The sequence below is a fragment of the Leptodactylus fuscus genome, chromosome 11, assembly GCF_031893055.1.
Source record: "Leptodactylus fuscus isolate aLepFus1 chromosome 11, aLepFus1.hap2, whole genome shotgun sequence".
NCBI lineage: Eukaryota > Metazoa > Chordata > Amphibia > Anura > Leptodactylidae > Leptodactylus > Leptodactylus fuscus.
In genome coordinates, this window is record NC_134275.1 from 60373684 (window position 1) to 60445772 (window position 72089).

Genomic DNA, 72089 nt, shown 5'->3' on the forward strand with positions numbered 1-72089 from the left:
TTTTCTGCCTAGCAGAGGCTAGTTCTCACTTACGAAAATGGCCCCACTTTGACCTGTATATCAGGCACAATGGTGTAGGTTTCAAAGAAACATGGCACCAACAAGTTGGAAAACGTGGGCCATGCGTGGACCGTGTTTGAGTCTGGCAAGCTCCAGATCTGCTACCAGGTTCCAGCCATTATCACAGGCGCAAAAATGCCAGGCCCCAGGTGTAGCAGGGAAAAAAAATGCCATCTCAGCCAGGATGGCATCCCTGACCTCGGAGGCACTGTGCTGTCTGTCCTCCAAGCTGATCAGTTTCAGCACGGCCTGCTGACATCTCCCCATGCCAGTGTTACAGTGTTTTCCGCTAGTAGCTGGGGTGGAGGTTGCAGCTTCGTAGGGTTTCAGTCTACTCCTGCCATGAATTTTGGCCTGGGAGAGGAGATAGGCCACCCCAGTTTGCACCCGGGGAACAGACTCCACCACATTCACCCTGCCTGTCATTAAAGATAAGCACTGCAGCATCCCTGACCACAGGCGCTTGTCCATGTGTCGGTGGTCAAGTGGACCTTGCAGCAAAGCGCAGAGCTCTGGGCCCGACTGATGTTATGGGACACATGCAGGCGCAAGGCAGGGACAGCACACCAAGAGAAGTAGTAACGGCTAGGCCCAGCATAGGGAGGTGCCCCAGCTGCCATCTGCTGACGGAAGGCCTGGGTCTCCAGAAGCATAAACAAACACCAACATCTCCAGGGCCAGCAGTTTATCGATGAGGCTGTTAAAGGCTTGGGCATGGGGGTGGGTTGTGTTGTACTTCTGCCTGCAATGAAAAGCTTGGGAAATGTGGAGTGGCTGGGAAGAGGCACATGATGGTGCAGGCCAAAAGGGCGCATGAGGGTGAACTCCCCAATGTGTCAGAGATAGGTGTGTAGGTGTCCTTGCATCATATACTTGCACCATATTTGGCTTTGGAAGTTAATTTTGTGCCAAAAAGTGGTTAAGACAGCGATCCCTCAGCTACTCCCGTTACACTGTCTATTGAAGTTACCATCTGTGGAAGTGGACCACCATTTCTAAGATCCCAAAGGAAGCAGGCAAGAGATGTGCAGTTCAGAAAAAAAGATGAGAAAATAAGTGTAGGCTGTAGAGCACAGAGGGATCGGAGAGGACAGAGCTGGTGTCGGCCAGGTATTCCCACAACATGCGCCTATACTTGTCCCTCCTGGTGACACTAGGCCCCTGAGTGGCAGTAATTTGTCCAGGGGGGCCATTAACGTGTTCCAGACCTAGGAATAAGTCTTCCAACAGGGTAGAGTTTTGCATGCCTTTGCTTCTACCCACTGTTTTTGCTGCTTAGCTTCCCTCCACATCTACACTGCTTTCACCCCTAAACATCACCCCAGTTTATGCCTTTGTTTCTACCCTGTTTTTTTTTGTTGAATTAGCTTCCCTCCACATCTACACTGCTTTAGCCCCTAAACATCACCCCAGTTTATGCCTTTGCTTCTACCCTTTTTTTTTTGTTGAATTAGCTTCCCTCCACATCTACACTGCTTTAGCCCCTAAACATCACCCCAGTTTATGCCTTTGCTTCTACCCAGGTTTTTGTTGATTTAGCTTCCCTCTACATCTACACTGCTTTAGCCCCTAGACATCACCCCTGTCCATGTGGGGTCGGTGGCCTCGTCATCCACCAACTCCTCTTCCAATTGCGCACTGCCCCCTTACTGCAAACCGCACATGACCACAGCTTGCCTTGATGGCAACTGTGTCTCATGATCCCCACTTAGGTCCAGACAAGTCGGTGGCGGGTCCAAAACCCCAAAATTGGAAGGAAATGGCAGATGCTGCAGTATTTCTAACACCTGTTCCTGGTGCTCGGGCCTGGTCTGTGTTGTACCCTGCACCCTGCTTAACGCAGCTGCCATATCCGAAGTTGTGCTGAGCGCATGCTAATGTTTCGTGTCCAGTGCAATGGATGGGATGGGATTTCACATAAGTCTGCCACCCATGGCCACTCATGGTTGAGCAACTGAGGGAGTTGACTTTGACGAACCCGAGGGTTTTGGAGTTGGAACTACATCAAAGGTCTGTGCTGCTCACACACTCTGCTCAACACATGATATGTTTAGTGCCAGCAGTGTGGAGACATCGCACAACAGCCGTTGTTCCAGCAGGTACAGGCGTTGTAGGAGTGCATAGAGGCTAGCAGCGGCAACTATAGACTTTAAAAACTATCCGCACAAGCGCCACACTTTCACCAGTAGCTCAGGAACATTGGGGTACCTTTTTCAAAAGATTAGCAGCAATGAGTTAAAAACGTGGCCCAGGCATGGAATATGTTGCAGGCTGCCAAGCTACAGAGCCAATCCCAGGTTACGGCCATTATCACACATGACAACATGCCTGGGCCCAGGTGCAGTGGCAAAAACCACATTGCCGTCTCATCGAGGATGGCATGACTCACTTTGTAGGCAGTGTGCTGTCTGGCCCCCAAGCTGATGAGCTTCAGCACGGCCCGCTGACGTCTCCCCACACCAGTGTTGCAGCGTTTCCAGCTCGTAGCTGGGGTCAATTTAACAGCGGAGGAGGGTGGTGTTTCAGCCCTCCTCCCAGGAATGTTGTGTGGGGAGACAAGTCAGGCCACCACATTTTGCGACCCGGTCCACGCCTCAACTACATTCAACCACTGTGCCCAAATTGAAAGGTAGCGTCCCTGTCCGCATGCACTTGTCCATTCGTAACTGGTCACATGGAACTTTAGGGCTAAGCGCTGAATTTAGGGACCGCCTCATGTTTGGGGGAAAGTGCTGGTGTGGACGGCACAGTGCGGTGGCGCAGTAGACACTCTGCCCAAAAAGGGCAGAGTGTCCCCCAGCCGGGATTCCAACATCTCCTGGGCCAGATTTCTTGAGATGAGGCCGTTGAAGCCTTGGGCATGTGGGTGGGTTGCGCTGTACTTTAGCATGAAATGAAAGGCTTGGGAGATGGGGAGTTGCTGGGAAGAGGCGCATGATGGCGCGGGCAAAAGGAGAAATGGCAGGAAAAGGTGAGGATAAGGGTGAACTCCCCAAAGTGTCAGAGGCAGATGTGGAGGTGTCCTGGCTGCTGGTCTGGACTGCAGCGCCAGCCCTGTCAACAGTGGGAGAGGCAGTGGCCGCCAGGCCAAACGACGATTATCCTGCGCTTGCTCTCACCCACTGAGCCCAGGGCTTGCCTTCCAAATGATGGCACCCGCAAGAGGTGGTGAGATTCCTCTCCGCAGATCTCCAAACCATCTTGGACTTGCAAATTGCACTAAATTTGTCATGTAACTGACATGTATATGATGAGTCTATCCATTGTCTGTTCATTTTGGTGAAAGTCAGCCTGTCAGCTGACAGACAGCTGTGCTTGTCAGTGATGATGTCACCGGCTGCTTGTACCCCCAGTTTTTGCTGCTTAGCTTGCCTCCACATCCACACTACTTTTGCCCCTACACATCACCCCTATCCATGCCTGTGCCTCTAGCCATAAGTCTGCCACCCATGGAAACTCATGGTGCAGAAAGTGAGGGAGCTGACTCTGAGGAACCCTTGGGTTTTGTAGCTGGTACTCCATCAAAGGTCTCTGCTGCTCACACACCCTGCTGAACATACGGTATCTAGGGTTAGAGCGTGTGGTGACCTCGCACAACAGTAGGTGCTTCAGGCAGATGTAGGCCTTGCTGGAGTGTATTGCGGCTAGCTCCAGGTACTGTAGACTTGGGAAAGTGGGTGTCCAAGTGCTGCACTTTCACCCTTAGCTCAGCTAATTAGGGGTATGTTTTTAAAAATCATTGCACCACTACATTGAACACGTGGGCCAGGCATGGAACGTGTTGGAGGCTGGCAAGCTCCAGAGCCCTCCAACAAGACAAAAAAGCCTGGCCCCAGGGGCAGCGGGGATAAACAAATTGCCATCTCATCCAGGATGGCATCCCTGACCTCAGAGGCAGTGTGCTGTCCGTCTCCCAAGCTGATGAGCTTCAGCCCAGCCTGCTGACGTCTCCCCACACCAGTGTTGCAGCGTTTTCAGCTCGTAGCTGGGGTCAATCTAACAGCGGAGGAGGAGGAGGGTGGTGTTTCAGCCCTCCTCCCAGGAATGTTTTGTGGGGAGACAAGTCAGGAAAATTCTTGAAACGGGAGAGTTTTGCATCTTTGCCCTTGCTGCCTATGGACATCCCTTTGCCTCTAGCCACCATTTTCCCTGCTTTGCTTGCCTCCACATCCACACTGCTTTTGCCCCTAGACATCACCCCAGTCCATGCCTTAGCTTGTACCCCCAGTTTTTCCTGCTTAGCTTGCCTCCACATCCACACTGCTTTTGCCCCTAGACATCACCCCAGTCCATGCCTTAGCTTGTACCCCAAGTTTTTCCTGCTTAGCTTGCCTCCACATCCACACTGCTTTTGCCCCTAGACATCACCCCAGTCCATGCCTTAGCTTGTACCCCCAGTTTTTCCTGCTTAGCTTGCCTCCACATCCACACTGATTTTGCCCCTAGACATCACCCCAGTCCATGCCTTAGCTTGTACCCCCAGTTTTTCCTGCTTAGCTTGCCTCCACATCCACACTGCTTTTGCCCCTAGACATCACCCCAGTCCATGCCTTAGCTTGTACCCCCAGTTTTTCCTGCTTAGCTTGCCTCCACATCCACACTGCTTTTGCCCCTAGACATCACCCCAGTCCATGCCTTAGCTTGTACCCCCAGTTTTTCCTGCTTAGCTTGCCTCCACATCCACACTGCTTTTGCCCCTAGACATCATCCCTATCCATGCCTCTGCCCCTAGCCATAACTCTGCCACCCCTGGAAACTCATGGTGCAGAAACTTTGGGAGCTGACTTTGAGGAACCCTTGGGTTTTGTAGATGGAACTCCATCAAAGGTCTGTGCAGCTCACACACCCTGCTCAAGATATGGTATTGTAGGGTTTCAGCGTGTGTGAATGACGGACAACAGCCTGTGTTTGGACAGATGTAGGCCTTGCTAGAGTGTTTTTAGGCTAGCAGCGACTCCTGTGCACTTGCAGAAGTGGGCGCACAAGCGCCGCATTTTCAACAGTAGCTTCGGTACATTTGGGTATGTTTTTAAAAAACTTTGCACCACTAGGTTAGACGTGGGCCAAACATGGAACGTGTTGGAGGCTGGCAAGCTCCAGAGCCACTACCAGGTTCCAGCCATTATCACAGGCGTAAAAATGCCAGGCCCCAGGTGTAGCAGGGAAAAAAAAATGCCATCTCAGCCAGGATGGCATCCCTGACCTCGGAGGCACTGTGCTGTCTGTCCCCCAAGCTGATGAGCTTCAGCACCGCCTGCTGACGTCTCCCCACACCAGTGTTTTAGCGTTTGCCGCTAGTAGCTGTGGTGGAGGTTGCAGCGTCGTAGGGTTTCAGTCTACTCCTGCCATGAATTTTGGCCTGGGAGAGGAGATAGGCCACCCCCAGTTTGCACCCGGGGAACAGACTCCACCACATTCACCCTGCCTGTCATTAAAGATAAGCACTGCAGCATCCCTGACCACAGGCGCTTGTCCAAGTGTCGGTGGTCAAGTGGACCTTGCAGCAAAGCGCGGAACTAAGGGCCCACCTGATGTTGAGTGACACGTGCTGGTGCAAGGCGGGGACGCCACACCGGGAGAAGTTGAGACGGCTAGGGACGGCATAGTGAGGTGCCACAGTTGCCATCAGGTCCGGGAAGGCGGGAGTTTCAACAAGCCGGAACGCCAACCTCTCCTGGGCCAGCAGTTTAGCGATGTTGTCGTTCTAGGCTTGCGTGGGTGGGTGGTTAGCGGTGTATTTCTGCCGGCGCTCCAATGTCTGAGAGATGGTGGGTTGTTGTAAAGAAGCGCCTGATGGTGCCTTTGATGGTGCAGGAGAAGGAGATAAGACAGAAACAGGGGAGGATGAGGGAGAAGTCAACAAAGTGGCGGAGGCAGATGAAGTGATGTCCTGGCTCGTCCTCTGGAGTGCATCGCCAGCACTGTGAGCAGAGGCAGTGGCATGAACGGCGGGCGACGTTTGTCCTGCCGTTGCTGCCTGCCACTGATTCCATTGCTTGGATTCCAAATGACGGTGCATTGAAGTGGTGGACAGGTTGCTCTTCTCAGGGCCCCTACTCGATTTCGAGAGGCAAATTGTGTAGACGACACTATATCTGTCCTCGGCGCATTCCTTGAAAAAACTCTACACCTTCAAGAAACGTGCCCTCGATGGGGGAGTTTTTCTGGGCTGGGTACAAAAGGGAACATCTTCGGACATTCCGGGTCTGGCCTGGCTTCGGCAAAGCAGCTGACCTCTGCCTCTGGACATGTCTCTGCCTCTAGCTACCCTTTTTGGTGCTGCACCTGCCTCAACATCCACACTACTTTCCCAGCTTGACATCTGCCTTGTCCAGGTGGGGTCAGTGTCCTCGTCGTCCACCACCTCCTCTTCCAACTCCTGTCTCGCCTCCTCCTCCTGCACAATGCGCATGTCAACTGGCTGCCCTGACAGCAACTGCGTCTCATCGTCGTCGATGAGGGTGGGTTGCTGGTCATCCGCCACCAAATCGACCGGAGATGGAATGGAGGAGACTCTAGTGTTTGAGCATCTGGACACAGATACTCGTCTGTTAGGTCCGTGGAATCGCGAATTGTTCTGGGAAGATTGGGAATTTTGGGTGGAAGGAGGACAAGACTGTTGGGTAAGAGGAGGTAGAGGCTGCCTGGCTGGTGGACAATGTGCTTTAAGCGTTATCCGACAGCCATTGCAAGACCTGTTCCTGGTTCTCGGGCCTACTAATCTTTGTACCATTCAGCCTAGTTAATGTGGAACTTTTGTGCAAAGCGCAGAACTTAGGGCCCGCCTGATGTTAAGGGACACACGCTGGTACAAGGCTCAACTCACCCTAAGTGCCAAAAACACTGCTGGTGCAAGGCTCTACTCATGCCAAGGGCCTCAATCTCTGCTGGTAGCTCAGCTTAAGGTCCTGTAACTTTGTTTGGAAGGGCTCATGTTAAGGGCTAGAAAAGTGAATTTTGGAGGGTCTTACCACATCACACACACACACACACACACACACACACACACACACACACACACACACACACACACTCAAAATGACAGTTAAGGGTGAGGGCTTTTGGAATTCCCATTGCCTATTCCATTTGTGGTTGTCATGGGGAACGTGATTTAAAGGGGTGGTTGTTACTGTTTGTTGAGCTTAAATTGGGGTTTGTGTCCATCCATTTGGGGAGTAAAGAAGGTTTCCAGGTATTTTCCCACTTTGATAGAGGTTTTTTTGAATGTGGAAAGTGTGTAGTTGTTAGGCAGTGATGTTGGGGTAATAGAGGGTCTTTGGTGTGTTAGATGCCCCCAGACATGCTTCCCCTGCTGTCCCAGTGTCATTCCAGAGGTGTTGGCATCATTTACTGGGGTGTCATAGTGGACTTGGTGACCCTCCAGACACGGATTTGGGTTTCCCCCTTAACGAGTATCTGTTCCCCATAGACTATAATGGGGTTCGAAACCCGTTCGAACACACGAACATTGAGCGGCTGTTCGAATCGAATTTCGAACCTCGAACATTTTAGTGTTCGCTCATCTCTAGTTATTAGGAAGACATTACAAAATGATGTTGCAAAACCAACCTGTTGCATTAGAGCCTATGTTGGGTGTAAAAATTAAGTTATCTATATTCCGAGACATCATTGGCCTAACCTTCGGGCTGACTTGAGAAGGATATGGGATAACTTGCAGATCAGTGAGGGTCCATTAGACAATGAGACCTCCACCGATGACATCATCAGAGGTTTTATAGTTCCTAGCTCCCTCTTCCAGCCTCATTATGGCCCCAAATCCCCTGAGGATGCCAATGCTTTAGGAAAATTTGAAAGGGTGATAAATCTCATGAGGGGAGGGGGGGGGAGAGGAAGGGGATCTTGCATTTTAAAGAAAACCTTTCATGTCCTCTGACATCAGCTGACTTTCAGCTTTGCTAGTATGTGCCTTGATGATAGAGATATTGGGGCCATAGGTTTCAGCACTGATAGCCTTCCACTGTCAGAAGGGCAAGCGTGCGGGTCAGCGTCAGTGCTGACCTGTGACGGACACCTCTCCTGACAGTACTCTTCCATAGCCGTGTACTGTCAAGGGGTGGCATTCCTCTCAGCCCAGTGATGATGCTGATTTATAAGGCCTTTCTGACAGTGGAGGGATATCAGTGCCGAAAGTAATGGCACCAACATCTCTGACTCTTGGCTCATGCCAACATAGCTGAATTCAGTTTTTATCTAATGGTATATAACACCGCCAATGTCAGAGGACATGAAAGATCCTCTTTAATAGTATCAAATATCTGGGCTTATAGATAATGTGTTGTCCTTGTGCATATCTGCAGATCCATAATATGACAGTGCAATGAAAGGAATGATCATTTATTACAGGCTGTATGTCTGACCATATATCAAGACCGACATATAGATGGGCAAGTCCTGGCTTTTACTTGCCCTGTTATTTTGGGCATAAATATATTTCATAGTTAAGAATACATTTGCAAATAAAATAATAATATTAAAATAAATAATAATTGAATAAATTATAAATTAAATAATTAAAATAAAATAAATAATAATGGGGTGGAAGCGGGGTAGTAGTTTCCATAGGGCAAGCAGAATTGTGAATGTATAGTATATACGGTCAGGCATGAGGCGTTGTATACTTTGCACTTATTCTCTATAATAATCGGCAATCTATCAGCTAGTACTGGCCATCAACATGGAGCTGATATGTCTAAAAGCAATAATTCAGCAGTCAAGCGCTCATCGCAGTTATTAACTCAAAGTTGATCAGACGATATAGATAAATGCATAGGACAGAATGGGAAGTTAAACAGTGGCGGCCAATGAATATACATTGAGTCCCAACTATATATAGCCTTCTCAAGAATAAATAATGACACATCTGCCACCTGCAAACACAGGACAGAAAAAAGCCACTCAGCTAACCGGAGGATGGATGATATATGAGAATAACAGCGCTCTGCACTTATCCACCAACCATGTCCCTACTGTAGAGGTGTAATGACGTCTAAAGGGCAGTATATTAGGAAGCGATGACCATAGACTGATACTATACTCTATACAGAGCTATGGAGACATTGCAGCTCATCTAGTTTGATCTCTATAGGAAGAGAATATGGAAACATGCTATACAGACATCTCTGCAAGAAGAATTTCTTGAAGGCTAATAGGTAATTTTTTTATATGGAAAATTGTGTAATTTCTGTAGTATATCTTATACTTCATCTATAAAGGGTCACTGCGTAACATAGCGTATGCTATAAGTTTCTATATATTTCAGGGGTCTGGGCTGGAATATTTAAAATAATGATTGAGACGTGATATCCCATTACCTGTCCCATATATCTATAACAATATCTCTTTGATCACACCTTGATCATTTTTATATAAAATTGTAGAAGACATTGATACATTTTGTAACCTAGTAATAAAAATGTAATATTTTTATAATATTTATAACCAGTTATATTGTATATGTTGGTAAAGCCTAGTGAAACAACATTAGGGAACAAATTTTTTTTTGCAGGAACGGTGGCACTCAAAGGCCGGGTCTAGTATTGCAGGTCTGGTCCATCCAAGTAAACCAAGCTGGTGGGAAAAAAAATGGAGCCCCATTCATCTTATCTCAACCTTCCTCTTTAAAATACTAATCATACCTTCTTATTGATACCTCCTCTACCTAAAGTCAATGGTAATAAGGCATGAAAGGTCTTGTATATGGCGTCCGATGGCCAAAATGGCTGATCTGTGTGGGGTGAGGAGGTTACACCCTGACTGATCTGATGCTGATGACCCGTCCTGTGGGTAGTCTATCAGTATCCATTTTGCCTGGGTCTTAGATGACCCCTTTAAGGAAGCACTAATAAATACTTCTCAAAATTTGAGCGCTGACATTGCAGATTAAAGAAGACCTGTCATGTCCTCAGGTACATGCAGTATTATATATGCAGTATTATATATGAATTCCGCGCACTGTTGGCTTTCCCGTTATGTGCCCCGGGGGTAGAGCTATCGGTGCCGTTACCGATAGCTCTGCAGTGTCAGAAGGGCGTTTCTGACAGTCTAGATGGGAACAGGGAGTCATACGGACAGTAAAGTAGATCGTGAACTACTTTTCTGTCCACATGTTCTGTGCGGAGACCGTGCGAAAGCACACGTAACCCATTATAGTCTATGGGGTATGTGGGTTTCTGTTTTTCAAGTTCCCAAGTGGATCTGAAGAACAGAAACCCGAATGCAGCTGTGAACCTAGCATCACCTACAAAAGCAAAGACTGTCCTGAAAATGTGTCAGGTGGACATGACCAAGTCAGGTTATCAGTCTCTAGATTCATGCTGGAACCTGAAAACCATAAGGAATTAAAGCACAAATTTTATTGAAAAATTGCACAACTTTTCATTATACATGCACATATCTAATATACATATGCAAATGAGCTTCTCAGAGTAATGAGGGGGTTGTCACTTACCTCTTTGGAGAAACAGAAACATCCTTGTTGCTCCAAAGAGCTCATTTGCAACATTGACAATAATAGTGATATATCTCCGCAATGTGGGCATTGATTCACAAGGGCAAAACACTATTTGATTTAGGAAACATGAACCTATCTATAGGCATGGCTGGGTACATATGATTGGTTCTGGTGACAGACTCCCTTTCAGCCCTATGTGCACCGTTGCACAGACTTAATGTCATATAGTGAATTGGATAACAAGGACGAGCAGCTTCTATATCCAGTGCTGAAGAGAACAGGTTCTGGACAGAGCTGATATTTACACTGTTCCTGTATGTTCATTTTCATTCAATATCCTGCATTGATATGACAGTCAAACAAGATAATGAGAAAACAAAGAACAGAAAGTACCATAAACCAATGTTCTGTCTTTCCTTTCTAGATGTCAAAGTAATTAAAATGAGGGATCTGGGGACCAGGCGATATCTCTTGTACATTCTGATTTTAACCACTTGTCTAGCAACATCAGCAGGTAAGATGAACCATGTGTCTACATATATGAGATGGAAACATAGAGATAGCTGCAGAGATAGATAGATAGATAGATAGATAGATAGATAGATAGGAGATAGATAGATAGATAGATAGATAGATAGATAGATAGATAGATTGATAGGAGATAGATAGATAGATAGATACTGTAGATAGATAGGAGATAGATAGATAGATAGATAGATAGATAGATAGATAGATAGATAGATAGATAGATAGATACTGTAGATAGATAGGAGATAGATAGATAGATAGATAGATAGATAGATAGATAGATAGGAGATAGATAGATAGATAGATAGATAGATAGATAATAGTAGAGATGGGCAAATCACTCAAGATTCATTCAGGGTTTAGGTTCGGTGACTCGGGTCCCCGATTTGTTTCAGGACGAACATGTTGGAATGAACCACCGTTCAAATTGGCTTATAACATAGTGCAGACAACTCTTAGGGGGCTCCTTGGAACCTCTCTAAAAAACCCCATTCATACTTCCCTTGCTTCTCTTGGGCCTTCTTGCGGTGTCTGGAACTTTCGTTGTGATGTCCGGCACCTGACGCCTGCGATTGGACCCCCAGTGGTCACTCGGGCATGCCAAATGTCATGACATATGATGCTCAGAGTGCCCAGGTCACCGCTGAGGCCTAGTCATAGGCATCAACCATTGGCCTGGGTTGATAACGTCACCGAAGAGCGCCAGATGCTGCAAGGAGGCCCCTTCACTTATTATACTCTTGGGTCTGAAGAAACTGGTATGGGTAAAGGCCCTTTCACACTAACAATTGATGAATGTAGCGGAAGGAAATTTAACTTGTAGTATACATAGGTTACAGGATAGCGGATTTCATTGTGTAAGAGAAGAGGGTTCCCTTGCTATGCCAGCAGTATGCACGCATCTCCAACATAATGATGCCGCCACGTTACTTATGGGAAGACTACTGTAGTGGCAGCTGTATTTAGTGACATGTACTTGTTATATTTGATGATTTGGATGGCCTTGGACCCTGGACAACCACCCAAAAGGGCATATTATAATATACTACTGTTTGGTAGATAGATATTAGTTAGACTCTGTTCATATCTGCATCAGAGTCAACCCCTTTGGTTGAGCTCAGGAGATGGTACAGCCCTAAATGTAGGGTATTCTAGTGAGGTGCAGGAGACAGTGACTTCTGTCCCTCTCCAGTTAGGTAGAAGAGTTCTCTTCCTTCCCAGCTATCAGGTAAGAGTTCTCTCTCTCATCAGGAGAGGGGAATGGATCACTCGGACTCCTGGCTAGGCCGATACCCTGTTAGCTGCAAATCTGAACCATATCCCCTGCTCACTTTATGAACTTTGTGTGCGTGAAGACAACTGTGAGGGTCATGTTTGGCTATGGTCATAGAAGTGGTTCCGCCTATGATCCACAGGTCAGGTTGGACATCCTTTTTATGTCCTGCAGCCTGAGCAATGCAAGTATTTTGTTGTTTTTGAGAGACTTGAAGCACACTTTTTGGAACCAATTGTTGTTGTCTGGTAGTGCAGCTTAACCCACTTACTTGAAAACCTTGGGCTCAATGAAACATACTTAATATGGAGAATAAAATGAATTGGTACCATGTTAGTTTTTGGTTGTGCTGTGTCATGTATGCTTGTAAAGAAAGGTGATGGCCATTGGAATAGCCGACAAGCTATTATAATAGAAATGTTCTTTTAGCCAGCCAATACGATATGCTTTGTGCTGATGTTTGCAGAAGGTCTTTCATTCTCATGTACTGTGACATTACACCTAAACCACCTACTGTTCCATGAAAGGGATATAAACTCTGCAGCATACCTGTCACCTGCAGGCTATTTCAATTCAAGACCAAAGCCTTTCCACTGTGTCCACATGTTGTGGTCATACAGGACTTTGCAAAAGGTTTAGGCATGTGCGGAAAAAATGCTACAAAGAAAGAAAGCTGTTAATTAATAATAATAATAATAATAATAATAATAATAATAATAAATAGCTAAACATATACTTACATATCCTTTAGAAAGGCTGTTCCAGACATACCTTTTATTTGTTAATCCTCTTAGCCATTTTTGAATTAGCCCACTTTTATTGATATGCTAATTAGCCAGCACGGAGCACTCAGGAAATTTACTGAGAACTGTGTGAAGGGGCCAACTGTATGGAGTGTGAGGGGGCAAGCGAGGTTGTCACTGACACTTTATGAGGAGAGAACTGGGGAGAACCTGGCTACCTTTCCCCGCTCTTGCTCAAGTCCTCTCCTCTTCCCTCTTCAGCTTGTACCCTGGGCACATCACGTTGCATTGATGTGTGCTCCATACGAGCAGGAGCGGGGAGAGGTAAGTGAATGGCGGCCATTACTGCACCTCCACTGCCTATTAATAAAAGCAGTTGGAGTCCTGTAGGGCCCCTTAAAGGCACGGGGCTATCAGAGGATTCATTGGTACTCCATGGGCCAGTCCGACCTTGGCAGTGCTGACCAGACAATAACTGGTGCTGGAACACAGAACTGGCATTGATTTTGTTTTTATAGTTTTAACTATTTCCTGCTCATAGGAATATTTACTGTTTTATTCCAAATGTTATATTGGTTTTTATAAAGTGAGACATTGGAAGCCACATCAATAAAATAAAACCGAGCACAGAAAGGTTATTATAACAATCACTTATCAATATCATGGACGCTTCTGTATTTTATTGATTAAATGCTCATATTTTATTTTTGTATTTGCAGGTATAAGTTGGAAAGAAAAAGCTGTTATTTTTTCACATGATCATCCTGCAAAAGTACCGTATCCCAAGATCCCAGCTTTATCAGAATTTACTACATGCTTGGATATATTTTTTAGAAATGATGTCTTTTCAACTGTATTTTCCTACTGTGTCCAAGGTGAAGTAGACCCTGAGCTTGGTTTTGGTAGGAAGAATGATACTCTATATGTTTTTCATTTTGGAAACATTGATGAAATTCAGACAGTCTTGAAATCATATGTTTGGCATACCGTATGTTTAATATGGAAGAGGCAGACAAGGCAGCTGGAGCTGTATGTGAATGGGACTCAGGTCTTCCGTAAGACGACTGAAAGCAGAATATTTAGGAGTAATGGGAGCCTGGTTGTGGGTGCGAAACATGTCAATATCAGGGGTGATATTGAGATCATTACAGAATCCACCATGAATGGAGAACTATACAACTACCAGATGTGGAACTATGCAAGGTCTCAAGAAGAACTACTGTACTGTAATGAAGGGAATTTAATAAGCTGGACAAAAGTGGACTGGATATTTAAGCGTATACTCGAGGATGTGACACTGCGCTGTGGTGAGTAACCTATTGCCTTGAATATGAAAGAGATCTAACAAGGACATGTCCATTTGTTATACACAGGCAGTGGTAATGAATGCTATAGATGCATTGTATTTAAAGGCTTGGCCTGTTCATAGTTTGATGGATAATATACTGATCTCAAGAACGAGGGTCCTGTTCCTCCCATCTGAAGGAAGAGTCATGTCCACTGCTACTTTATATACTGTCTATGGGACTGGAGGGGTTAACTGAGGACAGCACTTAGTAATGTGCCATAGAGAATGGATAGAGGTATAAGGTATAGAGGATATAAGGTACCACTCTATTTAGTCGGGGGAATGGGATAAGGGGATGATAGGAAATGACTTTAAAACTTGAGTTAACCCTTTTAATCAATTCAGGTCCAGGGCAATTTGGATCTTCAGGACCAGAAGGATTAATGCCTGCGATCAGTGAGGGCCCTGATCGCAGGCATTGCCGCTGGGTCTCTGCTTTTATTTCCAGTGCATATTTTACTAAGTACAGTTTATCTATTACTACAAATTTGTAGGATCCCAATATATGTTTTGGAGGGTTTGTCCTCACATTAAAACTATTGTCAAAATGAAGAGAATGTTGCAAAATAATAAACTAAATCATACTTACATCTCCGATCACCTGTCAGTCTTGTTCTGATGATTTCTGGGCTCCCATAGGTCTTTAGTGACACACAAGAAATAAGAGTCACTGATTAAGGTAGTCAATGCTGTGGCCAGTGGTTGGCTGAGCAACATTTTTGTGGGAGCAGGAAATAGAGACCGATAGGAGCCTGGATAGAGTCGGAACTTGTAGAGAATTGATGAGATGATTTGTTCTAACATTTTTATATCATTCTCGGCCATTTTTAAACAATCTTAATAGGTACATCAAATACTTCATTTCATAAAATGATATTTTTTTGGGAAAAAATCTTTTAATGCTTTTTATTTTTTTTTCTTATACCAGCCAATGCAACAGTTACACCAACACCAATAGCAAATACAAGTACTACGACCACAACGCTTGGTATGTATCATGTATCATGTGTCAGTTTTCCAAGATCTTGACAGCTGTCATAACTTCATATTAGGTCTACAATGGTGGTTAGCCATAGTGTAGTGAAGTCTCCTGGGCCCCAATACAAAACCTACAACAGTTCACCTAGCTATCACAAGTCATATATGACACTGATTTTCTATTATGAGGCACGGGGTTCACTGTGCATTGTTGTTGTCCGAAGTGGAAATAAGCTGAGAAAGAGGTAGCATATTATGGAGAGAGACCCTCACAACACAACATAATTAAAGAGGACCTATCTGTCTATCTATTCAAAAGATATGGTCACTGGGAAGTTATAGGAAATTAGCTCTGGTTCTTCAGCCAACCCGATCATACCACTTATTGAAGAAGCCATCAGTATTGTGTAAGATACTGTGTCATTTTGAGTGAGTGCAGTAATGAGTGTTCATCATTGTGTTTCTACTATTACTAACAAGTAAAATTGTTCATTGATATCCAGGGTTAATCTGTGCCATATAGAAGAAAATGCTTGGTTAGAGTTGGCTATAGTTGTGACCCCTCCCCCAAAGCAGTGATATCTTTGTATGCTAGAAATAATTATATTCTTTTAGCTTGATATCCTATGTGGCAGTTTGTTTGCCGTTCAGTTCCATTAGTCACCTACTAAAATATGTTCTTTTTCCTTTTGGAAGTTATATTTTTTTATTTATATAGTGATTTGGGGATTAGGAGAGTATCATATTGTATTCATGATTGCTGGACATGGATATGGCAATAGAAAGTGTTTGGTAAGCAAGATGACTGTATATACTCGAGTATAAGCCGAGGCCCCTAATTTTACCACAAAAAACTGGGAAAACGTATTGACTCGAGTATAAGCCGAGGAAGGGGGGGGGATGCAGCAGCTACTGGAAAATTTCAAAACTTAAAATGGTCGGAGTTTTTGGGGGCAGTAGTTGCTGGGGGCTGGGGAAGGGGAGGGGGTGTTTTGGTTGTCTGTCTGCCCCTTCCCTGAGCTTGAGGACTGTTTTTTTGTCCCCCCACTTGGAATTCAGCCTGGCTGAGTATAGGGTATCTGCAGTGCTCCTATTAACCCCTTCCCGATGGAACAGGAGCACTGCAGATCCCCTATATTCAGTAGACCGGGCACTGTCAGACACAGGGATACCTAAAGTGTATGTGTTTCACAGTCATTTTCTACTTTTATATGTATTCTAGGGAAAGGAGGGTTGTAGAACTTTTATTTACTTTATATTTTTATTATATTTTTTTAAAGCTTTTTTTTAACTATTTTATGGGAGATTCTATACATTACTATTGCAGCTGGTCATAGACCCCCCCCCCCCAAATAAATAAATAAATAAATAAATATATATATATATATATATTTATTTTTTTTTTTGCTTGACTCGAGTATAAGCCGAGGGGAGCTTTTTCAGCACAAAAACTGCGCTGAAAAATTCGGCTTATATTCGAGTATATACTTTGTGACCAACTATAGCTCTCTGAGATCATCCCAGAAAAACACTAGCCTATACGGCAGCACAGACATCCCCATAGCGGTCCCTATGAGTTGGCCATAAAAATGGGGGTCAAGTGGAAAAAACAAATGTGTTAAGATGAACTGTAATAATGACATCACAAATACACTAAGATCAGCCAAAAAGACCCCATATCTCTTCAAATAAAACTCAACTGCCTTAAGACCAGGATCAATGGAAATGGTACTATAGAGAAATTCAACTATTCCATCCGGGGATGTTCCAATTCCTACCAATCTAACGTTGATGGCCAATTCAAAAACTAAGACATTACTAAGATAATCCCCTATAAATAAATAAAAAATGTGTTTTGTGCAGGCCAAACAACCACCACCAGGATTACAACACCAGCACCAGAAAATTCAGCATCCACTGTGAATCAAACTTCTGTAACACCCACACCTGGAATTTTGTCTACATCTTCAACTGAGAAGGAGACAACTAACAGCATATCCACTAACTATACTACATCCACCCAGCTGCCTGATACTCTGCCAACAAGTCCGCCAGTAGACTCTGGCCTCTCTACTCAGGTCTCCACTACAGAGTCATTACTTGGAGACAACCTGCTAACTAATTCTAGTATCAAGTTACCAACTGGCAATAATGTAACTGGAAATACGTCCTCAACATATCACAGTCCACCAGAACTGAGAACGACATCTGCCGTGCCGATTTTATCTTCGAAGAACACTACCACTATGACCGCCACTGTACAGCACCAGTCAACGGGTGCCAAAAATACAGCAGGTAATAATCTATCATTTGCTTTACTGATCATTTCACAAGATCTTTAGGGTAACCAGCGATTGTAGCCGTAGATGCCAATAACTAGCCAACTTTTTATAACTCCTTTACAGAAGACCTTTTATCACCTCCACCAACTCCAAATCTTTGCATTCTTTAATAGTTGCTGCGTTCTACAGGTGGAATTTGTAAGGGAGATGAAACATTGCATGGTGTTCATTGAATGCACTATATGAAACTTTCTCTCTGTCCTAGGTCCTAGGCCCTTTAAGGTGCAGAAAATTCATAACATGAGTAGCAGAGTAGCTGTGGGAAATGTTGCAGAGAGATTGTGCAAAAGGATTTGTATAGATGTTGAGGTTACTTTGAATGTTTACCCTATATGAAGGGGTTACTATTGAAATATATACAGTCCTATGAAAAATTTTGGGCACCCCTATTAATCTTAATCATTTTTAGTTCTAAATATTTTGGTGTTTGCAGCAGCCATTTCAGTTTGATATATCTAATAACTGATGGACACAGTAATATTTCAGGATTGAAATGAGGTTTATTGTACTAACAGAAAATGTGCAATTTGTGCAATGTGCATAGTTGTTCAGGGGAAGGATACAAAAAGTTGTCTCAGAGATTGAACCTGTCAGTTTCCACTGTGAGGAACATAGTAAGGAAATGGAAGACCACAGGGACAGTTCTTGTTAAGCCAAGAAGTGGCAGGCCAAGAAAAATATCAGAAAGGCAGAGAAGAAGAATGGTGAGAACAGTCAAGGACAATCCACAGACCACCTCCAAAGAGCTGCAGCATCATCTTGCTGCAGATGGTGTCACTGTGCATCAGTCAGCAATACAGCGCACTTTGCACAAGGATAAGCTGTATGGGAGAGTGATGAGAAAGAAGCCGTTTCTGCACGTACGCCACAAATAGAGTTGCCTGAGGGATGCAAAAGCACATTTGGAGAAGCCAACTTCATTTTGGAAACAAAGATTGAGTTGTTTGGTTATAAAAAAAGGCGTTATGCATGGCGTCCAAAAAGAAACAGCATTCCAAGAAAAACACTTGCTACCCACTGTAAAATTTGGTGGAGGTTCCATCATGCTTTGGGGCTGTGTGGCCAATGCCGGCACCGGGAATCTTGTTAAAGTTGAGGGTCACATGGATTCCACTCAGTATCAGCAGATTCTTGAGAAAAATGTTCAAGAATCAGTGACGAAGTTGAAGTTACGCCGGAGATGGATATGTCAGCAAGACAATAATCCAAAACAACGCTCCAAATCGACTCAGGCATTCATGCAGAGGAACAATTACAATGTTCTGGAATGGCCATCCCAGTCCCCAGACCTGAATATCATTGAACATCTGTCGGATGATTTGAAGCGGGCTGTCCATGCTCGGCCACCATCAAACTTAACTGAACTTGAATTGTTTTGTAAAGAAGAATGGTCCAAAATACCTTTATCCAGGATCCAGGAACTGATTAAAAGCTACAGGAAGCGACTAGAGGCTGTTATCTTTGCAAAAGGAGGATCTACTAAATATTAATGTCACTTTTCTGTTGAGGTGCCCATACTTTTGCACTGGTCAAATTTTGGTTTATTGCATAGTGCACATTTTCTGTTAGTACAATAAACCTCATTTCAATCCTGAAATATTACTGCGTCCATCAGTTATTAGATATATCAAACTGAAATGGCTGCTGCAAACACCAAAATATTTAGAACTAAAAATGATTAAGATTAATAGGGGTGCCCAAACTTTTTCATAGGACTGTAGAAGTATAGGTTTACTAAAGGCAAACTAACACTATATCTTTACCAACATACCTAAAATATATTATTAAAGGAGCTGTCCCAGGCTTAATATTGATAGTCTATGAAGGCTCTAACACCTGGAACCTGCTTATGGCATCTGAATTCCTATTGACTTGAATGGGGGCTGAGTGTCAGTTCCCCCACCCATCAGTATTAGGTCTTGGACAACCCCTTTCAGTAACTTCTTGTCTAGATGAGTTTTCAGCATAGTGAACACTGGTTTGGATGGATCTCTGACATTTTGATTTGTTGAAATTGCAGAATTATACGATTAACATTCATGGCATTAATCCTCTAATCTTATGGAAAGATATGTTATTTACAGATCCTCAATCTGGTAAGACATCTCAGCCTGTGAATGGAACAACATCCAAGGTTCTGCTTACATCTCCAACAACCAAGTCCATCACACCATCAGAAGTTACTGTCATGTCCTCTACTTCCTCAAGCTCTTCATCTACTACTGATAAGTCGTCTAGTGGAAACTATTCCTCCACCTCAGCTGGGATTGCTATAAGCAGCAGACCATTGACCACCCCAAATGTCACTATTAGTGGGGTGACAGTATCAACAATATCATATTCAGAAACCGTATACATCACCTCTGCCACCATCAACAAACCAATCATGGGTAAGTGAAATATTGTAGACTTTAGTAACCAGACCATGTATGTACAATCATTGAGAAATAATAAGGCACCGGTAAGGAGTTGTTGGAATGGAATGAAGCTTCCTAAGTGTGAATGTAATGAGAACATATTTAAAGAATTACAATATTTGAAAAAAAAAGAGTTTATTGAGAACACTGTACAATTGAAAGGAGGCTCTAGTACCCTTTTAGGCTGCCACTAGTTTGGATACATGGTGAGATATGATTGGGCATGGAGGCGTACAGGTTTCCCATATGGTACCCTATTGCACATTTGCGCACAGATATGCAGCAGGTGCTGTAGGTCCCGCACACTCATAGTTTGATGAAGCTGCTATACCATGGTACCGTATATACTCGAGTATAAGCCGACCCGAATATCAGTCGAGGCCCCTAATTTTACCACAAAAAACTGGGAAAACTTATTGACTCGAGTATAAGCCGAGGGGGGGAAATGCAGCAACTACTGGAAAATTGTAAAAAATCTAAATGGTCTGAGTTTTTGGGTGCAGTAGATATTGGGTGCTGGTAAAGGGGAGCGGGTGTTTTGGTTGTCTGTCTGCCCCTTCCCTGAGCTTGAGGACTGTTTTTTCTTCCTCCACTTGGAATTCAGCCTGGCTGAATATAGGGGATCTGCAGTGCTCCTATTAATTAATCCTATTATTATTATTTATTTATTTTTTGCACTATTTTATGGGAGATTCTATACATTAATATTGTGGCTGGTCATCGAGCCCCCCTCCTAAAAAATATATATATATATATATATATATATATATATATATATATATATATATATATATTTTTTTTTTTTTTTTTTTTTTGCTGACTTGAGTATAAGCCGAGGGGGGCTTTTTCAGCACAAAAACTGGGCTGAAAAATTCAGCTTAGACTCGAGTATATACGGTAAATGGTCAATTGACAATGAGTCTGATGAAGGGCAGGGCAAGGAAGTGTTGCAATAGAGCAGAAACATTCCGGAGAAGCTCTTGCTGTGTCATCAGATGTTAAACAGAACTTGGATTTGTCACTTAAGATGATTCGGTTCCTGTTCTATAGCAGTCCAGGTTTCTTATACACAACACTGTGGCAAATAAAAACGCTAGCAAGTAGCGGAAAAAAGAAGCGACATGCCCCTTCTTCCCGCGGATTCTGCGGCTGACTCAGCCGTGGCGTTCGCAGCACAAAACTCCCTCCGGATTATGCGGGCCTAATCCGGAGTGGAATGCTGCGACGGGATCACGGTGCACTGTATCGGCATTCCATCGCAGCTAGCCGCATGGTATGTTCACATGTGGAATTCATTTTCCTTAGCCTATAATAAGAAGAGACTATTAAAGGGATTCTGCCACCTCCCCCAAATGTATTTAACTGTTACCACTTTATTACAGAGCACAGTGATCAACAATATAACTTTATAAATTTTGAAGTCATACGCAGTTGGTGTACTAGGGCGGGCCTTCAGCCGTGGGAGCACCCTTCTTACTGGTCAAATTAGATTGGTGATGTCAGTGGTGGGAGGATCAACTTTCACTGCATGTAGTGGCGCATGAAGAATATGGTGGGTTCAGAGTGGAAAGAGCAGTGCTCCAGGGAACTGAAGGCCCGCCCCCGAGAATCAACTGTCTCATTTGCATATGACTTCAAAGTTGTTTTTCTCCAAATCTACAAGAGTGACATACATAGCAAAGGTATTGTTTATCAGTGTAACGAGTTCTGTAACATGGTGGTGACAGCTGAATATGCCTGGCAACTTTGTCCCATTCTTTTGAAAAAGTTGATCGGCAGCGGTACAAAAAGTTGGACACCCCACAATCAGATATTGATAGGTTATCAATATTTGGATCCCAGAAAATGCCTTTAAACTACACTTATGTGGTGACTTTTGGTATTTTTCTAATCCTGTATAATCCTCATGTACTTAACTCGCTGTCAGGACTAATAAATAAATTGCATAATTTTTGTCTTTTGCACATTTGTAACTTTTCTCTACCAATGTTTTTCTTGTTAGTTTCCTACTTTGTTGCTCGTATAGACTTTACAATTCCAAGTACAGAAGAGATTGATGAAGATGAGGTCTCTTTACTTATAAAAAGTTTGGTAAGATCTGCATCCATTGATATAAGTTAACGTGTATACAGAATTTTAAAAATGCACGGCTAGCTGGGTAATACTTATCCAATCCTGCGTTGCTTTAGTAGGTCCAGTATGTGACTTACCATTTGTGCACCCGTAAAACTTGGTGCAGATTTTCCTTAAATGATAAATTCCTCTTATTGACTACCACCCATGCATCTGTTTTTATTTCTCAGATGGACAATCTTCTTAACAACACAGAATTTGTCACTGTTCAGATTATCGTAACAGTGAGGTAAGTATTGTCATAGTTGTTAAAGGAGCAAGGAGCGCTCTCTGCATCTGTAAACTTCAAGGTGTATAAGTATGACGACAAGTGATGGCGAAGATGGGCCATTACTTACAGTTGAAGGGGGCTGGTGATCTCCCACTGTCCTGAGGATGTAAGCAGATAAGTCGGCTGGGGGACACTGTTCTCCGATGAGCCCATGGTTAGTGCACTTCGCTTTACTGCACCTTCACTGCATATCAAACACATACACAGTGAAGTAAAGTGGACTGACCTCAAATCCAACTGAGATGGGTCCAATGGAAGATTAGAACGCTTAACGTTAAACACCCCAGGGCCATATACCATTGGGTGTTGATACCATTCTTGTCTTCATGTATAGCACGTTATTGGTTTTCTATTGCTCTTGTGTGATCAGTGTTCTATATTCCGCCTATACAATACTCCTGATGAATCATTACGATCAATGCTTTCATTCCTAATCTAATCTAATTATCTCAATGTTTGCTGCAGTAATGAACCTGGGAATGTCCTTGCACAAAATAGCAATAAAAAGGTAAAAAACTCTAAATTTCATTCCTAATAGATTGCCCCCACCAGGAAGAATTGTTATGGTAATTTAATAAATGTAAAACGATCAAAGCTGAAGAAGAGTTCCCAAAAGTCGCTCTGAAATGTTGAGTAAATTTCTATTTATTTTGATCTTTACTGTTTATGAAAAGTTTATGAGAATTTTTTTTCTGAATTTTGATTTTGGTTACTGGTTTAGGCTTTAAACCAAGGTTGTGGTAGCATCTCTTTCTGGGGTATAAATATGTTGAAATATTACTAAACTTACAGACAACTTTTGATTTTCTGGAGGTATTTGTATCATAAATAGATTTTGTAATATACTTTATTATCAAATGTTGGCTCCTTTCTGTGAAATCCTGCATTTTTACACTCTTCCCCTTGCTTCTGTATTGAGAGCTGTTCCTGCCTCTCATTGAATGTCACTGTGTCCTGTCCTGACCTTAGGCTGGTCTTACATGACCATAATGCTTTTACAGTCCGCAAGTTGCTGATCAGCAACACTAGCTGTTGATCATCAACTTACACTCCTCAGATGTCCGTGAGCTGCCGCACTCGCCCATAGAGTTCTATGGGCGAGTCTGTGTAGTGCCGTGAATTGCGGCCATTACGGACATGTTCTAAAAAGACCTCGGTTGTGGCCCGGCCACACCACAGATAAAATATCCTGTGGTGTAAGAGGCTGCATTGAGTATAATGTGTCTGCAAATGGTCCGTAATTGAAAACCCTCAACTGCGGAACATTTGCAGACTTAAACTACCGTCGTGTAAGAACAGCCTTAGTGTCACACGACACTAATCTTCTATTTCATAAGCAAAAGTAAGTTTGTATGTTTTATAATGTCTGAGCTATAACTGTTTGGGGTGACCCTACCCTACCCTCATTTTCTTTACATATTACACAGCCCTGTACTTCATACACAGTAAAGGCGGATTCACACTCGCACCTGGTCTCTGCTTTCGGGTTTCCGTCTTCTGCCGAGAGAAATTGGGCAGGAGACGGAAACCCAGCGGTCAGTTTTCAAACCCATTCACTTGAATAGGTTTGCAAAGTGACCGCCTGTGAGTGTCTTCTGCCTCTCCACGGCAAAACTGTTTTTATTTAACTGGACACAAAATCCTGCATGTCTGACTTTGTGTCTGGTTAAAAAAAATGGTTTCTCCATGGAGACCAGAAGACACTCACGGGCGGTCACTTTGTAAATCCATTCAAGTGAATGGGTTTGAAAAATGACTGCTGGGTTTCCGTCTTCTGTCCAGGTTCTCTCGGCAGAAGACGGAAACCCAAAGTGGAGACCGGGAACCCGCCCTCACATTCAGTGAGAGACAGGAACAGCTCTCAATAAAGAAGACAGGAAAGAGTGAAAAAAAGACAGGATTTCACAGAAAGGAGCCAGAATTTGTTAATAACGTATATTACAAAATTTAATTGTGACATAAATACTGGCAGAGAACCAAAAGTTGTCCGTTTAATTGGATACTTTATTATGGAGTTTTTTCTGCTAAATGCATAGTACAGAGCTGCATATGGTGATACACAGACTACAAACAGCTCTCATGTACACACATTACGATAGCTTTCCAGTCCTGGTGGGTGCAAGTGATTCCCCTTCCATTAGTCTTGCCTTATCTTGTATCTTTTCCCTTCGACTTTCTTGCATTCTTTCCATCAAACCTTTCTTTTTAAATACATTTCTCCGCATCCTGATTTTCTTTGTTAATTATTATTTTTTTGATTGTGCTGCCAGAAAAGGGAGACCAATGAGGAGTCTGATGATTCCAAGTTAGTATAAATGTCACGTGACCCTTGTATCTGTCGTATTTTATCTATATCATATGTATATACTTTTTAATTCATATAAACTGTTGATTTCAGCTCCTCAGGGTATACAGCCAAATCTATTGTCCGTGTGAATTCTTCAAAAGATGAAGATTTTCTAGCTGATGAACTGAAAAATTGTCTGATAGAGGGATTGAGAGATCAGCAACTTATTCCAAGTCTTATTGCAAAGAACGTGACCACAGAGGAATTAGGTAATGCTTGTTTCATACAATGTACTGATCTTATGCGGCAATGAAAGTGTTATTTGTTCTCTTTTGATAGTCATACCCTCAGGTTAGGAAGCAGATCGGTATCGATTTTATATGTAACTATAAAATATTTTAGGAATTTATGAATTAACATTATATACTCATATTATATACTATAATTAATTTACCAACAGTGCATTACATATGGTTTTATGCTTGTAAATCCAGGTATTAAAGGGGTTTTCTGAATATTTTTATACTGACGATCTATACAGGATAGTCCATCAATGCCTGATCAGTGTGGAACCGGCACCTGGATCCTGTGGATCAAGCCATTTGGGTTCTTGTAATGAAGGGTCGTACTATGGATCGTTCCCAATGAACGATCATTCATGCACCCATTCATTTACATTATTGTCAGCAGCACCTTCTGTTTCCAAGTTGCATCAATGATGTGGCCAGTCGACAAACTAGTGTCTGATCTTTGTCCTGTATATATGTATTAATGATTGGGAACAAGTGTTCTTACAAATGCTGATACTGCCAGTCCTTGTATTGTGTCTGGGGGCCCTGACTGTCAGCTATGTTACTCTAGGGCAGGCTTATTGTCATCATTCCAGGAATATCTCAACGTGGACCGATAATGAAAGATAAGAAAACACAACTCAATAGACCGAAGAGATGGCAGACAGATGAAACAGATGCAGAAGTCACAGCCACATTCACACATCTATTTTTCTTCTTTCTAGTTTAACACCTGTAATTATCTAATAATGTGATAAGACATTCATCCTTTAGAAAACTGTTACGTGACTGAAGAACTGGGGATTCTTGCATACTCTACTATGAGTCCTTTCACAGGATATGTTTATAGAGATGCAGCTAGTCTAGGGGCATACCCAGAGGTGGGCTTGACTTGAACCAAAAATTTAACCCTTTGCCCTCTGATTCCCCCTGCAGAAAATTCAGAGTTGCTATCTGTTTCCTGTGTGTGGCCAGAGTTGCTATCTGTTTTCTGTATGTGGTCAGAGTTGCTATCTGTTTACTGTATGTGGTCAGAGTTGCTATCTGTTTACTGTATGTGGTCAGAGTTGCTATCTGTTTTCCATGTGTGGTCAGAGTTGCTATCTGTTTTCCATGTGTGGTCAGAGTTGCTATCTGTTTTCTGTATGTGGCCAGAGTTGCTATCTGTTTCCTGTGTGTGGTCAGAGTTGCTATCTGTTTTCTGTATGTGGCCAGAGTTGCTATCTGTTTTCTGTATGTGACCAGAGTTGCTATCTGTTTCCTGTGTGTGGTCAGAGTTGCTATCTGTTTTCCATGTGTGGTCAGAGTTGCTATCTGTTTTCCATGTGTGGTCAGAGTTGCTATCTGTTTTCTATGTGTGGTCAGAGTTGCTATCTGTTTTCTGTATGTGGTCAGAGTTGCTGTCTGTTTTCTGTATGTGGTCAGAGTTGCTATCTGTTTTCTGTATGTGGTCAGAATTGCTATCTGTTTCCTGTGTGTGGTCAGAGTTGCTATCTGTTTCCTGTGTGTGGCCGGAGTTGCTATCTGTTTTCTGTGTGTGGCCGGAGTTGCTATCTGTTTTCCATGTGTGGTCAGAGTTGCTATCTGTTTTCTGTATGTGGTCAGAGTTGCTATCTATTTTCTGTATGTGGTCAGAGTTGCTATCTGTTTTCTGTATGTGGTCAGAATTGCTATCTGTTTCCTGTGTGTGGTCAGAGTTGCTATCTGTTTTCTGTATGTGGCCAGAGTTGCTATCTGTTTTCTGTGTGTGGTCAGAGTTGTTATCTGTTTCCTGTATGTGGTCAGAGTTGCTATCTGTTTTCTGTGTGTAGTCTGGACAAACAGGAAATGCAATAACTGTTTGACTAATAAGGATGCATTGCTTGTGTGTCAGAATGGCCCATAGGATACCGAGGGTAGTGGAGACTTGGCAATGTCTCTGTTCAAAAGAATTGTGGCCAGAGTGATGTTAACCCTGAAATAGCTGACTTGTGTATCCCTTGACTTATTACTAGGGTTAAGCCGATCCTGACTTTTCAGGATCGATTTTAAAATCCGATTTCCGATCATTTTTCATTCGAACCCGATCTCGATCCCAATTCCGATCCCAATGCAAGGCAATGGGATTTTTTTTATTAATCTGAGATCGGATTTTAAAAGCAATCCTATTCACTATACAGCATGGAATCTAAGAATTGTTAGAATCCACGCTGTGTAGTGAATCACTAAGTAGCCAGAGGATTTTTTTTAATCCTCTGGCTACTTCGTTCCCTCTGGTGTCCACTTACCTCCAGAGATGGCTGCTCCGCTGCTGTTCGCCTCGCTGCTGCTCCAGCTGCAGTCTTCTTCGCCTCGCTGCCCCCTCCCTGCCAGGTTAGGAGAGTGTGGGCGGGTTAGGAGAGTGTGGGCGGGTACTGGGAGGGGAGACGTGATGTCTCCCCTCCCAGTACCCGCCCACACTCTCCTAACCTGCCCACACTCTCTTAACCTGGCAGGGAGGGGGCAGCGAAGGGAGAAGAAGACTGCAGCTGGACCGGCAGCGAGGCGAAGAGCAGCGGAGCAGCCATCTCTGGAGGTAAGTACCTACTAGATATGTTACTTTAGTCTCCCATTAGAATGAATGGAGGCAGCCAACGCGCAGGGGATTAAGGCTGTGTGCCGGCTGCTTCCATTCATTCCTATGGAACCGCAGCGGAGCCTTCACACTGAGTATACACTATATACTCAGTGTGAAGGCATTGTGGGAAATACTACCGATCTCGATCCCACCTAAAAAGATCGTGTTCGGAATTCCGATTGCAATCGTGAAATTTTCTCGATCGCTGATCAGAATCCGATTTTTTCCGAACACGATCGCTCAACCCTACTTATTACCACTGTATCATTGGACATGTTCTTTTGTTTTCCCTACTGTGCAATTGGTACCTTCTTTCGTTCACTCCTAATATCATTTCATATCATTTTAATATTGGCCAAATTAGGAAGAATCCACAATTACCGAAATTACCTACTCGAATGATAGATTAGATAGATAGATAGATAGATAGATAGGAGATAGATGGATGGGTAGATAGATAGATAGATAGATAGATAGAAGATAGATAGATAGATGGATAGATAGATGGATGGATGGATGGATGGATAGATAGATAGATAGATAGATAGATAGATAGATAGATAGAAGATAGATGGATAGATAGATAGATAGATAGATAGATAGGAGATGGATAGATAGATAGATGGATAGATAGATAGATAGATAGATAGGAGATAGATAGATGGATAGATAGATGGATAGATAGATAGATAGATAGATAGATAGAAGATAGATAGATGGATAGATAGATAGATAGATAGATAGATAGATAGATAGATAGGAGATAGATGGATAGATAGATAGATAGATAGATAGATAGATAGAAGATAGATGGATAGATAGATAGATAGATAGATAGATAGATAGAAGATAGATAGATAGATAGATAGATAGATAGGAGATAGATGGATAGATAGATAGATGGATAGATAGATAGATAGATAGGACATAGATAGATGGATAGATGGATAGATAGATAGATAGATAGATAGATAGATGATAGATGGATAGATAGATAGATAGATAGATAGATAGGAGATAGATAGATGGATAGATAGATAGATAGATAGGAGATAGATAGATAGATGGATGGATAGATAGATAGATAGATAGATAGATAGGAGATAGATAGATGGATAGATAGATGGATAGATAGATAAGAGATAGATAGATAGATAGATGGATAGATAGATAGATAGATAGATAGATAGATAGGAAATAGATAGATGGATAGATAGATAGATAGATAGATAGATAGGAAATAGATGGATAGATAGATAGATAGATAGATAGATAGATGATAGATAGTTTAATACGGATATCGTTTTATTATATTTCTCATATATTAGACTTGTATACAGTATATAATGTATCTATTGAGTGTTTAAAGATGTCATCATGTCCATAATAATAATTCAGGTTTTTTTCACTCACAGATGAGCATTGTACGAATGGCTCTACAACTTATGATGGCTTTTGGTATGAATGGCCAGAAACAAACCCAACAGAAAAAGCTACCCTAAAATGTCACACAGATCTGAATGAGATCGCAACACGAGTCTGGTAAGGTCAATAGCATTATTCCAAAATTGTGAACAAGGAGTTACCTGCAGCAGGATAAGTGATTAATATTGGCTTTTCTGGACTTATTTAGTATATTGAAAAGCTATTCTATAGGATAGTTCATATGTGATTGCTGGGGGGTCCGGCACCTGAGACCCCTGTCCATCAGCTGTATGAAGAGGCTGTGGTGCTTACAAACACTGCAGCCTTTTCCCTGCACCAATGATGTCATGTAGTGACCACACAATTAAAGGGGTTGATCAGGGTAAAATTACAAAAATTACAAAAAAAACCCAACCCATATTCATCTGTCCCAGGTGCTCTGGTGCCTCCCACTGCAGTCAGGTCCTGCAGCTCCATTGTTGTCTTCTGGTAGATGTCCCCCATGGGCCAATCAGTGGCCTCAGTGGAAGAGACTTGGAACGTTACAGCTGGTGAGGAATTCCACTGCAAAAAGACAGCTGAGCAGCAGGACCGGACTGCGTTGCAAGGACAACAAAGCACTGGGGACAGGCTAATTTTTAAAAGTCAACCCTGGAAAATATTTATTTTTTAAATTCAATCTAGATTGTGAGCCCCATATATGGCTCACAATGTTCCTTTTTCCCCCTATCAGTAAGTATTTGGAGTATGGGAGGAAATCCACTCAAACACGGGGAGAACATACAAACTCCTTGGAGATGTTGTCCTTGGCAGGATTCGAACCCAGGACTTCAGTGCTAACCACTGAGCCACTGTGCTGCCCCAACCCTGGAAAATATTTGTCCTAGACACTGACCTGGGAAAAACAGGGTGGTATTTTTTTTGTAATCAGCCATTGTATCAGGACATAATACTCTGTGAGGGCTCAGTGGGAACATACTCTTTGAGGGCGCCGAAGGGAGCTTTATATTGTGTAGGAGAACTAAGAGGGTATGATACTGCATGGGAGCATTATGGGGTCATTGTACTGTGTGGGCACTAAAGGGACATTTTACTTTGTGAGGGCCACAAGGGGGCATTATACTCTGTGGGGACACTAAGAGACATTATGCTGTGTGGGGACCAATAAGAGGTATTATACTGTGGGGAGCACTAAGAGGGCATTATATTGTGTGGATAGTACTAAGGGACATTATACTGTGTGGGTGCACTATACATGTGTAAAATATGGACTTTTTCTTGTACATTTCAGCTATATCAATGTCACCACTCTAATAGCAGAATGGGGACCTCCAAACTATAGCAAATGTGTTCCTACTACATTTGAGGATCTTGAAAATATCAATGTAACACTCGGTAAGTGCGTTTAATACTATTTATTATTAGGGCGCATCCTTTTATTCGTGACAAGATAAGGAAGCATTGGCTCTCTCCTAGTTCAGTACACATGTATCACTCAGCAAGTAAGGTGTAACTGATCACATCAAGCACTTACTTTTTCATTTTTTTTTTGTAGAAAATGCAAACTATTTGGCAAAGCAAATTTTAAATATGACGAAAAACGCGACTTCCTTACCAAAAAAAGATATAACGATCATTCTCAACAAAATCTCAGAAATACTTGCACTGGGAGAAATTGATCTTGAAAATACAAAAATTCATATGGATGTGATAAACTTTATTCTACTAAAAGGTGACACGTCATCGCTGCATCTGTTTGCTAGCACGTGAGTATTCAACTGCTTTACCAATCTTCTTATGGATTGGACAGGTGGTAAATGCCTGATCAATTGGGGACCCCGCTACTGCGACGCCAAGTCCTGAAGTTCCCATGCCGTACTCAGAAGGGGCTTAACACCTTACTGCTGTGGTCAGTGCATAGATTAGTCCATAGATTAGTACTGAGGGCGTTCCTCACTGCTCAGCGTCATCACTGGGCGGTATGGAACACCCCCTCTGATGGTATAGCTCTATGGACAGTACTGTTAGGAGGGGCGTTCCCAGCTAGACTGTCAGGAACGCCCTTCTGACTGTGAAAAGCTCTCGGTAATTGTACCGATATCTCTTCCCCCGGTGCACATAACAGGAAAACCGACAGTGCACTGAATAAGAGAATGAATGAATAAATGGGTAAACTAAGAAGTACAGTATGCTGATAATGAGTAGATATAGTAATATTGAATAGAGATATAATCACACTGCACGTATTAATATCTATCTATTTACCAAAGTCTTGTAATTGCTTGTAATTTTAAGGATACTTAACCTTTTGGAGGATGTTGGATTCAAAATGAATTTTCCCAATGACATGGCAAATGTGACGGCTGATTCTATGGCTTTACTGGTATCCAAGAAATTTAATGACATGAGCTTCGCGGTTACAACATATTTTGAAGGGAATGTGGAGGTACGGTTGTCTTACTTGCCATACTAACGATTTCATTAATTTATTTTAACAAATTCATTATACATGTTTTATGTGCTATAGATACAACTCTTAGGTTGGATTCACATGGCCATAATAAATCCATTATAAAGACCGTTTTACAGCTACAAACCCCATCTTGGCCACTGGTCTAGTGACTTGAACTACAGTAACAGCATCATAGGGATCTACAATTCTGCAAATTTAGGTCATTAGACCCAAAGTGTAGACTGGAATTGCAGTAGTAATACCAGTGGAGCAACTAAAGTCTTATGGTGCAATCTTTTATCCAGGGTCCCCTATCTTATCCCTACAGTGAATTCTTGATAGTGATGGTTACGGGTGCTAAGGAGTTTAATCCACCTTAGTGTGGTTAGGGTAATCTCTGGGTCTCCTTGACTTATGGGCCAGATGAAAGCTGCAATCTCAATACTGATGCCAGTGCTTATGGGCCCCTTAAGGCTCCTGGGACCCTATGTGACTGCACCCTCTCAAGTTACACCCCTGCATAGTACGGTTATCTCACCATAGACAACCCCTTTCAGATTGGTGTCTCTACTTTCCTTGGGGAAGCCAAGGCCAGAAAGAAATTTCCCTTCAAGTGGGCATTGAAGAAGAAATTGAATACATGGACAGAACAAGTCTGCTAGAGAAGGAACGTGCTCTATTAGCTTCTCTATATCTTCTCTATTCTCTGACAATCATGGGGACAGCATAGAAACTCCTTGCAGATGTTGTCCTTCATTGGTTACGAACCTAAAACTCCAGCGCTGCAAGGCAACGGTGCTAATTTTTGGAAACATTGTTTTTGTTCGCAGATAACATTAGGCCAGGTTCCTCCTGACAAAGTTGTAGCCTTAATACAGTTACCCAGATCAATCCAAGAACAAGCAAAAATATCATCAACCAAGGTCCAATTCAACTTCATCGGGAGTGAATTACCATTTCAGGTAAAAAAAAAACTAGACAAATGTATATTATTCAAAATATGATCTGTCCATATTTTGGTGAACAATAAAGTTTGTGTATGGGCCCAAACTGAAAAAAATGTGTTAAATTGTATTGAAAAACCATGGGGTGAATATATAAAGACTGGTGCTTCGTATGCCCGCTGGATCCCTTCATTGGAGTGGAGATGCACCTACAGTAATTTTTTTTTAGGCACATCTTCTGCCCATCATACTGTAGAATCTCAAATCTATGCCAAGTGGCGTAAACCATAGTAAGTCTGCTGAAGCCAAGTTTCCCTGACCAATCTCATCCAATTCTTAGAAATTTTTTGTGCCAATTTCTCCAATAATAAACTCACCCCAGTGCTTTTCCATTCTTCAACATCCACACAAAGTCTTATAATCAGGGATGTTTATCAATACATTTTGTAATATAGATGGACCATTACCAATGCAATTGTTGTCATCATATATTTTTTTTTTTATAGGACTTTCAATCCAAGGATCTCATATTAAACACATACATCATAAGTGCCAGATTTGAGGGTGCCCCTAATATTCAGAATCTGACGGAGCCAGTGAACATAACGTTGCGACACTTAATGGAAAATGTGGTAAGCTTCACATCTTGGCTTTACTTTGCTAGAAAAGTTTAAAAAAAAAGTAATATGACAAGGTAAAAGGCAGACAAGGACAACTCAAAATAACTCAGGGCTGTGGGATAATGCAGGGGGGAACCTTTTCCCCTATAGACAGTTCTTAACAAGAGTATTCCTACCATACAAGTAGACCAAAAATCTGTTTAATGGGCCCCTAGTCAGAGAGGGCCCAGCCCTGGTCAAACCCATTAATATTTCTATTATGGTAAGAACTTGTGCAGAGAAATTCTAGGTTCAATGGCAAAACATGGCATCATTTTAACTGGAAACAGGGCTCTGCGTCTATCACACCCTGGTAATTTTGCACTAGTTATGTTCCAAAATTTGCACAATGTTAAGAATCCTCACAATAACATTAGTTCTCAAAATTGTATCTCCCCTTCTCTTTTAGGATAATTGGCCAGTAGAGTGTGCTTTTTGGGACTTTTCTAAAAACAGTAAGTAATATTTTATTTCTGTCCATCTGAATGTTCCTGCACTGATGTGACATCTGCTATGGATTTATGAATCCTATGTGTTTTCTTCATACAATACTTTTTGTGTGGCCACAATGTTCAATGTGCCTCATCCACAAGGCTCTCCATAATGCTGCACCTCCCTACATTTCCTCCTCATCTCTGTCTACCACCCAACCCGTGCTCTCCGCTCACTCAATGACCTAACACTTACATCCTCTATTATCAGAACCTCCCACGCTCGTATACAAGACTTCTCCCGAGCTGCACCACTTCTCTGGAATGCTCTACCCCGGACAATCAGATTAACTCCCAATTTCTACAGCTTCAAGCACATACTAAAAACGCAGGCCTATCACAATTCCTAAAGTAAACCCTTCCTTATCATAATTAGAATCCCTGCAACGAACCCTCCTCTGTCCCCGCTCCCACATTTCCCCACATGATATGATGCCATTTCAGACTAACTTTATATGTCCAGGCTCCATCCACATGTTAAAGGACACGACTGGTGACGGCTCATACAGGTTTATGTCTGTGTAATGACAGTCACCTCTATTACAAAATTGTCTGACTATTGTATAAGCAATGCCGCCCCTGCTACCTCCTACCTGTGTCACCCCTCTACCTCATAGATTGTAAGCTCTGGCGAGCAGGGCCCTCAGTCCCATTATGTGAAGTGACTATTTCTTTGTAATGTTTTTGTCTGTACTTGAACCCTACAAATTGTACAGCACTGAGGAATATGTTGGCGCTATATAAAGAAAGTGTATTATTGTTATTATTAGAGATGAGCGAACACTAAAATGTTCGAGGTTCGAAATTCGATTCGAACAGCCGCTCACTGTTCGAGTGTTCGAATGGGTTTCGAACCCCATTATAGTCTATGGGGAACATAAACTCGTTAAGGGGGAAACCCAAATTCGTGTCTGGAGGGTCACCAAGTCCACTATGACACCCCAGGAAATGATACCAACACCCTGGAATGACACTGGGACAGCAGGGGAAGCATGTCTGGGGGCATAAAAGTCACTTTATTTCATGGAAATCCCTGTCAGTTTGCGATTTTCGCAAGCTAACTTTTCCCCATAGAAATGCATTGGCCAGTGCTGATTGGCCAGAGTACGGAACTCGACCAATCAGCGCTGGCTCTGCTGGAGGAGGCGGAGTCTAAGATAGCTCCACACCAGTCTCCATTCAGGTCCGACCTTAGACTCCGCCTCCTCCGGCAGAGCCAGCGCTGATTGGCCGAAGGCTGGCCAATGCATTCCTATGCGAATGCAGACTTAGCAGTGCTGAGTCAGTTTTGCTCAACTACACATCTGATGCACACTCGGCACTGCTACATCAGATGTAGCAATCTGATGTAGCAGAGCCGAGGGTGCACTAGAACCCCTGTGCAAACTCAGTTCACGCTAATAGAATGCATTGGCCAGCGCTGATTGGCCAATGCATTCTATTAGCCCGATGAAGTAGAGCTGAATGTGTGTGCTAAGCACACACATTCAGCACTGCTTCATCAAGCCAATACAATGCATTAGCCAGTGCTGATTGGCCAGAGTACGGAATTCGGCCAATCAGCGCTGGCCAATGCATTCTATTAGCCCGATGAAGTAGAGCTGAATGTGTGTGCTAAGCACACACATTCAGCACTGCTTCATCAAGCCAATACAATGCATTAGCCAGTGCTGATTGGCCAGAGTACGGAATTCGGCCAATCAGCGCTGGCTCTGCTGGAGGAGGCGGAGTCTAAGATCGCTCCACACCAGTCTCCATTCAGGTCCGACCTTAGACTCCGCCTCCTCCGGCAGAGCCAGCGCTGATTGGCCGAAGGCTGGCCAATGCATTCCTATGCGAATGCAGACTTAGCAGTGCTGAGTCAGTTTTGCTCAACTACACATCTGATGCACACTCGGCACTGCTACATCAGATGTAGCAATCTGATGTAGCAGAGCCGAGGGTGCACTAGAACCCCTGTGCAAACTCAGTTCACGCTAATAGAATGCATTGGCCAGCGCTGATTGGCCAATGCATTCTATTAGCCCGATGAAGTAGAGCTGAATGTGTGTGCTAAGCACACACATTCAGCACTGCTTCATCAAGCCAATACAATGCATTAGCCAGTGCTGATTGGCCAGAGTACGGAATTCGGCCAATCAGCGCTGGCCAATGCATTCTATTAGCCCGATGAAGTAGAGCTGAATGTGTGTGCTAAGCACACACATTCAGCACTGCTTCATCAAGCCAATACAATGCATTAGCCAGTGCTGATTGGCCAGAGTACGGAATTCGGCCAATCAGCGCTGGCTCTGCTGGAGGAGGCGGAGTCTAAGGTCGGACCTGAATGGAGACTGGTGTGGAGCGATCTTAGACTCCGCCTCCTCCAGCAGAGCCAGCGCTGATTGGCCGAATTCCGTACTCTGGCCAATCAGCACTGGCTAATGCATTGTATTGGCGTGATGAAGCAGTGCTGAATGTGTGTGCTTAGCACACACATTCAGCTCTACTTCATCGGGCTAATAGAATGCATTGGCCAGCGCTGATTGGCCGAATTCCGTACTCTGGCCAATCAGTGCTGGCCAATGCATTCTATTAGCTTGATGAAGCAGAGTGTGCACAAGGGTTCAAGCGCACCCTCGGCTCTGATGTAGCAGAGCCGAGGCTGCACAAGGGTTCAAGCGCACCCTCGGCTCTGATGTAGGAGAGCCGAGGGTGCACTTGAACCCTTGTGCAGCCTCGGCTCTGCTACATCAGAGCCGAGGGTGCGCTTGAACCCTTGTGCACACTCTGCTTCATCAAGCTAATAGAATGCATTGGCCAGCGCTGATTGGCCAATGTATTCTATTAGCCTGATGAAGTAGAGCTGAATGTGTGTGCTAAGCACACACATTCAGCTCTACTTCATCGGGCTAATAGAATGCATTGGCCAGCGCTGATTGGCCGAATTCCGTACTCTGGCCAATCAGTGCTGGCCAATGCATTCTATTAGCTTGATGAAGCAGAGTGTGCACAAGGGTTCAAGCGCACCCTCGGCTCTGATGTAGCAGAGCCGAGGCTGCACAAGGGTTCAAGCGCACCCTCGGCTCTGATGTAGGAGAGCCGAGGGTGCACTTGAACCCTTGTGCAGCCTCGGCTCTGCTACATCAGAGCCGAGGGTGCGCTTGAACCCTTGTGCACACTCTGCTTCATCAAGCTAATAGAATGCATTGGCCAGCGCTGATTGGCCAATGTATTCTATTAGCCTGATGAAGTAGAGCTGAATGTGTGTGCTAAGCACACACATTCAGCTCTACTTCATCGGGCTAATAGAATGCATTGGCCAGCGCTGATTGGCCAGAGTACGGAACTCGACCAATCAGCGCTGGCTCTGCTGGAGGAGGCGGAGTCTAAGATCGCTCCACACCAGTCTCCATTCAGGTCCGACCTTAGACTCCGCCTCCTCCAGCAGAGCCAGCGCTGATTGGCCGAATTCCGTACTCTGGCCAATCAGCACTGGCTAATGCATTGTATTGGCGTGATGAAGCAGTGCTGAATGTGTGTGCTTAGCACACACATTCAGCTCTACTTCATCGGGCTAATAGAATGCATTGGCCAATCAGCGCTGGCCAATGCATTCTATTAGCGTGAACTGAGTTTGCACAGGGGTTCTAGTGCACCCTCGGCTCTGCTACATCAGATTGCTACATCTGATGTAGCAGTGCCGAGTGTGCATCAGATGTGTAGTTGAGCAAAACTGACTCAGCACTGCTAAGTCTCTGCATTCGCATAGGAATGCATTGGCCAGCCTTCGGCCAATCAGCGCTGGCTCTGCCGGAGGAGGCGGAGTCTAAGGTCGGACCTGAATGGAGACTGGTGTGGAGCGATCTTAGACTCCGCCTCCTCCAGCAGAGCCAGCGCTGATTGGTCGAGTTCCGTACTCTGGCCAATCAGCGCTGGCCAATGCATTCTATTAGCCCGATGAAGTAGAGCTGAATGTGTGTGCTTAGCACACACATTCAGCTCTACTTCATCAGGCTAATAGAATACATTGGCCAATCAGCGCTGGCCAATGCATTCTATTAGCTTGATGAAGCAGAGTGTGCACAAGGGTTCAAGCGCACCCTCGGCTCTGATGTAGCAGAGCTGAGGGTGCACAAGGGTTCAAGTGCACCCTCGGCTCTCCTACATCAGAGCCGAGGGTGCGCTTGAACCCTTGTGCAGCCTCGGCTCTGCTACATCAGAGCCGAGGGTGCGCTTGAACCCTTGTGCACACTCTGCTTCATCAAGCTAATAGAATGCATTGGCCAGCACTGATTGGCCAGAGTACGGAATTCGGCCAATCAGCGCTGGCCAATGCATCCCTATGGGAAAAAGTTTATCTCACAAAAATCACAATTACACACCCGATAGAGCCCCAAAAAGTTATTTTTAATAACATTCCCCCCTAAATAAAGGTTATCCCTAGCTATCCCTGCCTGTACAGCTATCCCTGTCTCATAGTCACAAAGTTCACATTCTCATATGACCCGGATTTGAAATCCACTATTCGTCTAAAATGGAGGTCACCTGATTTCGGCAGCCAATGACTTTTTCCAATTTTTTTCAATGCCCCCAGTGTTGTAGTTCCTGTCCCACCTCCCCTGCGCTGTTATTGGTGCAAAAAAGGCGCCAGGGAAGGTGGGAGGGGAATCGAATTTTGGCGCACTTTACCACGTGGTGTTCGATTCGATTCGAACATGGCGAACACCCTGATATCCGATCGAACATGTGTTCGATAGAACACTGTTCGCTCATCTCTAGTTATTATTATTATTATGATGATGATGCTAGACTAATATGACCTACTTCTGATATAACCCTTACATGCCACGGTAGTTTACTACCTGTAATACAATACTTTCTGCAGCTCTGTGTATTTCCATTATATCATGTTTTGTTACAGATTGGTATATTTTTTTGCATAGATGATATGGGAGGTTGGAACCCATCGGGCTGTAAGAAGACATTTACAAACAAGGAATACACGTCGTGTTCTTGCAACCATCTAACTCATTTTGGAGTTCTCCTTGTAAGTACTTCCCTGCATGAACGTCTACGGTGTTCTCTAGAAATAATATGCCAATTTTGGTTATAATTAGAGATGAGCGAACAGTAAAATGTTCGATATTCGATATTCGTTTCGAGTAGTCCCTCAATATTCGACTACTTGAATCGAATATTGAACCCTATTATAGTCTATGGGGGGGAAATGCTCGTTTCAGGGGTAGGAAACATTCGATCAAATTACACTTACCAAGTCCATGAGTGAGGGTCAGGCTGGATCCTCCGAGAAGTCTTCTCCGTGCAGCGTCCCCGCGGCATCTTCTGGCTCTGAATTCACTCTGCCAGGCATCAGGCCTGGGCAGAGCCGACTGCGCATGCCCGCGCTACAAGAAAATGTAGTGTGGACATGCACAGTCGGCTTTGCCCAGGCCCGATGCCTGGCAGAGTCAATTCAGAGCCGGAAGACGCCGCGGGGAAGCTGCACAGAGAAGAAGGTAGGAGAAGAACCAGCGTTGATTGGCCGACTGTATAGCATTCGGCCAATCAATGCTGGTTCTGCATCGAACTTTTCCATTCGAATAGCAAGTGATACTCGATCGAGTACGAGTATTTCGAATACCGTAATATTCGATCGAATACCTACTCGATCGAATACTACTCGGTCATCTCTAATTATAATCCTTTCACTAAGGACCCCTTTAATGGCTTTAATTACTTTAAGACCGGGCCATTTTCCCTAGGTTTTTTTTTATTACATGCATTTATTAAATCAGTGTTTTTTTCTATAATGTCTTTTGAACGCCTTTGTGGGGGAAAAAAAGTAGAATTTTTTTGTTTGTTTGTTTTGTTTCACCTTTCCTTAAACTTTCAATAAACTGCGATTAAAGCAATTGACATTCCCCAAAGTGGTATAACTAAAAAGTACATCTGGCCTTTAAAAAAAAGACTCTGTGCACACGGAAGTTACAGGTGAAGAATCCAAGAACTTTTTTTTGTGCAAAATTCTGGACTTAAGTTTAAGGGGTTAAACCATAAAAAAAACTATATAAATTTGGAATCATACTGTCCTATAGAATACAGGTGAAATGTCATGTAGAATGCCTTAAAAACAAAGCCCATAAACAGTTTTTCTCCAATTCCACCCAATTCTGAATTTTTCTTTCCAGCTTCCCAGTACATGGCATGGACTACTGAATGGTATTTTTACTTTTACAAAGTACAATTAGTCCTGCAAACACTAAGCCCTCGTATGGCTCCGTGAATGGAAAAATAAAAAAGTTCTGGGGTTAGAAAGCGGGGAGTTAAAAATAAAAATCAAAAAATGCCACCGGTGGAAAGGAGGACACAGATTACATTATAATGTGGCTGTTTGGGATACTAAGGACCTGTGGATGGTTTGGATCTCAAATTACCTTGACAGTTTCCCTTTAACTAAAATTAATCTAAGGTACGGGTGACACATCTGTATAACAAAATGACTTACAATAGACAGATGAGATGTATGATAGGTAGTACACAATGCAGTGATATGTCAGTATACTGTGTGTGTATATATATATATATATATATATATATATAATATATGTATATAGAATATGTATTTTATCTAGTATTTTCCTTGTGTTCAGGACATTTCTAGGACTCAAATCGACCCTTTTAATGAACGCATACTAAGCCTCTTGACGTATGTGGGATGTGGCATTGCCTCTCTGTTTCTAGGGCTAGCCCTTGTAACATATGGGATGTTCAGGTAAGTTTGTGGCTTACATGAACTATGTTCTTTACGATATAGTGAATTATCAACTGCTAAAGGGACAGCAATTCCTCAAAATTGCAAATTTTTGCAAGGTTTTCATGCAAGTTCTATTATTTGGAGGCCCCAGGGAAAAATATTCACCCTTTCTCACCACTCTGGGGCTATGTCGTGGTATTTGGTTTTCTTTCTTAGTGTCTTTCAGCCTCTTGAGTGATGTCAGCAGCCCCGGGGGAGATTGCTGAGGCTTGGGATTGCTCCTCAGTGGTCATATGGGGTGAGACAACATCATGACGCATTGACACAAGTGGTAATACACCCCACCTCCACACATCTCTATAACAATAGCACCTACCTGCCCCTGGAATCAGTAGTGTAGGAGACACTATAATCCATATATATCTACTTAATTTTGGGAAAAAGGAACTTGGAAGTATGTATATATAATAGGGGTTGGGGTTCTACCTACTCCATCTCCATTAATGGATATACATTCCCTCACTTGTTTTTAATCACATTTTGGGCATTTGTTTATTTTTAACATACCTAATAAAGGTTACGTTTTAGATTTACTCCTTCAGTGAATGTGTTTGCACACTCTTGGCATTCTCTTGATGAGCTTCAGGAGGTAGTCACCTGAAATGGTTTTCACTTCACCGGTTGTGCCCTGCAGGTTCAATAAGTGGGATTTCTTGTCTTATAAATGGGGTTGAGACCATTAGTTGTGTTGTGCAGAAGTCAGGTGTATACACAGCTGATAGTCCTACTGAATAGACTGTTAGAATTTGTATTATGACAAGAAAAAAGCTGCTAAGTAAAGATAAAATAGTGACCATCATTACTTTAAGAAATGGAGGTCTGTCAATTGGAAAAATTGGAAAATCTTTGAAAATGTCCCCAAGTGCAGTTGCAAAAACCATCAAGCACTACAAAGAAACTGGCTGACATGAGGACCGCCCCAGGAAAGGAAGACCAAGAGTCACCTCTGCTGCGGAGGAGAAGTTCATCCGAGTCACCAGCCTCAGAAGTCGCAGGTTAACAGCAGCTCAGATTAGAGACCAGGTCAATGCCACACAGAGCTCTAGTAGCAGACACATCTCTACAACAACTGTTAAGAGGAGACTTTGTGCCGCGGCCTTCATGGTAAAATAGCTGCTAGAAAACCACTGCTAAGGACAGGCAACAAGCAGAAGAGACTTGGAAGGGGTAAAGAACACAAGGAATGGACATTATACCAGTGGAAATCTGTGCTTTGGTCTGATGAGTCCAAATTTGGTTCTAACCATCGTGTCTTTGTGTGACGCAGAAAAGGTGAACGGATGGACTCTACTTGCCTGGTTCCCACCGTGAAATATGGAGGAGGAGGTGTGATGGTGTGGAGGTGCCAAGCTGGTGACACTTTTGGGGATTTATTCAAAATTGAAGGCACACTGAACCAACATGGCTACTACAGCATCTTGCAGCGGCATGCTATTCCATCCGGTTTGCGTTTAGTTGGACCATCATTTATTTTTCAACAGGACAATGACCCCAAACACCTCCAGGCTGAGTAAGGGCTATTTGACCAAAAAGGGGAGTGATGGGGTGCTACACCAGATGACCTGGCCTCCACAGTCACCAGACCTGAACCCAATCGAGATGGTTTGGGGTGAGCTGGACCACAGAGTGAAGGCAAAAGGGCCAACGAGTGCTAAGCCTCTCTGGGATCTCCTTCAAGACTGTTGGAAAACCATTTCTGGTGACTACCTCTTGAAGCTCATCAAGAGAATGCCAAGAGTGTGCAAAGCAGTAATGAAAGCAAAAGGTGGCTACTTTGAAGAACCGAGAATATAAGACAGATTTTCAGTTTTTTCACACTGTTTTGTTAAGTATATAATTCCACATGTATTACTTCATAGTTTTGATGCCTTCAGTGTGAGTCTACAATTTTCATAGTCATGAAAATACAAAAAATTCTTTGAATGAGAAGGCATGTCCAAACTTTTGGTCTGTACTATATATATATATATATATATATATATATATATATATATATTTCAAAAGCTTAGGTACGCTATAAATTCCCACTTTATTATACACCGACAATATATATCAAGCATCACTCAACCCTAGATAGATTACATACAGTGAAACATATACCGAGAGCAAATTTTTGGCAACCCACCAACACCATTCTGGACTATGGAATGACATAGTTGTATATGTAATGTCTGGGTTAGTCAGCCATACTTATCACTATTATACTAAGCCTGTGATGGCGAACCTATGGTACGGGTGCCAGAGGTGGCACTCAGAGCCCTCTCTTTGGGCACCCATCTGTGGAACAGATCATACTGTGTGAGGACCACTTTGCAGCAGATTATACTGTGTGGGGGCCACCATGTAGCAAATTATACTGTGTGGGGACCATTGTGCAGCAGATTATACTGTGTGGGGGCCACCATGGAGCAAATTATACTGTGTGGGGGTCACTGGGGAGCAGATTGTACTGTGTGTGGGTCACTGTGAAGCAGATTGGACTGTATGGGGGTCATAGTGGAGCAGAAATCTCTATAAAGCCCCATTCATATGACCATTTTTTGCAGATCTGTAATTGTGCGCAATTGTGCATCCACACATTAAGATTAAATTGCCGTGTTGGCACTTTGTGATAAATTAGTGTGTTTTGGGTTGCAATTCTGACACTCGATCTCTGAAAGGTTCACCATCACTGCACTAGGCCAACAGATACCTTCATGAATATTATAAATCCAATATTTCATGTATTATTCCTTTTGCGTACTAAGAGTTTGCTTTGACTTCTGCTGTTTTTTGCATTTTCAGACAGCTGAGAAGAGATTACCCTTCCAAGATATTGATGAATCTTTCTTTTTCGCTTTTGATGCTTAATTTACTCTTTTTGGTGAATAACTGGTTGTCGTCATTCAGAAATCAAGGCTTGTGCGTCTCAGCTGCGGTTCTCCTCCATTACTTCTTGTTGTCATCCTTCACGTGGATGGGCCTGGAAGCTGTACACATGTATTTTGCATTTGTTAAAGTTTTTAACTCCTATATCCATAAATACATATTGAAATTATGTATCGCTGGCTGGGGTGAGTAGTAGTTACAGACATTTCCTCTACCCTTGAGTTATATTCTGTGAAAACATATGCGTTACCTTTATTTCCAATAGGATCTGTCACCAAGTAGAACATTGTAAATGACATACATGGTATTTTTTTTTTGCAATTCCATTTTCCCATTCAAAAGATATGGCCCATAGAAGTTTATATGTATATTAGATTTTAGTCACCAAGTGGGCAGTAACCTTTTGAATGGGTGGCTGGAAAAAAGAAACAGCAACAAAAACTAATAACAAAATGTTATTTAGTTTTATGCTAGACATATATATTTTAGAATTTTTAGTTATTTTTAAATTTCCATCTATATTTTAAAAAAAAATGATAAAATGCTGCAGGTCTAACTCTGACCACTAAGCCTAATAATATAAGGGGAATTCCTTTTTTTTTCTATAGGAGATTTCACCTCACTTACCCGTATAGTGATAATCCAAGCTACTGTATCTTGGCCGCAGCACTCCGTACGTACGCACTGCACCCGGAAGTGAAGGGGGTTAGATACAGCTTCCTCCATCCAAAGTAGCTTCTGCCACTTCCGGACGCAGTGTGTCGTCATTGGATATGCATAATACAGTTAGTACTATGTGCAAATACAGAAGATGAGTGTAGCAGAGAGATATGCCACTGCCACCTAGCACCATCATAAAGAGAAACGTAGGAAGATACAGATCTACCATGCAATCTCCATTTACATGAATGAACATTTCGCTTTCATTGTGTTTCCTGTACAGGAATCCCTCTAGTTGTCGTTGTTATAGTATTGTGTATTGACGTTGATTTTTATGGAATCGTACCAGATGAGAAAACCGCCATCCCTGGAGACAATGATTCTTTATTGTGAGTAATGAACCACTTTACGCCGTGTAACGTTGCGCTGTAGTTCTAATTTAGAAAATATTGAGAATGACAGAGATGTTAATGTATTGTATGTACCGAACTGTTGGGTAAAACGTATCGGTGATATTTTATTGAAACCTTTGATATAGACATCCTCCATTGCAATGTAGTCTTTACAGCACAGGTGACCAATAGGTGGGTTGTTTTTTGGTTCTAAATGCCACGATTTGCCATCGGCAGAAAAAATCGTGGCATTTTACCGTAATTGCAAAGTGGATGGGATTCTTGCAAATGCTGGGCAGACCTTGTACTGTTTTATGGCTACTTCTTATATGGCCTAGGTCCAGGGTTTTAAACTCAGCTGGACAAATGGGCCCCAAATAGGAAAAATTTGAAGGTTGCATTCAGTTCAAATTCTATGCAATAAAAATTTTTGGAAAATGATTTAGTAGCAGAAGTGGCTCCATACAGTTTAATGTCTCCCATCAGTGGTCTTTCATAGTTTAATGTCCCCTAGCTGTGACCCCATATAGTTTAATGTATCAACACCAGTGGCCCCCAGCCAGTATTTGCCTCCCTGCTCCAGGCACACGTTACATCAATGTGCCCGGAGCATGGAAAGAGAGTGGTAGGTGCTGGGGAACGGAGAGGTAAGTACCTGTAAAATTGGAAAGTATTAGAATTGGGTCGCGGACTCTTTACTCCCTACATTTGTCAATCCAGAAGAATAGGGGCGAAGGCCAGAGGGTGCAGGGGCCCCATGTTATATGTTTGAGACCTCTGGACAGGATCATTGGGGACCAGATAAGAGCAGAAAGAAGCATTTCAAAAACAAATAATTTGGAATATTTGGGTCGAGTCAGTTCTCTCTTGTCCAGAAACAACTTCTTTATGTTTAAAGTCTATGTAGGCCATGCCTTAAAGGGGTTGACCACTTTCAGCCCAATATTGAGAGACCAATGTTATTGTTTCTATAATAAAAAGTTGTACAACTTTCCAATATACTATGTGTATCAATTCCTCCCGATTTTCTAGATTTCTGCTTGCTCTCATACAGTCTGCTTACTTCCAGTGTATAAACCAGTCCATCCTCTTTTTCTGTATACTAATACCAGTCCCTTTCTGCAGCTGCTGGATCCGGGATGATACGGTCTTCTACGTGTCGGTTGTCTCCTACTTCGGAGCGGTCTTCTTAAACAATATTTCCATGTTTATCATTGTACTTCTTCAGATCAAGTCATTGAAAGCTACAAAGATAAAGGACTGGAAGGCGCTCTTCCTGCATGACATTAAAAATACCCTCAGTCTTGCCTTCTTACTCGGATTGACCTGGGGCTTTGCTTTCTTTGCCTGGGGTCCTGTACATACTGCTTTTTTGTATCTATTTGCTATTTTTAATACATTACAAGGTAAGTACGCACATGCATGGACCAGCTGTTTGAGGCCACTTTTTGTGCCCATATGATACACTGCATGGAAGCAGAGGCTTGTGGCGCCATTCCCTGAATAGTGGCTGGGAGCTGGTACTACAACTCATCTCCCATTAACTGCAATGAGAGCTAATGAAAATATAGACACATAACATTCATTCTCCATTCTTCTCCCACATTAGGATTTTTTATTTTTGTGTTCCACTGTCTGATTAAGGAGAATGTAAGAAGACATTGGAGGATGTATCTATGCTGCGGCAGTTGTCGACTTGACAATTATTCAGGTAATACCTTTTCACTTAGAATCATTTTCTATCACAGGGGTCAGAAGCTATATTATGTCTCCTTAGGGTGATTGCCTTTGCAGGCCATTTTTTAGTTCGGTGGTCACAGTACTTTGCATTCTGAATGGCCGTGATTTACCATCTTGCAGTTTATATATATATACACTCACCGGCCACTTTATTAGGTACACCATGCTAGTAACGGGTTGGACCCCCTTTTGCCTTCAGAACTGCCTCAATTCTTCGTGGCATAGATTCAACAAGGTGCTGGAAGCATTCCTCAGAGATTTTGGTCCATATTGACATGATGGCATCACACAGTTGCCGCAGATTTGTCGGCTGCACATCCATGATGCGAATCTCCCGTTCCACCACATCCCAAAGATGCTCTATTGGATTGAGATCTGGTGACTGTGGAGGCCATTGGAGTACAGTGAACTCATTGTCATGTTCAAGAAACCAGTCTGAGATGATTCCAGCTTTATGACATGGCACATTATCCTGCTGAAAGTAGCCATCAGATGTTGGGTACATTGTGGTCATAAAGGGATGGACATGGTCAGCAACAATACTCAGGTAGGCTTTGGCGTTGCAACGATGCTCAATTGGTACCAAGGGGCCCAAAGAGTGCTAAGAAAATATTCCCCACACCATGACACCACCACCACCAGCCTGAACCGTTACCGATACAAGGCAGGATGGATCCATGCTTTCATGTTGTTGACGCCAAATTCTGACCCTACCATCCGAAGGTCGCAGTAGAAATCGAGGCTCATCAGACCAGGCAACGTTTTTCCAATCTTCAATTGTCCAATTTCGATGAGCTTGTGCAAATTGTAGCCTCAGTTTCCTGTTCTTAGCTGAAAGGAGTGGCACCCGGTGTGGTCTTCTGCTGCTGTAGCCCATCTGCCTCAAAGTTCGACGTACTGTGCGTTCAGAGATGCTCTTCTGGCTACCTTGGTTGTAACGGGTGGCTATTTGAGTCACTGTTGCCTTTCTATCAGCTCGAACCACTCTGGCCATTCTCCTCTGACCTCTGGCATCCACAACGCATTTCCGCCCACAGAACTGCCGCTCACTGGATGTTTTTTCTTTTTCGGACCATTCTCTGTAAACCCTAGAGATGGTTGTGCGTGAAAATCCCAGTAGATCAGCAGTTTCTGAAATACTCAAACCAGCCCTTCTGGCACCAACAACCATGCCACGTTCAAAGGCACTCAAATCACCTTTCTTCCCCATACTGATGCTCGGTTTGAACTGCAGGAGATTGTCTTGACCATGTCTACATGCCTAAATGCACTGAGTTGCCGCCATGTGATTGGCTGATTAGAAATTAAGTGTTAACGAGCAGTTGGACAGGTGTACCTAATAAAGTGGCCGGTGAGTGTATATATATATATATATATATATATATATATATATATATATACATATATACTAACGTCTGCTCGCGACTTTTTCTGCGTGTTGTTGTTGGCTTATATTCGCTTATATGATCCGCTTATATTTACCCAATTGCTGTTGTCGATGATACGCCTGCTCCCGAGTCTCGGCCCTGCTACATCGCGGCTTATGCACAGCATGCCCAGCTGTTTGTACACCTCTGCATATGGAGAGCCTACTGAGCTGTGCTACAGTGCTGTCTAAGCTCTGCTACATCTGATCATTTGGATTAAAGGGTTGTCTTATGTCAGTGTGTGAGCAGCTTCTGTGTTAGAAACGGCTGAATGGATGTTGCTGAAATTTGCCACAGCTCTACCCCCTCCTCCATCAGAGGCTGAACCGCACATTCCCCATCGTACTCACAGAAACTCGACACTTGATATACATCTCTTGCCTACACACAGCCTGCATGTTCTGTACTCTCCTGATCTTCCATGAGACTCCATTTTCTTCAGCTTTCACACTGTCCAGTTTCCTCCTATATAGCTCCACCCACCCAATAGCGGGATCCTATAAGAGAACGGCTCAAGGACCTGTGATGATGTCATCACGGGTCCTTTAGTGTACTCTGAAACTAAATTTGTACGTGAAGTTACGTAATTTGCCGGCATAAAAAGTAGCCTATGTTTTAATCGGGGTTCCTATCTATGTATGTGGTACAATTTAGCCAAATCAGTTCAGCCGTTTTTGAATGCTTGAGGAACAAACTTCCAAACACGCAAACTTTCTCATTTATAATATTAGAAGGATTAGGAATACATAATGAAAGAAAGTAAATTACTGGAGGTGACTTATTTTAACCAAAAAAATATTTTGGAATACACAATAAACTTTACTCACATTGGGAAATGGAAATCAGATGTTTTAGGTTTGAAAACATTTGCATTAGGACTTCAGGGACTTGTGATATTACTGCCAGAATATGTGGCGTCAGTCGGAAGGAGTTGGCGGTTAGGTGGGCGCACTCTCTCAATGGAACCAGGATGAAAAGATCAGATTTTACCGACAATGACAAATCAGTGTGGCTACAGACAAATACAATGCAAAGCACATTGTATTGTAATAAGCAGCGAAGTGCATGAATCCCACTTCACTTGTTATACGGAAAATCTGTCACTGTTTTTCTGGCTCCCGAGTGATAGGAGACTGCTGTATATTGGCAGATCTATTTTAATTCACATCTGATATTGTGATGACAGAAGTTATCGGCTGCATAGGATTCTCTACAGTGTCTCTCAACACGGCGTCCCCTTTTTTGGTTACAGTCGGATTGGGCAATCTGCTGATCACCATGGGTCCTTTTTCAGAAGATTCTGAGATCTGCTGCTCTCACAGTTTTCAGTAACTCCATGTGATCTCACAGTGGGAAGCTGCAGACGGTCATACATCTTATCTGCAGCACCACTAGGATCAATGCTAGGGTTGACCTGATCTTGAAATTTCAGGATCGTTTTTAAAATCCAATTTTCGATCATTTTCCAGCCGATCCCGATCGTGAAATTTGCTTGATCGCCGATCGGGATCCAATCTTTCCCGATCCCGATCGCTCAACCCTATAAATGACATATACATGAATAGGGTTGAGCCGATCTTGAGACAACCTCCGACCTCAATCCCGCCTGAATGGATAGGGATTGGAATTCCGATCTGGATTGTGAAATTTACTCGATCGCCGATTGGAATCCGATCCTTTCTGATCCCGATCGCTCAACCCTAGTCAATGCAGTATTCGAGTGCTATGCCGGTAGTAGAACTCCACTCCGACTAATAGACATTGTCTCAAGCAGGTGACATTCCTCCAACAAAAAAATTATACAAAAAGAGTGATTTTATATATTATGGAATAGAAGCTACTTGGCTTTTATATAGATTAATTCGCAGACTCTCAGCACAGTTACATACATTTTCCACTCTCTTCTTTTTCAGACTGGAGCAGACTCAGCAATGCGGATACAAGATATAATGGCCGTATACACTTGTCACCATCTGATTCATACCAGTCCACCAGGTCTAACAACACAGCTTCTACGTCTAATGCATCCAGTCTATCCAGCTTATCCAGAGACCCATTTTATGGTAGAAGCATAAGTGGTGAGTTGTCTCCATTACATCATTGCTGCATCCGCTCGTGAGGAGCGCAAAAAATGTGACTAGTGGCTTCATACTATATTATTAGTATTATTTTTAAATAATACATGTTTAAAAATCTATACAAATCTTACATTTGTCCCCAAAAATCAAGTTTTATCCATAACAAACACTAAATTTGTATTTTTAAGAAAATCTGATATTTTCCCAACAACATGGCGCCTTAATCATTAGCCCTAAAGAATCTGTTGGTCAAACAGTATTGAATGTGTTTATTTCTATATTAGATTAGATTAGTAAATATTTATATATATTTTTTTAACTATATTGTGTTCATGAAGAAACCCTCTGTTCAAAAGAGCGGCACAAATTCAGGACATTCCTCTCTGAACCTTACAAGTTGGTGTTCTTGAATTACTTCAGTCATTCATTCAGTTTTCTAGATTTCTGCTTGCTGTCATCCATTGTTTACTTCTAGTGGATAAAGATCAGTCCATGGTCATGTGATGGACAATCCATGGTCAAGCGATGTACAATCCATAGTCATGTGATGGACAATCCATGGTCATGTGATATACAGTCCATGGTCATGTGATGGACAATCCATGGTCATGTGATGAACAGTCCATGGTCATGAGATGGACAGTCTATGGTCATGTGATGGAAAATCCATGGTCATGCGATGTACAATCCATAGTCATGTGATATACAGTCCATGGTCATGTGATGAGAACACAGGTGCACATATAGTCATGGTATAGTAATCAGACACTTGCCTGGTAACGAGCTGTCCACCTGTGTGCCCATCACATGACCATGGACTATATATCACATGACCATGGACTGTATATCACATGACCATGGACTGTATATCACATGACCATGGACTGTATATCACATGACCATGGACTGTATATCACATGACCATGGACTGATTTTTATCCATAGTAAGAAAAGAATGAATGGCAGCAAGAAGAGATCTAGAAAATATTAATACAGAAAGAATACTGGAACATTATTTAACTTTTCATAGCCCAAACCATAACATTTATTTGCTTCACCTGGACAACCCCTTTAAGCCTTCACACAAGAGGAATACTCGAGGCTGATCTGAAACATGTGAAGCGCTCAATGCTTGCCGATAATATCTTTCGGGGCTACAGTATAATTTTGGCTTGTTAAGGAACTAGTTTGGTGATCTTGTCATAGTACTTCAAAGAAATGTATTTTTCACATCTACTGCCATGAGTGAGATAAACATCCTGAATAATTGGATCTTTTGCTTGCTTTGTGTAGGAGGAGGAATATTCATCAACTCGGCTCACACGGCACCTTCAAATCATGCAACTGTCTACCCCAACAGGCGAATATCAACGCTCTTGGATTAAGACTCTCAATGACATGAACTGAAATAAAATGGTCTTTTGGTACAGATTTATGACGGTTTATTAATTAGAATTTTATAGAAAACAAATAAAATTTATATTGTATATGAAGGTTGAAAATATTGGTATAATATTCTGATATCCTAGGTATATTGTACTAAAGAATTTTGCACAGATTGTTAAGTGAGTTGTCTACTGTAGACTGTCTTATTCTGTGTCCTGACCATAAGCTGATCTCAAGGCATGCTACATTGAGCAACACACTAAATTCATGAACATATTCCCTACAGCACCACCACAGGGGAATTTAGGTATTACACTGTGTCCATTGAAAAAACATAATGCAATGGACATTCCAGGTCCTCCAAATTCAGAGACGCTCTTTGTTGCTGCACCCGACTTACGTATCTAAGAGGGTATGGTCTAACCCAGAACTAAAATTAAATGTGAAAAGTTGTACCCTCAGTTCTTTAACATCAGTTATGAACATTGTATCTGTAATGCTGCTCTGGGCACCCTCTAACTATTAGATATGTATGTCTAGGCCCTCATGCTTGGCCATACATTGTGGCATTATTAGACTGGTCCTAAATATCATGAGTGCCCCCGGTAGCAATTTTATGGGGGAACTGCATCATATTATTGTATGAATTCTACTTTTCAAAAACTTAGAGGAACAGACCTGGTAAAAATGTTACTCTAATATACCTAGTGCCGTCCATGAGAAATAATCCCTGTTTGATCCCCCTGTGTTACGTCTTCCCCTGTCTATGCGCTGCACTGGACATAACGCAGTGTTTTAGTCAGACATGGCTGCATGTGCAGTTATGTATCTTTTACCTTGTTACCTCTTCTCTGGTTTGCACATATTTACGCACTGTATATATGCCATTAATGTCCCAGATGGGAAGATCCCCTATGTGTTGTTCCTCTGCCCACACAGTTGGCTGTAGCCATGTAATTGCTAACCTTCACCAGGGTCTGAGTGATTTCATGTAAGTTGGAAATAATATATTTTATGACCTAAGTGAAATAAAAATAAGGGATTTATACAATTTCAATTTTCTATTGTTGCCTAATTTCATCCCCACTTATATATTCTCTTTGGGTCTTATCTCTGTTTATGTTCTAGAATGACTAGAGATAGGTGAACCTCACAAACTTCTTTTAGTTTCCTGTCTGAACTCTCAACTTTGTGAATGTAAACTCCCTGAATGACTGGGGTTTTCCATTGATGACATTTATCCGCTTTTCAGAGGATCACAGAATGGCTGAGTGCTCCATGTTAATGGGGTTGTTCGGGATGAAACAAAAATGAACCCCTAAACTTAACCCCCTCCCCGCCTAACTTCTAAGTGTGCATTCACACTGAGTATACGCTGAGCTGATTCTGAACGTAAAACACGTTCAGAATCAGCGCGTACAAAGCAGATCCCATTCATTTCTATGGGAGCCGGCATACACGCGTGTCACATTGAAACCAATAGGGAAAAAAGCAGTCCATTCATTTCAATGGGGAGCGCACGTATGTCGGCTCCCATTGAAATGAATGGGATCTGCTTTGTACACGCTGATTCTGAATGTGTTTTAACGTTCAGAATCAGTCAGCGTATACTCAGTGTGAATGCACCCTTATTTACTTATATTACAAAAAAAATCTATAATTATCCATCACACTTTCTGGTAATCTGGTGACCTTCCATGTTTCTGAAACGGAACGTCACCATTATTTTTCCCCTCCCCACAATCCCATCATACTTATGTACCTTCCTCTCCAGGAACGGCTCCTTCCCTTTTCCTCTCTGCAAGCGCTTGCGCAGTCTGGAGGTGCCTGCGACACATGCGCGGTACAAATGGCACTCTAGACTGGCAGTTAGATAGTAGTGAATGGGATAGCTAGGGAGATAGGGAGGGGTTGTAATGAAGTGAGAGGGAGATAGTATGGAACACTACACAGGAAGATAAACCATAAACAAATGCAGAGGGTTCCAGGAGCTCCCAGAGACCCAGATGCTCCCATAGTATAATGTCCTATCACTATACTGCCCTTTCACGCAGTATAATGCCCATAATGGCCCCTCCATATGGTATAATGTCATGATAAGGTCAGAGGGCATGTTGATGGCCAATTGACCAATAATCCTGGGTAACTGTCGTCCTAATAAATAAGGCTGAGTGCCAGCAGTAAGGAAATGACACCAGACACATGATGTTGGAATTAGTTCCTCTCTATGCCGAGGAAGAATTATACTGATGCAGTTTAAATAGCAGCAGACAAAGGAAGAGAGATAAGAACAGTCTAAGTCCTGTGTTTGTTCCTGATTGGTGTAATACATCTTAATCACACAAAGAAAGAAAGTTTAAACAGATCCATGTGACACATGCTGTGCAGATGGCACTCTAGACTGGCAGTGAGGATGAGAGGCGCAAGGATGAGCCGTCACCCAGAGAGGAAGATATGTAAGTATAATTTGGGGGGGGGGGGGGGATGGGCTTAGTTAGATAGTTGGGAAGGGCTAGTAGTGAGCAGGATAGCTAGGGAGATAGGAAGGGTTTGTAATGAAGTGAGAGGGAGGTAGTATGGAAAGCTACACAAGAAGCTAAACCATAAACAAATGCAGAGGATGCCAGGAGCTCCCAGAGACTCCTAGAAATCTCTCAAAGCACTGCTAAAGGTATATGGGTGTATTTATTAACCCAGTACTAGCACTAATAGAACTTTCTTAAAAAAGACTTTTTGCCCGGAAAACCCCTTTAATGGACAAGTGCTGAGTTCCATCCACTTTTATGGGACTGTGAGGTTGACGATCTCTGGCAGTCCCATAGAATTGAGTGGAAGTTGCTACACATCTGCTGCACCAACACTCCATTTACATTATATCAATAGGGGATGTATCTACATCGAAAATACTCCTCTAGGACAGGACCCCACGTGGCAAAAACACAGCATTTTACAGTCACTACATAGTGGATGGGATTCTATTTCTAGCGAATCCCATCCACACACGGTGGAAAAATATACACAGTGGAAACACTGCAATTTCCAAAATCATTGCAGGTATAGAAATTGCAGTGTGTCAATTATACATATGGAAACAGTGAAAGTTTCCTTATAGGTATAATGAAGCTGAAAATACGCAGAAGTTTCCTTTCTGTGAAAAGCGCTACGGGAAAAACTGGGATGCGTTGCCATTGCGTTTTTTCCTGCAGTGCATTTTGCTGCGGCGCCCAACATGGGGCCTCCACCTTAAAGAGGTCCTGTCACCGGGTCTGAAAACTCCAATGGCAGCAGAGTATAATAGCGCTGTCATCCTGAACAATTTGATGTTTTGTTTATCCAAATTAATTCAGCCATTCCAAAGATATAAGCCCTTTTATTGCTGATGCAAATTAGCGTATACTAACCAAGTGGGTCATACCACTGTGTTTTTTTTGGGGGGTGGTGTTGCCCCCTTGGCTAGTATACTCTAATTAGCATCAGCACTAAAAAGGCTTATATCTTTGGAATAGCCGAACAGGTATGGATAAATATTAAAATGTTCCGGGTGACAACACATTTGAGACGATGGATGTCATTGGGCTTTTAGTGACCTCTTTAAGTTAAGTTTTGATGTCTCATATACTTTAATAAAAGGCTGAAAATCTAATTTATTTAGCAAGTGTCGAGCTGTAAAGTACCATAATGCCACGTCCTTGGGACGCTGACAAGTCCTTAGTATTTACACTTGAGCGCCTTACAGATCTAATTGGCAGCAAAATGTTTGGCACAAATTCTGTGTCTATGAGAACTTTGCCAAATTTTCTCTTATCTGGCAATACGTCCTAAAAGCTACAAGTAAATCCATAATAAATTTTATGAAAGAAGCCTTCCCAAGTTCTGTTGCCATGGCAATACATCCAATTACTAATCTTGCATCAGTAAAAGTAACATGTGCTTGTTACTACATTAGAACTGCTGTCGTTGTGCCAGTCCTCCTGAGGACATCTGGTCAAGGGGGATGCTCAAACTAGGAGAACAACATAACTGTGCTCCAAACGTCATTATCACACCATACCGTCGGCATTGCTAAGTGAATATGTGTATAATACACTCACCGGCCACTTTATTAGGTATACCTGTCCAACTGCTCGTTAACACTTAATTTCTAATCAGCCAATCACATGGCGGCAACTCAGTGCATTTAGGCATGTAGACATGGTCAAGACAATCTCCTGCAGTTCAAACCGAGCATCAGTATGGGGAAGAAAGGTGATTTGAGTGCCTTTGAACGTGGCATGGTTGTTGGTGCCAGAAGGGCTGGTCTGAGTATTTCAGAAACTGCTGATCTACTGGGATTTTCACGCACAACCATCTCTAGGGTTTACAGAGAATGGTCCGAAAAAGAAAAAACATCCAGTGAGCGGCAGTTCTGTGGGCGGAAATGCGTTGTTGATGCCAGAGGTCAGAGGAGAATGGCCAGACTGGTTCGAGCTGATAGAAAGGCAACAGTGACTCAAATAGCCACCCGTTACAACCAAGGTAGCCAGAAGAGCATCTCTGAACGCACAGTACGTCGAACTTTGAGGCAGATGGGCTACAGCAGCAGAAGACCACACCGGGTGCCACTCCTTTCAGCTAAGAACAGGAAACTGAGGCTACAATTTGCACAAGCTCATCGAAATTGGACAATTGAAGATTGGAAAAACGTTGCCAGGTCTGATGAGTCTCGATTTCTGCTGCGACATTCAGATGGTAGAGTCAGAATTTGGCGTCAACAACATGAAAGCATGGATCCATCCTGCATTGTATCAACGGTTCAGGCTGGTGGTGGTGGTGTCATGGTGTGGGGAATATTTTCTTGGCACTCTTTGGGCCCCTTGGTACCAATTGAGCATCATTGCAACGCCAAAGCCTACCTGAGTATTGTTGCTGACCATGTCCATCCCTTTATGACCACAATGTACCCAACATCTGATGGCTACTTTCAGCAGGATAATGCAATGCCATGTCATAAAGCTGGAATCATCTCAGACTGGTTTCTTGAACATGACAATGAGTTCACTGTACTCCAATGGCCTCCACAGTCACCAGATCTCAATCCAATAGAGCATCTTTGGGATGTGGTGGAACGGGAGATTCGCATCATGGATGTGCAGCCGACAAATCTGCGGCAACTGTGTGATGCCATCATGTCAATATGGACCAAAATCTCTGAGGAATGCTTCCAGCACCTTGTTGAATCTATGCCACGAAGAATTGAGGCAGTTCTGAAGGCAAAAGGGGGTCCAACCCGTTACTAGCATGGTGTACCTAATAAAGTGGCCGGAGAGTGTATGTTCTAATGAGTGAGATGGAAAATCAATTTAAGGAAAAAGACTGGCTGGTGACTTGATACAGTATAATGTCCCACAGTAGCCTCTACACAGTATAATGTGCCATAATGGCCCCTTCACACAGTATAATGTCCTATCACCATACTGCCCTTCCATGTAGTATAATGCCCATAGTGGCCCCTCCATATAGTACAATGTCATGAGAAGGTCAGAGGCCATATTGATGGCCAATTGACCTGTTGTTGTCCTAATGAATAAGGCTGAGTGCCAGCATTAAGGAAATGACACCAGACTCACAATGTTGGTATTAGTTCCTCGCTCAGCCAAGGAGGAAAAACACTGATGCAGTTTATTTAAGACAACGTGGGGTTAAATAGCAGCAGACAAAGGAAGAGAGATAAGAACAGTCTAAGTCCTATGTTTGTTCCTGATTGGTGTAATACATCTTAATCATACAAAGAAAAAAAAGTTTAAACAGCTCCATATATAACCTGCTACTCCCGGTCTTGCGTGGTATCTCCAGGGAGTTGTCTCCTGGCAGTGAACCAAACATGTGTCTTCACTTGCACACAAAGGATCTTACTCTGAAGTGCAGGCACCATCTTGTCACATAGCATTATTCTATTTTCAAACACAAGCAACTATATCTAGCATTCAGCTTTTAAGGATAACAATGTTTTTCATACATGACATACTTATGACCTTCACAGTTACATAGTGGTTTCTCCAAACACTATAATATTCCATAGCTGCCCCTATGGTGTTTGCTGCAAATATTGCAAAAATTCAGGGTTCAGCTGAAATTTTGGGGGTACACCATCCATGAACTCGTATTATACTCTGGGGTCCTTTCAGCCCTCAGAGTATAATGATCGGAGGCCCAGGGGAGGTGACAAACATAAAAACCAGCGGTACTCACTTCTCCTGGGCTCCAGTACGATTCCATGCTCTCTTCGGACCCCTTCGATGACGTCAAAGATGTGGGTTACATTGGCGTCATTATGTATCGTGACTCATGTGACGTCTTTAACATCACTAAAGAGGCCCAAAGAAAGCTGGAAGTCGTGCCAGAGTCCAGGACAGGTGAGTCCTAGAGGGCTGAAGATGAAGAGAAGGTGACCGTGAGCAGGATCAGTAAATAAAAAAGTGTGTGTTACCTGCTGGGGTTACTCCGGCAGGTAATGGCCTATTTAAAAAAAATTAAAAAAGGAGCAAGGGCCCAGATAGGGGTTATTAAAACTGAGAAACCCTTGAATGCAGTATAAGAATGTATCAGCCATTAATAAAATGATAGCAGTGACTGTTAGAAAGAAAACACAAGATTCTAAGCAACGGCAACTTACAATTTGCATCTCATAGAATAATCTATTCAGCCAATACTTCTAATTACAAGGTGTGAAAAAAGTTTTGTCTGATGACTACAATATGTCTGCAACAAAGTACATTGCCATAATGGCTCATGATAATATCTGATGTCTCCGTTGTGTAATGACAGGTAAATCGCTCAGTTATTTCAGTACTCAGTGTAATAGATATAATACTCCAATTGTCTTTCTAATTGTAGAGTAATATTTAGCGCCTGCACCGTTACTACTATAATCATTGTTGTCCTACAGAGTAAAGGGTGCAAATGTCCTTGACCAGTTGCAAGGTATTTATTATTATGTATTACTTTACGGAGATTGTGGTCACTGTCCCATAGGGCTCACAATCTACATCCCCTATCAGTAGCGTCTTCTTCCGGTGACTGCCTTCAATCGTGTAGTGGCCACAGAAAAATGGCCGACAGTTGGCTCATCATAGAATCTCTTTAAAGTAGAAAGCATGGAGTAATCCACTGCCAAACACCTATGGTGGCCCGAGAATCAAATATTCAGCCATGTTGGATTTCAACTGCCCGATCCCTCTGTAACCCGACCACTGCCATAGGTTTGGGTGACAGCTTTGGCTGTATTATTTTAATGTGTATGGTCAGCTTAAAGGGGCTAAAAATATTGATGCTCTATTCAAGGGATAGGTCATGAATATCAGCTTAGTGGGGGTCTGACATCTTCCTCCCTCAGAGATCATCTATCCTGGGCAGCTGATACACAGAGAATGGAGCACTGGCCAGACTAGGTACTGCAGGTAAGCTCCTATATACCTTAATAGGAAACCAAGCTGCAGTGACTCAATTCAGCCACTACACAGGGAACAGCGCTATCTGCTTCCTGCTCCTTTGCTCTGTGTATCAGCAGCAGAAAACAGATGATTGATGGGAGTCAACATTTTTTTGTCTGGAAAATCCCTTTAAGAATAGTCTTAGCCCTGGGTAATGAGGTTAAGGAGACCTTTACCATAGTTGTAATAGAGTTCAGCAGTGATGTTTTCTCCATCCATGGCCCACAGCATTATCATAACGCCTTAAAGCAGGGGCAGGGAACGTACGACTCTCCAGCTGTTGCAAAACTACAACTCCCAGCATGCATACTTGCTCTGCTGTTCTGGGAACTCCCATGGACGTGAATGGAGCATGTTGGAAGTTGTAGATTCACAGCAGCTGAAGAGCTGAAGGTTCCCTACCCCTGCCTTAAAGGGTCATTCCACCTCTGATGCACAATCCTTGTGCACTTACCTCTGGACAGTCCCACATCCCTGCTGGAAACATGGCGGCTCCGTGCTTAGCATTGTTGTCTTGCAGGGCTTGTATCCTGGCCAGTGTCTTAGTTTGCATTAGTTATTCAAGATTTTTCTGCATTTGTAATGTGACATTTGTAGCTATTAAGAGACATCTATTGTTCCCCCCACCATTACAGCATATTATGTAGTGTGCTCTAAATGTTACATTGTTGTCCTTGTCACTTGAAATAAGGATGAGTAATTTCCTTTATGTAGAATGTTACCTGAGGAGGATGGGGAGGATGGAACATGTATTCTTCTGCTTCACTGGCTTAATCATGGCATCATGTCATATAATCGTATGGAGAGAATAGAAGAGCCAAATAGAGCATCTTCAAGGAGGTCCAATTACACTGGGGCTTCTACAGACCCACAAGGTCTATGAGCTACAGCTATACATAATGAAGACTCCACTGCAACTCGATTTTGGCAATTTTTCATTAACATATTAAAAAAGATCTGTAGAAATTTTTCGGCCCAGATAAACTAAAATATAAATGTGACCTGCAAGGTGCAATTGGAATGAAGCAACCCTAAACTACACACACATAAGTGAATGTGAAAATCGTGAGGGTCATGTGCCTTAGTCAGCCAATGTTTCGGGCTCAGCCCTGCACCTGAAATCTTCTGGGTTCCCCACCAGGGACATCTCTCATGGGTCCACTTCTCACCAATGGCAGTCGTCCCGCAATTCACGTCTACTAGCCTGAGGAAGGGCTACTAAGAACGAAGCGTTGCCTCTAATTCTACTTCACTATGATACGTATATTTATGCGGCTTTAACTGGTATGTAAAATCATGGTCAATGTTTATACCATTGGTTAAATAGACAAACTCAGAAAACCATCCGGAGCACTGTCCAGGGTATAGATTAACAATAGCACCAACGGTATGGAAGGGAACATGATAAACCAGGTCATAGGCCCACTGGAGATGTGTGGCTACATGATGGTAACATGATGGCAGTACATTATGGAATAGAATATAACAGACGCAGGAGATGTCTGGCTGCGTGGAGGCAGTGGTGGTGTTAACATCAGCAGTGATAACATCAATGGCAGGACTCTATGGAATGGAATATTACAGACCAGGCTATAGGAGATGATGTCCGGCTATGTACAGGGTAGCATAAGCAGTACAGGGACTGTAACATGTGTGAGAAAACCGCTCAGGTAGATACTTGTGCAATCCAGTGTCTATGTCCCTTTTTCCTGTACTGCTACATGAGTTCAGGCTTTATTCACATGTAACGCATACACTGCTTTTGCAAAGCCACAGGATAAACAAAACAAAACCCTTCTCGGCTGAGAAACTAACTTAAATGTAAGGAAACTTTTCCCTGACTATACCGGAGACTGGCTACCAGTCTCCCACCTTGGCAATAACAACGGGTGGCACAGTATCTGCTTTGGAGGTCCGGTCTGGACAGTTCAACTCTGTCTGTGTGGTGACACCCTGCTAGTCTTCACACTCAGACTGTTATTAGGGCCTGATTAGTCTGCTGACCTCCCTGGTGTGAGTCTTTACCAAACACCCTTTAGCTGCCTGGCTGGAATATACTTGTCTTCCCAGACCACACAATTCACTCTCTCACACATGATAGACAGGGAGACAGCAGAAGTGGCATCGTAAATAGCAACTCCCATCTGCCCACTGTCAGCAATAGGCTGCTCTATTCGGTGTCATCAGTCGGAGGTGTTAGATTCCTCATGGATCCATGCTTGATTATACTAGACATAGGTACAGGTGCTAGACATGGGTACTGTTACTAGACATTGGTACAGGTACCAGACATGGGTACAGGTACTAGATATTGGTACAGGTACCAGACATGGGTACAGGTACTTGACATGGGTGTAAGTACTAGACATGGGTACAGGTACTAGACATAGGTGTAGGTGTTAGACATGGGTAAAGGTACTTCACATGGGTACAGGTACTAGACATGGGTGTCGGTGTTAGACATGGGTGTTGGTGCTGGACATGGGTGTTGGTGCTAGACATGGGTACAGATACTAGACATCGGTGTAGGTGCTAGACATGGGTACAGATACTAGACATAGCTACAGGTACTAGACATGGGTGAAGGTACTAGACATGGGTGTTGGTACTAGACAAGGGTGTTGGTGCTGGACATGGATGTTGGTGCTAGACAAGGGTGTAGGTGCTAGACATGGGTACAGGTACTAGACATGGGTGCAGTATTAGATATGGGTACAGGTACTAGACAAGGATACAGGTACTAGACATTGGTACAGGTACTAGACATGGGTGCAGTATTAGATATGGATACAGGTACTTGACATGGGTACAGGTGCTAGACATGGGTTCAGGTACTAGACATGGGTACAGGTACTAGACAAGGATTTAGGGACTAAACATGAGTGACAACAACATAAGCTCTAAGATCTTGAATCTACTTTGATCAATAGCTAGCATAGATAAGTAAGAAATGGTGCTGCTTTATTTTCACAGTCAAGACAAGTAAATTTAGAGAAAAGTACTTGTACACTAGTGTCATCCCTTTGTTGCTTTTATCTCTTTATTAACCTCCATACTTCATGCAGCATGAAAGCCTATATTTAAATGAAGCATACAAACCCTATTAATAATGTATGGCAATGACAGCACGTTCGCTGTTTATTATGGTAGTTTAAAGCCAGGAGCTCCAATTTACATCCTACGGTATAGCATAGGAAGCAGTATCTGTATGCATGGATTTATTATCTGACATCTTCAGTACTGAATACACGTAGAACAGGAATAACATGAGCAGAACCCACTTTGCAGGATTTCTGTATGAAAATTCTGTACTAATTCCCAGCACCTCCCACAGTGCTCAGAGCTATTGTAACCAGTCTGAGACTGAAGGGTTGGAAGGCAATTCTTGAATCAGGTGGAGCATGTACATAGCAAGGCTGCAATAGTGTGAACAGTTATGTAGCTCACCCAATCCATATCGCACCGGAGGAAATTATAAAGAAACGTTTCATACAATCTTGGGAAAAATATTCCTGGAAATTTCCCATCACTGCACCATACACCATCTGCAATGAATAGCACAGCCCTACTAAGAGCTCGGAATGGAAGTGACACTTTTGATGGAGAAGATAGTGAAGATGCGTCCCCTGGTTTGGAAGTATTGGCGACAATTTCCATCACGTACGCTCTTATCATTTCCATCGGTCTCCTTGGGAACACAATACTTATCAAAGTATTTTTCAAGATTAAGTCCATGCAGACTGTACCCAACATCTTCATCACCAGTCTTGCTTTTGGAGACTTGCTTCTTCTCTTGACGTGCGTTCCTGTGGATGCCTCGCGCTATATGGTGGACACATGGCTTTTTGGAAGGATTGGCTGCAAGGTTATATCTTTTATTCAGCTGACTTCTGTAGGGGTGTCGGTGTTTACTTTGACTGTGCTCAGTGCTGACAGGTAAGGAAATGTTACTGTCTCTTCTATTTTCTCATATTTTCTTCAATAATCTTAATAAACATTTGGTTTTGATACATTTACTGTTGATTTTTCCGCAATATTTTTCCCCACCATGAAATAACATATAATATAAATAAAAAACATAAAATAAATAAAAAATATATAAAATAATTGAAATATTAACCATGATATTCCCCATAAGTAGAACTAAGAGAAAGTCATTTCTAGATATACAATGACCACAGAATCTAGAATAACCTGATCACCATTCCATTGACTGGGCAGCCATATAATTCATCAACAATCCAGGTCCCAGAGGGATAGCCTCTCCCCTATGATGTCCACAGGTATCCTATAACACATGTATGTATCCTATAACGTCCTATAATACAATAGGACTGATGTAGTCACTTAAAAAAAAAATAAAAAATTCAGGTTTTAACTCTTAAATGACTGGTATTGTACATGATGGTGATATCTTAACACATCAGTGGGTGACTATAATGTAAGCTCACAAAATTGTGATAAAATTACACAAGGTTACCAGGGTTGAGCTGATCTTCAGATTTCAGGATCGATTTTAAAATCCGATTTCCGATCATTTTCCAGCCGATCGCGATCGTGACATTTACTCGATCGCCATCAGGATCCGATCTATCCCAATCCTGATCGCTCAACCCTAGTCAATGCTTCTCTATGGGAAAAGTCACTTTTGGGGTTGAGTTGATCTTGAGATTTCAAAATCCGATTTCCGATCATTTTCCAGCCGATTGTGAAATTTGCTCGATCACCGATCGGGATCCGATCTTTTCCGATCCCGATCACTCAACCCTAAAGGTTACCAATGACAGCTACAAGTATCCTCTGTTTAAAAGGGGATTATAATTTTGACAGGGGTCCCGATGCTCTTATGGCTTGTTGAAGATTTATGGAGCTCAGAATCTGAACACAGAACTTACATGACACTTCCATTGAATGGTATTGTGTTGTGCATGCCTATAGACATCAGTACAACATGGTGCTGGATATCATGCTATATAGGCATATCCTACCAGTATCAATGGGACACATTAACCTACTTAATATTTCAATGGTCTTGCTTGCATTTTTATCATTAAAAATGACAATAGCACAGATACTTGTGAAGCATTATGGGTGGCTCAGTGGTTAGCCTTGCTGCACTGGAGTCTTGAGTTGGAATCCTGTCAAGGACAATAGCTACAACGAGTTTGTATGTTCTCCCCGTGTTTGTGTGGGTTTCCTCGGGGTACTCTGGTTTCCTCCCATACTCCAAAGACATACTGATAGGGAATGCAGATTGTGAGCCCTATATGGGACAGTGACTGTCAATGTCTGTAAAGCTGTGCGGATTATGATGGCGCTATATAAGTCAGTATAATAATTAACATGTCCCATATCTTGTTTTATTGTGCAGATATAGAGCTATTGTGAAGCCCTTGGAGCTTCAGACCTCAGATGCAGTTTTAAAGACCTGTGGAAAAGCGGTTTGTGTCTGGATCATCGCCATGTTACTCGCAGCTCCAGAAGCCGTGTTTTCAGATCTCTATGAGTTCAGCAGCCCAGACAAAAATACATCTTTTAAAGCCTGTGCCCCTTACCCAGTCTCGGAAAAAATCTTACAAGAGGCTCATTCTCTGATGTGTTTCCTAGTGTTTTACATAGTGCCGCTGTCAATCATTTCGGCATATTATTTCCTTATCGCAAAAACACTCTACAAAAGCACCTTCAATATGCCAGCCGAGGAGCACACGCATGCCCGGAAACAGGTGGGTTACCATAAGCTGCTGAAACACATTGCAAATATCTCTAGTCTTGATGTGTTATCTGTAAAGGGGTTTTCTGAGACTTATTAATTGACGACTTGTCCTTGATAGGTCATCAATTGAAGATTAGCGAGGGTTCGACACCCAGAAACCCCATAAAGTAGCAATTTATAGTGGCGCCTTCCTCTTCACAGGCACCGTGACGTCATCTTCATTGGTCACATGTCCTGTTCACAGCTCAAGTGAGTGGGCTGAGCTGCGATACCCAGCTACACAAATGGATGGTGCCATGATGGGTACATAGTGAGAAGGCTGCAACATTCACCCAAACAGTGCAGCTTCTGATCGGCGGGTGGCCTGGGTGTTGGGCCCCTGCCAGTGGAATAAACCACACCAGAAACACATTACAGTTTTTGCTGCAATGCTTTTCACTGAAAATCCACAGAAGAAACCTTTTGCTTCCATTAAACCTATAGGGAAACCACCGGCGTTTTCTGTAGGTATAATTGACATGCTGTGATTTTCAAAAGCACAACAGTTTTGGAAATCGCAGCATTTCCGCTGCACATATTTTTCTGCAATGTGTGTATGTGATTGGCTAGAATATGGCTACAAATGGGAAATATATAAGAAGTTTTTATACTGCACAGTCTGGCAAGGATGGCTGCTCTAGATCTTATATACCAGCTGCCTCCTCCTCCTCCTGACAATATCAGGGGCCACAAAGAGGGGACGATATTTGACACAGCTCAGCTTCAGGTATATAATGTGTATGACTTTGTCAACAAGTGGTGCAAGAGCATCATAAAGGGGTTAAAATGTGTCACTACATCCAATTTTCCAGGTATTTGTCACACCTTACACATGCAGAGACACCAAAACACTACCATGTAACAACGTAGGCTAAGTTTACATCTGCGCCAAAAGTGCCAGAATTCGGCAGCAAGGAAAGTCCTTCATGAAGGACTTCTCTCTCCAATGATGTAAGTATACCCCAGAATGAACCTGATGCCTGGGGTAGTACATTCTAGAAAACTGGTGCAGCTCAAGAAAAGTCTTGGAGACAGAAGTGAGAATATGTTAAGGAGGAACAGAGTCATAGGCCATTGGAAGAATCTAGAACATGGGTTGAGTGTAGACAGAGGTTATGGAGGAGATATAGGACAATGCAGCAGTATGGAGAGATGTGTGGGTACGGATTAGGTTCTGCATGGCCTGGGTTCATATTTTCTAATACACTGCAGTTCAGAATTGGAATGCAAATCGGAAATTCGGGACTCCCAACTACATGACCTGTGCTGTCTCTATACAATAGACCTCTATATATATATATATATATATATATATATATATATATATATATATATATATATATACAGTATTCCATCATCCATGGACTGTCTACTAGTATAACAAAGAGTTCCCTGGCAAGGACAAGGTTTATAATTAAATGGTTATTTTCTAAATAATTTTAATTACGAATATTGTTCTGTCGACTCTAGAAATTTCCAGCCTGGAACCAATTATTCCTAATTTGCAGCAGATTAATGAATTATTGAAAGACTGAAAATTCAGCCGCTCTTCCTACGACAGACGGTTAAGTCGATTTGTACATTTTGTGTAGAGGTTGCTCATATTAATTGGGAAATGATTTTCTTAGTTTCTTAGTTGTGTTTCCAAAATTTCTTTCATTAACCACTTCAGTACCGGGCCATTGTCCCTGGTTCAGAACTTGACAAATTTTCGGGTTTCTTCGTAGATGAGGTTTTGAGGGCTATAACATTTTTTACTTTTCATTTTTTTACATGTTTCCTTCATTTTAATATTTTTTTTACATTTTTTTTATTTTATTTTATTTATACATTGTGCCCCCATAAAGTCATAATAGACAGGGTCAGAAGTGGAGTGTAAACGGGAAGGCAGAGACAGTAAGAGACCTTCCCTACAGCAGGTCCAGCTGTACAGATCTACAGTCGGCATCCCAATTTTGTGCAGATGCTTAATTTTGCAAGGATTTATATGTATGTGCTTGCAGGGTTAAGCATGGACTGTCCAGACATATAAAGTTAACGGGCGAATGGGAACTAGTTAAATGGGTGTGGGAAAGTTAGCTCGGTAGAAGCAGTGGTGCGGACTCAAACAGTCAAGACAGGGACACAAAATATGCAGCAAACTGGTTTATTTAGAAAAAAAAAACAGGAAAATAAATAAACCTTGACTTCAGGCACAAAATGAGCAAAACTAAATACCAGCCTTAACTTCAGGCAAAAACAAAATAAAATCCTGCTCGTCCGAGCAACTAACTAAAACAGTAGGTTAACCTAACTATACATGTGGATTACTTCCAGCCAGACCACAGACAACTGGACTCAGGGTTACGGGACAAAATCACATACCTCCTTTTACTCCATGGAACTGCACTGGAATGCAGGTTCTGCATTTTCTGGTCCAGTAATGAGCCCAGGATTTACACCTGAGCTGAGGCCTACTCCAGATCCTCCCTGGACCACACATATGTCAGAAACCTGGGGCTGATATATCTGGACTCTGCCTGTCATCTTCTCACAGGGTTTATGCCACAAAAAACATATACACCATAGGATTGAGGATAAATAGATCAATGGGAGTCTGACTGCTGAGAATGGCAACCTGAATGCCACTAGGTTGAATGTAGGCGTGTTCCTGCGGGATGGGGCTATAGATAGAAGATAAATATATGCTTTGGCATGACACCTTTAACTATATATTAAAGGGGTATTCCCAACTGGCTTGTTCACCAACCTGCATGCTGTGTGCTCTGTTCACTTCCTGGTTTTCTCAGTACATTGATGGGCAGGGTTTCACTTGCTGTCTCCCAGACAAAGCCGGCTCTGCTATCTCTTTTCATAGCAGTACATGTTTGCAGTCAGTAATGTGGGATGGTTGTAAATAAATTAGCACAGTATCACTGGAAGATGCATAATATGAAGCTGATGTAGCAGAGCTGGATTTGATAGGTGATGAGAATCCCAAATTTACATGCTACAGGACCAAGAGTCAGCTTGCAATAAACTCTGTTTTAGGTCTTTGTTTACATACAGAGGTAACAGACTCCCTATCTCAGTCCTTATCAGCAACATTTAAATAGCAGTCTGATAACTGGGAGATAAACAGCTCAGAAATACAAGCTTGCTCCCAAGTCTTGAGTACTCAGCTCCCCCTCCCCTCTTGGAGCAGGGAGGTCAATTGTCCTGGGCGGAGAGATAAGACCATCCTCAGGTCTGTGGTCATGGAAACACAGTTCAAACAATGAAGTGAATAAATTAAGATAACAGTCAATTGAAGCAGTTTTGATGAAGCAATGTATCTAGGAAAAGTCTTAAATCCGCATAATCTAGCAGTATAGATAGGATCCTTGAGATGGGACAACCCCTTTAAACACTGAAATATCATTAGCTCGTCCACAACATAGATCACCTCTGATACTTCTATAATAAAAGTGGGTGCATCTATGACGTGATACATTAAAATGTTTCTAGCAATAAAGTGTTAATAAACTATTTCAGACGCTATAGTTGTTAGCAGCATATGGTATCTGGGTAACACATTGATATGGAACTGGAACAAAATATGGACATGTGCTAGTGCAAAGTGTTTGTCTTTATCATATGTCATAAAATTATCATATATGCAGCACTGGTTATATGAAATGTGGGTGAGCATCAATTGCACCCAATCTCAGTATATTTTTCAGTTCTAAAATGTTTCCCTATCTGACAGCAGAATAAGATACAAGATAGGGTGGAGGATGCTGGACTCAGCATATATAGTTACTCTACGAGTTTATATAAATAGTTGTGCCCTAGCACTGGCTTCTTCATTGTTGTAGTCTGTCAGAGGACCAGACCAATGGATAGGTGGACTCATGTATGGGGGGGTTAACCGTACAGTGAATACTTTGGACCGCCATGACTACTTCTTCCTATATATATATACAGTCCTATGAAAAAGTTTGGGCACCCCTATTAATCTTAATCATTTTTTGTTCTAAATATTTTGGTGTTTGCAACAGCCATTTCAGTTTGATATATCTAATAACTGATGGACACAGTAATATTTCAGGATTGAAATGAGGTTTATTGTACTAACAGAAAATGCGCAATATGCATTAAACCAAAATTTGACCAGTGCAAAAGTATGGGCACCCTTATCATTTTATTGATTTGAATTCCCCTAACTACTTTTTACTGACTTACTGAAGCACAAAATTGGTTTTGTAACCTCAGTGAGCTTTGAACTTCATAGCCAGATGTATCCAATCATAAGAAAAGGTATTTAAGGTGACCAATTGCAAGTTGATCTCCTATTTGAATCTCCTCTGAAGAGTGGCATCATGGGCTACTCAAAACAACTCTCAAATGATCTGAAAACAAAGATTGTTCAACATAGTTGTTCAGGGGAAGGATACAAAAAGTTGTCTCAGAGATTTAACCTGTCAGTTTCCACTGGGAGGAACATAGTAAGGAAATGGAAGACCACAGGGACAGTTCTTGTTAAGCCCAGAAGTGGCAGGCCAAGAAAAATATCAGAAAGGCAGAGAAGAAGAATGGTGAGAACAGTCAAGGACAATCCACAGACCACCTCCAAAGAGCTGCAGCATCATCTTGCTGCAGATGGTGTCACTGTGCATCGGTCAACTATACAGCGCACTTTGCACAAATAGAAGCTGTATGGGAGAGTGATGAGAAAGAAGCCATTTCTGCACGTACGCCACAAATAGAGTTGCCTGAGGTATGAAAAAGCACATTTGGACAAGGCAGCTTCATTTTGGAAACAAAAATTGAGTTGTTTGGTTATAAAAAAAGGCGTTATGCATGGCGTCCAAAAAGAAACAGCATTCCAAGAAAAACACATGCTACCCACTGTAAAATTTAGTGGAGGTTCCATCATGCTTTGGGGCTGTGTGGCCAATGCCGGCACCGGGAATCTTGTTAAAGTTGAGGGTCGCATGGATTCCACTCAGTATCAGCAGATTCTTGAGAATAATGTTCAAGAATCAGTGACGAAGTTGAAGTTACGCCGGGGATGGATATTTCAGCAAGACAATGATCCAAAACACCGCTCCAAATCCTCAGGCATTCATGCAGAGGAACAATTACAATGTTCTGGAATGGCCATCCCAGTCCCCAGACCTGAATATCATTGAACATCTGTGGGATGATTTGAAGCGGGCTGTCCATGCTCGGCGACCATCTAACTTAACTGAACTTGAATTGTTTGTCCAAAATACCTTCATCCAGGATCCAGGAACTGATTAAAAGCTACAGGAAGCGACTAGAGGCTGTTATCTTTGCAAAAGGAGGATGTACTAAATATTAATGTCACTTATCTGTTGAGGTGCCCATACTTTTGCACCGGTCAAATTTTGGTTTAATGCATATTGCGCATTTTCTGTTAGTACAATAAACCTCATTTCAATCCTGAAATATTACTGTGTCCATCAGTTATTAGATATATCAAACTGAAATGGCTTTTATAAACACCAACATATTTAGAACTAAAAATGATTAAGATTAATAGGGGTGCCCAAACTTTTTCATAGGACTGTATATATATATATATATATATATATATATATATATATGATGCCCCTTCTATTTATAATATCCCCTAATGAACGCTTTCATAAACGTCCCTTGCACGTGGAATTATGCCTCACAGCAGCCTCTGCAGCCTCTATTATGTACCACAGTGGCACAATAGACTGTGGAGCATAATAGAGGTTGCAGGGGGCCGCTGTGGGGCATAATAGAGGTTGGGTGGGCCACAATAAAGGTTGCAGGGGATGCTGTGGGGCATAATAGATGTTGCAGGGGCCACTGTAGAGCATAATAGAGGATGCAGGAGCCACAATGGACCCTGCAACCTCTATTATGCCCCACAAATTCCCACCCAACCTCTATTATGCCCCATAGTGGCCCACCTATGAACTAGTATTATACTCTAGTGTCTTTTCAGACCCCCAAGTATAATAATCGGAGCCCCAGGGAGGTGAAGAAACATAATAAACACTGTTACTAACTCACCTCTCCTGGATCTGCTGTTACTCCTAGCACAGGCTTCAGGCCTTCATGGTAATGTCCCAGACGTCACGTGGATATTCCACGTGACATCTGGGACATTACCATACAGGCCCGAAAACTGCTTGGAGTAACATCTGATCCAGGAGAGATGAGTTAGTAACAATGTTAATTATGTTTCTTCACCTCCCTGGGGCTCCGATTATTATACTTGGGGGTCTGAAGAGACCCCAGAGTATAATGGTAGTGGTCGTTGTTGGGGTTCGTGGCCTGGGCTTGCTCACAACCATTTCTGCTCCCCGTTTCTGTATACTATAACAGAAGGGGGAGCAGGGGCAGCCGTGAGCAGACCCGGGGAGGTAGGTCACATGAATCTACCTCCCCCATTTATTATTTATTACACTGCTAATACCTAGTAATAGTGGGGGCAGAGTTTCCCTTTATATCTTAGTAATAAATAATTTTTCTTGTTTTTCAGATTGAATCCCGCAAACGTGTCGCCAAAACAGTGCTGGTGTTGGTCGCTCTCTTTGCCTTCTGCTGGTTACCCAACCATATCCTCTACCTGTATCGATCCTTCACTTACCACTCAGCAGTGAATTCCTCCATGCTTCATCTCTCCGCTACTATTTTTGCCCGTATACTTGCTTTTAGCAATTCCTGTGTCAATCCATTTGCTCTTTATTGGCTCAGCAGGAGTTTTAGGCAACATTTTAAAAAGCAGATGTACTGCGGCAAAACACATCCACCACCATCCCAACCAAGCCCAACCCATAGCAGCACCAACACAGCAATAACTGCTATCAAAGGCAACATCCCCATGTCAGAGATTAGCATTGGTTTATTAGGAGCTTATGAAATGAAGAGAGATAGTGACAGCATTTAACACTCTATCCATGACACAAGGAGAATTGCATTCATCATATGAATCTGTTAGTTTGGGTCATAAGACCTACAGCTGGGTGGAGACTTGGGTCCATAATTTGGAGGCTAAAATGTGACCCCCTAGATGAGGCCTCAAATACAAATGTAATATTTTCAGGTAATTTATACACATTAGGGAAAAACGTTCTCTGATACACAAGGTGTGATCTAGTGATGTCAAGTCCAGCAATTCCCACCACATGCCCTCATGGTTATTACTATTTTTATATTATTTTATAGCACCATTAATTCTAGTGGGCTGTACATATGGAATGGGTTTTCGAGTAACTACAGGGTTATTGTAGGTTGTAGGCCTTCCTGTAGAGGAGAGTTTTAGGTTGTTATTACAGGTTATGTTGGGATAGCAAGATTCAGAGTCTGGGGTATGCAGGATGAGAGAATTCATGTGGGGGAGTAGGGTTGAACTGATCTTGATATTTCAGGATTGATTTTAAAATCCGATTTCCGATCATTTTCCAGCCGATCCAGATCCCGATCGTGAATCTGCTCAATCACCGATCGGGATCCGATCTTTCCCAATCCCAATCGCTCAACCCTAATTGTATATTATATATACAGTGGGGTTGAGCCGATCTTGAGATTTCAAAATCATATTTCTGATCATTTTCCAGCCGATACCGATCGTGAAAGTTGCTCGATCTCCGATCGGGATCCGATCTTCCCCAATCCCGATTACTCAACCCTAGTGGGGAGTTATTGGGAGCAGTGTGAACTTAGGTTCCTTGGGTACACCAGATAAAATGATTCTGGGTGCCCAACCTCCAACAACCCCAGGAGAAAGGTCATATTATCCTTCAGATTTAGATATCTGGACCATCATTGTGTTAGAGCCTGGGCCCAC

The 72089-nt window shown here is 42.7% G+C and overlaps 2 protein-coding genes across 2 annotated transcripts; both read left to right on the forward strand.

The window, feature by feature from the left end:
* The first annotated feature begins 14089 nt into the window (after nucleotides 1-14089).
* On the forward strand, nucleotides 14090-51982 carry LOC142185651 (adhesion G-protein coupled receptor G4-like). Its single transcript, XM_075261085.1, has 22 exons — nucleotides 14090-14382; nucleotides 15352-15411; nucleotides 17265-17696; nucleotides 19828-20133; nucleotides 22163-22251; nucleotides 22464-22522; nucleotides 24963-25120; nucleotides 29153-29279; nucleotides 30454-30557; nucleotides 30718-30928; nucleotides 31458-31608; nucleotides 32445-32576; nucleotides 33065-33190; nucleotides 33627-33672; nucleotides 38634-38737; nucleotides 40341-40462; nucleotides 43289-43557; nucleotides 44316-44421; nucleotides 45550-45830; nucleotides 46034-46135; nucleotides 49505-49669; nucleotides 50963-51982. The coding sequence occupies exons 1-22, from the start codon at nucleotides 14235-14237 to the stop codon at nucleotides 51052-51054; spliced, it is 3390 nt and encodes a 1129-aa protein (XP_075117186.1). The 5' UTR covers nucleotides 14090-14234; the 3' UTR covers nucleotides 51055-51982.
* Nucleotides 51983-62038: 10056 nt separating this feature from the next.
* On the forward strand, nucleotides 62039-71270 carry BRS3 (bombesin receptor subtype 3). The gene is made up of 3 exons (XM_075258989.1): nucleotides 62039-62460; nucleotides 63896-64247; nucleotides 70782-71270. The coding sequence occupies exons 1-3, from the start codon at nucleotides 62075-62077 to the stop codon at nucleotides 71187-71189; spliced, it is 1146 nt and encodes a 381-aa protein (XP_075115090.1). The 5' UTR covers nucleotides 62039-62074; the 3' UTR covers nucleotides 71190-71270.
* Nucleotides 71271-72089: the final 819 nt, after the last annotated feature.

Coding starts and splice junctions, on each gene's coding strand:
- LOC142185651 (XM_075261085.1), top strand. CDS start 14,235: ATGAATGGAGAACTATACAACTACCAGATGTGGAACTATGCAAGGTCT. Junction 22,523..24,962: donor CAGATTATCGTAACAGTGAG/GTAAGTATTGTC, acceptor TGTTGATTTCAG/CTCCTCAGGGTATACAGCCA. Junction 44,422..45,549: donor GGAGACAATGATTCTTTATT/GTGAGTAATGAA, acceptor CCCTTTCTGCAG/CTGCTGGATCCGGGATGATA.
- BRS3 (XM_075258989.1), top strand. CDS start 62,075: ATGAATAGCACAGCCCTACTAAGAGCTCGGAATGGAAGTGACACTTTT. Junction 62,461..63,895: donor ACTGTGCTCAGTGCTGACAG/GTAAGGAAATGT, acceptor TTTATTGTGCAG/ATATAGAGCTATTGTGAAGC. Junction 64,248..70,781: donor ACACGCATGCCCGGAAACAG/GTGGGTTACCAT, acceptor CTTGTTTTTCAG/ATTGAATCCCGCAAACGTGT.